This window comes from Suncus etruscus, chromosome 6 (genome assembly GCF_024139225.1).
Source record: "Suncus etruscus isolate mSunEtr1 chromosome 6, mSunEtr1.pri.cur, whole genome shotgun sequence".
Taxonomy (NCBI): domain Eukaryota; kingdom Metazoa; phylum Chordata; class Mammalia; order Eulipotyphla; family Soricidae; genus Suncus; species Suncus etruscus.
This window is the reverse complement of record NC_064853.1, coordinates 93,739,503-93,811,591: the sequence shown is the minus strand read 5'-3', so window position 1 is coordinate 93,811,591 and position 72,089 is coordinate 93,739,503. Positions and strand designations below refer to the sequence as shown.

Below are 72,089 nucleotides of genomic sequence, written 5' to 3'. Positions count from 1 at the left end.
CCAAGTTCTTTCTCTCTCCCTCCTCTTCCTCCCACCTCTTCCTCCCTGTCCCTCCTTCCATTCCTTCCTCTCTCCTTCCTTCCCTCCCTCTCCCTTCTTGACCAGACAGACTGCTACTCTGCTAAAGCTGAGTATTTCACTCTCAGCCTTTGTTTGGATTATTTCCTGCAGTGACCCTTGCTCCAGATCCACTTTTCCTGGGTGGTAATACAGTATTTGGGGCCATTATATATCTTCAAGGACCCACACATGGAAGGCATGAATTTTAATTATTTTGTTTTTGGGGCCACACTTGGCCATGCTCTGGAGTTCTTCTCTCTCTGTGGTCAGGGGTCACTCCTGATAGTTCCTACAAAATACTATTCATAATCAAGTTCTAGTCAGCTATCTGCAAGGAAAGTGACTTACCTGCTGTACTATCTCTCCAGCCTCAGAATGTTTTTTTGTTTGTTTTGTGTTGGGGTCACACTGCAATATTCAAGGGTTACCCCTGGCTCTGTACTCAAGAATCAATCCTGGCATCACATTGTGATGCACAAGATCAAACCTAGATCTTCTGTGTGTGAGGCAAATAGTTTACCTTTCCGGCCCAGCCCCAGCATGTGTTTTAAAAAAGTGAAAAAAAGGGGCCGGGCGGTGGCGCTGGAGGTAAGGTGCCTGCCTTGCCTGCGCTAGCCTAGGACGGACCGCGGTTCGATCCCCCGGCGTCCCATATGGTCCCCCAAGAAGCCAGGAGCAACTTCTGAGCGCATAGCCAGGAGTAACCCCTGAGTGTCACAGGGTGTGGCCCCCCCCAAAAAAGTGAAAAAAAATTATATATACATATATATATATATATATATATATATATATATATATATATATATATATATAAAATAGTGGTTATACTAGCTGGGAAACCTTGGGAAATTTGAGATTCTATTGTATGCTTTTGTGCAATATTTACATTTGAAGATACATCTTTTCATAAAAGATTTGTTTATGGGGGCCGGGAAGGTGGCTCTAGAGGTAAGGTGTCTGCCTTGCAAGCGCTAGCCTAGGACGGACCGCGGTTCGATCCCCCGACGTCCCATATGGTCCCCGCAAGCCAGGGGCGACTTCTGAGCGCATAGCCAGGAGTAACCTCTGAGCGTCAAATGGGTGTGGCCCAAAAACCAAAAACCAAAAAAAAAAAAAAAAAAAAAAAGATTTGTTTATGTAATAGCACAGGAGCAAGAAGCCCAAACCCAGTTTCTTCTCTGCCTCCTTTATTAGCTTCAAGTCCCCTGAACATTTCCACTTAGATGCAGTGTACACGGAACTTAGCCAACTTTCCACCCATTCCCAACTCTTCTCCCTTGCCTTCTGCTATAGAAGCTGGAAAGTTAAATATTCAATTTTTGGGAGGGGGTCATACCCAGTGGGGTTCAGGGGTTCCTCCTGGCTCTGTGCTCAGAAATCGCTCCTGGCTGGGGCCGGAGAGATAGTATGGAGGTAAGGCATTTGCCTTTCATGCAGAAGGTCATCAGTTCGAATTCCGGCATCCCATATGGTCCCCTGTGCCTGCCAGGAGCAATTTCTGAGCACGGAACCAGGAAAACCCCTGAGCACTGCCGGGTGTGACCCAAAAACCACACACACACACAAAAAAAAAAAAAAAAAGAAAGAAAGAAGGAAGGAAGGAAGGAAGGAAGGAAGGAAGGAAGGAAGGAAGGAAGGAAGGAAGGAAGGAAGGAAGGAAGGAAGGAAGGAAGGAAGGAAGGAAGGAAGGAAGGAAGGAAGGAAGGAAGGAAGGAAGGAAGGAAGGAAGGAAGAAAGAAAGAAAGAAAGAAAGAAAGAAAGAAAGAAAGAAAGAAAGAAAGAAAGAAAGAAAGAAAGAAAGAAAGAAAGAAAGAAAGAAAGAAAGAAAGGGGCCCGGAGAAATAGCACAGCGGTGCTTGCCTTGCAAGCAGCCGATCCAGGACCAAAGGTGGTTGGTTCGAATCCCGGTGTCCCATATGGTCCCCCGTGCCTGCCAGGAGCTATTTCTGAGCAGACAGCCAGGAGTAAGCCCTGAGCATCGCCGGGTGTGGCCCAAAAACCAAAAAAAAAAAAAAAAAAAAAAAAAAAAAGAAAGAAAGAAAGAAAGAAAGAAAGAAAGAAATTGCTCCTGGCAGACATGGGGGATCATATGGGATGCCAGGATTCGAACTACTGTCTGCCCTGGATTGGCTGCATGCAAGGCAAACGCCCTACCATTGTGCTATCTCTCTGATCCCTAAATACTTAACTTTTCATTCTTCCTTGTAGCCATGAGTGATCATATGATCCAGTTCTAGATACAAAGGTAGAACTTAAAATTCAATGTGTAACAAAGAGACTTCTAAAAATAAAGGGAGTTCTGGGGATGGAATAATAGTATAATGGATAGGACATTTGCCTTGCATGTGGCAAGTTTGATCCCTGACATTTCATATGGCAGCCTGAACCCCACCAGTAGGAATCTCTGAGCCCAGAACCTGTAGTAAACCCTAAGCACTACTGGGTTAGCCAAAACCCCCACAAATAAAAAACAAAAAAACTAAAGAAGTGGATGCATTGAAATAAGTTCTGCCTTTGCTCCTCTATCCCCACTTCCTATCTCAGTTTGGACATGACATAACAATAGTCTATGGATCTTCAGATGATGGAACTGAAGGTAAGCAGGTTCATGGGTCTTTAACCACAATTTTATATCAGACCTAGACTTTCCAACTTGCCACATAAGAAAAACATCATTAGGCCAGAGTGATATTATAGTGGGTAGGGTGTTTGGCTGGTAAGCAGTTGACCTGGGTTCCATCCCTGGCATCCATATGGTCTCCTGAGCCTGCTAAGAGTAATCCCAAAATGCAGAGCCAGAAGTAACCCTGAGTATCTCTGGCCCAAAAGCCGAAAAAGAAAAACACCTTTATTTGCTTAAACAACTTATAGCTAGAGTTTCTGTTATTTGCTGCCAACCACATTATGACACCTGAGATTTCCTCACTGTGCTTCTTTGTTCCCTTTAGTTTCTCATAGTTATTTCTCAGTCTGCAGGGTCCTTCTCCTTCTGCTTATGCCAAAATACTGAGGTTGCTCCATCCTCTATCCTCAATCTGTTCTCATTTCTTGAATACTTTTCTCCATGAGCTCAGATTTCAGGGTTCCCTTTACATACAAACCTTTATGAACTTTGGCCTCCGTCCTAAACCTGTACTATTACTGTATTTTTAAGAACCCTTAAAACAAAGGCTGGAGCGATAGCACAGCAGCGTTTGCCTTGCAAGCAGCCAACCCAGAACCTACGGTGATTGGTTTGAATTCCGGTGTCCCATATGGTCCCCCGTGCCTGCCAGGAGCTATTTCTGGGCAGATAGCCAGGAGTAACCCCTGAGCACTGCCAGGTGTGGCCTCAAAAGCCAAAAACCAAAAATAAAATAAAATAAAATAAAATAACCCTTAAAACATTTTCCCTTGATTGATCCCAAAGCCAGTTAAGTACCTCACTCATCTTCTCCCAGAGTGTACCTTTTCTTTTCTTTCTCTTTATTTCCTTGGGGAGGGTGGCACATTGCTTGGTGCTCAAGACTACTTTCTGCTTGGTGGTAGGAGGCTGCTCCTGGGGGCTCACCTGGTGCCAGAGTTCAAATCCAGGATTCCCTCATGCAAAGCATATGCTCCAGCCCCTTGAAGCATCTCCCTGATCTCTACTCTGTCTTTTTTTTTTTTTTTTTGGTTTTTGGGCCACACCCGTTTGACGCTCAGGGGTTACTCCTGGCTATGTGCTCAGAAATCGCCCCTGGCTTGGGGGGGACCATATGGGACGCCGGGGGATCGAACCGCGGTCCTTCCTTGGCTAGCGCTTGCAAGGCAGACACCTTACCTCCAGCGCCACCTACCCGGCCCCTACTCTGTCTTTTTTAAAAATTTTGTTTGTTTGTTTGAGGGCCATACCTGGCAGCCTTCAGGGTTTACTCCTGGCTTTGTACTCAGATATTAGTCCTAGCAGATTCAGGGAACCGTATGGGATGCTGAGGATCTAAACATGTGCAAGGCCGCATGCAAAGCAAACACTCTGACCACTATGATATTGCTTGTGCCCCTCTGTTTCAGCTTTTGCTTTTGGGACACACTTGTGCATAGCTTACTTCTGGCTCTGCACTTAGAAATTGATCTCCTTCTAGGGATGGCCCCTGGCTGGTCAGGCTGGGGTATCTTGTAGGCAGACAAATTAAAGTGTTAAAAACTTAAAAAAGAAAGAAAGAAAGAAAGAAAGAAAGAAAGAAAGAAAGAAAGAAAGAAAGAAAGAAAGAAAGAAAGAAAGAAAGAAAGAAAGAAAGAAAGAAAGAAAGGAAGAAAGAAAGAAAGGAAGGAAGGAAGGAAGGAAGGAAGGAAGGAAGGAAGGAAGGAAGGAAGAAAATAAATAAATAAATAAATAAATAAACAAATTACTTCTGGTATACTTTTACTCCTTTCTTTCTGACCTATTTGGTTCACAATTTTTCCACTCTTGAGGCCAGAGAAGGTTAAAATAGTATTTTGAATTAGTTATCTTCAGACTCTAGAGAAAGAAAGAAAAGAAAGAAAGAAAGAGAGAGAGAAAGAAAGAGAGAGAGAAAGAAAGAAAAAAGAAAGAGAGAAAGAAAAAGAAAAAAGGAAGGAAGAAAGAAAGAAAGAAAGAAAGAAAGAAAGAAAGAAAGAAAGAAAGAAAGAAAGAAGAAAAGCAAGCAAGAAAGTTAAAAGAAAGAAAGAAAAAGAAAGAATATAGCTGGCAGCTTCCCCTGAAAACAAAGAAGAAAGTTTGTTCCTTCTTACTAGTTGTGACAGAAACCATGAGTAGTTTGATTTTCTTAAAGGAAAAGTTTGGGTTAATTTGATGGCAGGGTGCCTTTGGCTCATACCCAACAGTGCTCATAAAACTGTGTTGGGGATCAAAATCTGGGCCCCACATGCAAAGCATATGTTTCAGCCCTTTGAGCTATCCCCTGACATGGTTACATTTTTCAAAATGCCACAGCTTTATTAAAATAGAAGCACCAGGACTGGAAAGATAGTACAAGGGTTAAAATGCTGCATTGCATAAAGTTGACCCCAGTAAGTCTTTAGCACCTCATATGGTGCCCTGAGCCCCACCAGAAGTGATCTTTCTAAGCTCAGCCAGATCTGACCCTAAATCAAACCAAGGCCAGAGCGATAGCACAGCAGGCAGGAAATTTGCCTCTCAAGTGGCCAACCCGTGTTCTATCTCCAGCATCCCATTTGGTCCCCCAAGCCTACCAAGAGTAATTTTTTTCTTTTGTTTTGTTTTGTTTTGTTTTTGGGTCACACCTGGTAGTGCTCAGGGTTTACTCCTGGCTCTATGCTCAAAAATCGCAATCGCTCCTGGCAGGCTCAGGGGACCATATGGGATGCCGGGATTTGAACCACCGACCTTCTGCATGAAAGGCAAACGCCTTATCTCCATGCTATCTCTCCAGCCCCACCAAGAGTGATTTCTGAGCACAGAGCTAGGAGTAACCCCTTAGCACCTCCAGGTGTGGTCCCAAAACAAACAAAAAACTAAAAAATAAACAAAAGATAAATAAGTACGACATAACCAATCCACTTAAACTTGAATGTTGGGGTAGCAAAGAATTTAGCAACTTCCTTCCTTCCTCCTTCCTCCTTCCCTCCCTCCTTTCCTTCCTTCCTTCCTTCCTTCCTTCCTTCCTTCCTTCCTTCCTTCCTTCCTTCCTTCCTTCCTTCCTTCTTTATTCTTTCTTTCTTTCTTTCTTTCTTTCTTTCTTTCTTTCTTTCTTTCTTTCTTTCTTTCTTTCTTTCTTTCTTTCTTTCTTTCTTTCTTTCTTTCTTTCTCCTTCCTTCCTTCCTTCCTTCCTTCCTTCCTTCCTTCCTTCCTTCCTTCCTTCCTTCCTTCCTTCCTTCCTTCCTTCCTTCCTTCTTTCTTTCTTTCTTTCTTTCTTTCTTTCTTTCTTTCTTTCTTTCTTTCTTTCTTTCTTTCTTTCATCTCCCCCTCCCTACCTCCATCCCTCCCTCCTTCCCACATCTATCCCTGCTCCCGTGCTCAGTGTTCAGAGTCATTCCCAAAGATGCTGAGATAGTGGTAGTAGGGACCATGTGGTTCTGGGATCAAATATGGGTTTCTGTATGCAACACACATGCTCCAGTCATTTCCTCTTTAACTTTTTATCTTTGGGGCCACATTCAAGAGTTACTGATCTCAGGAATCACTTCTGGAGGTGCCCAGGAGACCATATGGAATGCTAGAGATTGAACCTGGGTTGCTGCAAGCAAGACAAGTACCCTACCCACTGTACTAATGCTCTGGACCCCTCTTTAACTTTTTAAGACATTTCCTAAGTGTCTTCTAAAGCAGCTTTTCCGTTCTCAGTAGTTGATAAGTCTTTTGTCATATGTATGTCATATATAACATTTCCCCCCTTATCATTGTCAACACTTATTTTATTCTTTTATGGGAGGGCTCCTAATAATTTCTCAGGGATACCTGATATGCAGAACAGATGGTTCAATACTTCCAGAATTTTTCAGGGATTGTCTAAGCATTAGCCAGTCATGCTTGAAGGACTGTGTGTGTGGGGATAGAAATAGAAGTATCATGTATGCTGGGTCTCATGTGTTCAAATCATCTGAATTATATCTGTCTTCTTGATTATAGTCATCCTGGTGGGTAGAACATGTTCTCTCATCAAGCTTTTTATTTGTATTTCCCTAATAACTAATGGTAATGAGCACTTTTTCACACATTTACTAGCCATTATTTATCTTCAGGGCCCATTTCACTTGATCCTTAACCAACTGGGCTAGAGCTGAGACTGTGGTGCCGCTCAGGCCCTGCAGTGACCAGGACCATCAGGACCATCCTAGCAGTGCTCAGAAGCTCCAGGACTGCACCTGGTGGTGCTTAGAGGCTTCTGAGTTACATCTTGTGGTGCTTGCAGGGCCTGAGTTGATGAGAATTGAACTTTGCTCCCATACATACTCCTCATCTCTATACTCTCTTCCCTGCCCTGTAACTTTTTTTTTTTTTTTTTTTTTGGTTTTTGGGCCACACCCAGCGGTACTCAGGGGTTACTCCTGGCTGTCTGCTCAGAAATAGCTCCTGGCAGGCACGGGGGACCATATGGGACACCAGGATTTGAACTAATCACCTTAGGTCCTGGATTGGCTGCTTGCAAGGCAAACACCGCTGTGCTATCTCTCCGGGCCCCCCTGTAACATTTTTTACTTGAAGAATGTCTCCACAGGTCTCGGCCCATTTTTAAACTGGATTTATGGGTTATTTTTAAAATTTTTTGGGGGGTCACACCCGACAGCGCTCAGGGGTCACTTCTGGCTTTACGCTCAGAAATCGCTCCTGACAGGCTCAGGAAACCATATGGGATGCCAGAATTCTAACCACCATCCTTCTGCATGAAAGACAAATGCCCTACCTCCATGCTATCTCTTCGGCCCCCAATGTTAAATTTTTCTTTTTTTTTTTTTTAGCTACAACTGGAATGCTCAGTGGCAACACCTGACTCTGTGCTCAGGGGCCAAATGCTCGGGTACCACATAAGATTCGAACCACTGTTGTGGCTGCATGCACATGCAAGGTAAGTGGCCTAACTTCTGGACTGTCTGTCTAGCCCATTTGTTATTTTAATGAGTTGTAAGATGTCTCTGTATCGTATGAGTTGACTTGTATTCCACAAAATGCATGCTAGAGTCCTAGCCTCCCTATATTACTCAGAATGTAACTTTATTTGGAGACAGAGTTGTTGCAGATGCAATAAGTTAAAATGAGGGGTTGGGTGGATTCTAGTTCAATGTCCTATTCTGTGCAAAGGGGAAAATGGTACCAGATAGACAAAGCCCCAGACAGAACAGGGCCAGAATAACTAAACTAAAGACAGCCAGCGATTGGCTAGAAAATGCCAGGAGCAAGGTGAGAGGCATAGAACAGATTCTTCCTCACAGCTACCAGAGGAAACCAACAATGTTGGCACTATGATGTCAGACTCATTTCTTCAGACTTTAATGCAGGGGTCTCAAACTCGCGGCCTGCAGGCCGTTTGTGGCCCTCCGTACAATATTTTGTGGCCCGCGGCCGGCCTTCAAATATCGCAGTATTCGCGATTATTCGCTTACCGAATAATCGCAATAAAAATCGCATTAGTAAGAAAAAAATCGCATTAAACATTCGCATACCCCAAGCAGTTCCGTTCGGGGTATGCAAATGTTTAATACGATTTTTTGCGATTTTTTCTTACTAATGCGATTTTTTATTGCGAATATTCGGTAAGTGAATAATCGTGAATACTTTGCGCCTAGCGCAGACGTCATTTCTGCTGCTCCTGCCCGCTGTCCCTTGCATTATCAGAGGCCTAAGGGAGAGAAGGGAGAGAAGTTTATTACAGAATTAGATTTTGTCAGGCCTTCATCATGACTTCATCAAAGCCTGCAGTGAAGAGAAAGATTGATGACGAGCACAGAAAATTTCAGGAAAAGTGGGAGACACAGTATTTCTTTGTTGAGCACAGGGGCATCCCCACATATCTTATTTGCTCAGAGAAAGTTGCAGTGCACAAGGAAAACAACTTGAAACGCCATTAATCAACTAAACATGCTGAGGAATGTGCAAAATATCAAGGAAATGAGAGAGCAAGCGGGTTGCCAGTCTTAAAGCATGTCTAATGAGGCAACAAGATTTCTTCAAGAAAGCAACCAAAGAGAACATTGCATCAGTCGAAGCTAGTTACATGGTTAGTGAGATGATTGCTAAGGCAGGGAAACCATTCACAGAAGGAGAGTTTGTTTAAAAAAATGTCTAATCAGCTCTTCTTTTCAGTTTTTTTTTTTTTTTTTTTTTTTTTTTTTTTTTTTTTTTTGTTTTTGGGTCACACCCGGCAGTGCTCAGGGGTTATTCCTGGCTCCAGGCTCAGAAATTGCTCCTGGCAGGCACGGGGGACCATATGGGACGCCGGGATTCGAACCGATGACCTCCTGCATGAAAGGCAAACGCCTTACCTCCATGCTATCTCTCCGGCCCCTTCTTTTCAGTTTTTTGATGATATTCTTTGACGTTTGTGTTTGATTTTCATGAAGGCTCAACCATTGATAAAGGACAGAGAGGAAAGAGAGAGAGAAAGAGAGAGAAAGAGAGATAAGAGAGAGGAAGAGAGATAAGAGAGAGGAAGAGAGGAGAGAGAGAGAGAGAGAGAGAGAGAGAGAGAGAGAGAGAGAGAGAGAGAGAGAGAGAGAGAGAGAGAGAGAGAGAGAGAGAAGAAAAGCTGTGACAGAGAAAAAGGGGGTATAATACTCAAAGACTGCCCAGGCCATGCGGTCCAACTGAAGCTGGAGAACACATTTTACAGCTATCTATTTGCATCATATAGATTTTCCTCTACCCAAGCTCAGTAGATTGGGAATTGAAGCAAAGACTGTCAACACTTGGGTTGATTCACTCAATAGCAGAAAAGTAAATAGAATAAGAGCTCAAGGGGTGAGCAAAATTTAAGTGCTGGTGAGAGTAGCTGGAATGACACTGTTTTTGTGGAATGCAGGCTGGGAAGGGACGCTGGGTAAACCAAGGACCCACACCAAAAGATGGTGGGATAAGATGGAGATGAAGATAAAGTCATCAGGAAAGTCACAAATTAGAAAGATGGAATGATAGGAAGGTCCAGCTTGAGGTTTGAGAAGAACGAAAACGATGTAAGAATGTATATTTTTGAAGTGAATTGAAGTAAAGGTCTGTCAGAAGACAAACAGACCCAAATAAAGAAAAATCACAGAGTACACAGAGGGATCTCAAGTGTTAAAATGTCTAGGATATGGCAGAAAATGGAGATACGAGTCAGATGTCCAATTTGCTAATAAATCACATTGTGAATAGTAGGTGTAAAGAAGCCATGAGTGGTGGATGCAACGCACTGGATATTAGCATATTTTCATAGGTCAGCAAACAGTCCTTCCTTGATTGCTGTGTGATCCTAACCTAACAGAACGCTTCCAGAGAACAAGAACTGGATCCATCATTTTTTTTTTTTTTTTTTTTTTTTTTTTTGTGGTTTTTGGGTCACACCCGGCAGTGCTCAGGGGTTATTTCTGGCTCCAGGCTCAGAAATTGCTCCTGGCAGGCACAGAGGACCATATGGGGCGCCGGGATTCGAACCGATGACCTCCTGCATGAAAGGCAAACGCCTTACCTCCATGCTATCTCTCCGGCCCCCCATTTTTAATGTATTGTGTGTAAATGCCATAGCAGAAATCTCCATATTTGGCAATAATGGGAAAGAACAGACCACAAAATAATTTTTCTCTAGACAATGGTGCTCCTTTATATCCCCTTTCTGTAGTTTTCATATTTGGAATGCCCATCACTTCCTCAAAGCCTACATAATTCATCAGTTTTCATGTTGGCTTTTCCTATCATCCTAACTCCTCTGAGGACAGAGATGTTCATATTCACTTTTGCCATCTCAGATAACATTCTACCGGATCCTTAGTGACTTCAATATTGGCCAAATTAACAAATGCACACACTCTAAGAGGTTAGCAACTATAATTCCTGACTGAGCACCACTGCCAAACCCTGATGATAAATGCTTTTACATTCTGATGAATAAATTACCCTGTAATAAATTACAGGGTAATTTATTTATTTTTGTGGGCCACAGCCAGCGATATTCAAGGTTTACTCTACATTCAAGATTGGGCAGACCTGGGGCCGGAGAAATAGCATGGAGGTAAGGCGTTTGCCTTGCATGTATAAGGATGGTGGTTCAAATCCTGGCATCCCATCTGGTCTTCTGAGCCTGCCAAGAGTGATTTCTGAGCGCATAGCCAGGAGTAACCCCTGAGGGTCACCAGGTGTGACCCAAAAACCAAAAACCAAAAAAAAAAAAAAAAAAGAATCAACTCCTAAACGTGTTCAGGGAACCATATGGATGCCAGGTACTGAACCCAGGTTGGCTGTGGGCAAAAGAAGTGCTCTATCTCCCTGTGCTATCATTTTGGCCCTGATCTTGTAGTTTATTTTGGAAAATAGCTATTACACAATAAGGCTATTTGGAAAGAGGAATAACAGGCGCCTAAAGGCTAAATGTCTTGCCCTAACCTACAAGTGGTGAAGGTTCAAGTTAGCATGTAAGCACAATCCTGACTTCAAAACCTATTTTTCACATGGTTCCCAGTGAGTCTTATTTAAGGGGAACAACTGAGGTTAGAACATTTGGATTAGGGGAGGGCTTCAGAAAGCATAATGAGTCTGAAGAGAGCATAAGGAGCCTGAAAAGTTGACACATGTGCTAGTCCTGTATTTTCTGAGCAGATGCTAAGAGGAACTCAAACCTGTAAGGAATTTAAATGCTGACACCAGCATGTACCACTGGTGACTCACACCTGGATGACCCATTGGATAGACACTACCACTAATTAGGTAGAATTATAGTTCGTTAAGTTGATTTGGTAAACAAACAGGAAACCCTGATGTAGTTGAAAATTACTTATTGGTAGTTTCCAAAATTGAATTTATTTATTGAAATTAGGATTTCTTTAATAATGCCACCAGAATGAGTCACAAATTGCAGTGCCAGAGTCAATGTGTTAATAAAAAACACATGCAAGGAAGGACCCAAGAAATAGTATAGCGGGTAGGGCGACCCGGGTTCATCCCCAGTGTTCTATATGGCGCCTCAAGCAGTGAGTGAGGAGTGAGCATTGCCAGGTGTGACCCAAAACCCAAAAAAGTTACCAAAAAAAAAGTGCGGGGCCGGAGAGATAGCATGGAGGTAAGGTGTTTGCCTTTTATGCAGAAGGTCATTGGTTCAAATCCCAGCATCCCATAAGGTCCCCCGTGCCTGCCAGGGGCTATTTCTGAGCAGATACCCAGGAGTAACCCCTGAGCACCGCTGGGTGTGGCCCCCCCCCCCAAAAAAAAAAGTGCAAGGAAATGACCTGGAAAGGTCCACAGAGTCCTACAGGCCACATAGTCTAAAGAAGGCTGGTCACACAGAGGGACCCAAACTACTTTCAGAAGACACCTGTTCTCTGCAACAGCTGTGCCTCACTGTTACAGCCATAGCCATTGGCAGGTTGCAGCTGGGGCACCATCTGGCCAATGCTGCTTCCTGTGGAGATTGGAGATAGTTTTAGTTCATTTCTGGGGCTGCCACCCATGCTACAAACTATTAAGTTTCTTAAAGACAGGTTTCTGAATTATTTAATAAGATACCCACTCCACTATCACCCACTCCCACTACCTATCTGTGGTCACTGAATTCCTGTAACCTTTAGTATTGATCAGTGACTATTAAGACTACAAAGTGTGTGTTAAATAAATAGCTTTTAAAATCCTGTCTGGCTGAAGAGATAATACAAGGGGTAAGGCACTTGCCTTGCATGAGGCTGATCCCAGTTTGATCCCCAGCAACTGGTATGGTTACCTGAACACCACTAGGAGTAATCGCTGAGCACAGCAACCCTGAGCATTGCTGGGTGTGCCCGCCCCAAATAAATAAAATTAAAAATTTCTTTACTCCATTTGGATATTGTTGGTCTTCCTATGCTGCTCCTCTTTACATTTTCTCTCAATAAATACTCAAAACCTTGATACTTGAACTGATTTCCCTTTTACTATGAATTATCTTATTGAACTGTGACTTAGAGGTCCTGTGTTAAAGCCTACTTTAATTATTTTTGGGCCACACTGTGAAGTGCTCTGGGGGTTATGCCTAGTTGGTTGATTGGGGTGGGTGTGAGGGGAGTACTACTTCTGAGAATGTTTTACAGACCATGGATGCCAGGGATCAAACCCAGGCTTCCCCATATGCATAGTATGTATCTTAACCCTTTAAAATCTATAATAATAATTATTATTACCAATAGTAGTATTTGTTGCATTGACTTTCGGATAACACCCAGGGCTGCTCAGGGTCTACTGAGGGCTCCATGCTCAGGGATCACTCCTGGTGGTGCTCAGGGTGCCAGGGATTTGAACTGACATCAGCTACATGAAAACCAAGCATTTTCCATCTATAGTCCTAGAGTTTAAATAGACTAAAATAGCTATTTGAATCAGTTTTTGTTTTGTTATACAATAGTTCCCATAGGAATAAAAGGCACAACATCACACACACAAGATGCAAGAAAAATCACCAGTGTCAAAAACAAATGTGGGGATGGCTTAGATCAATTTTTATTGGGGTTTCCATGGAAAAGTCAAGGTAGGGAGAAAAAAACCAGAACCAAAAAACCAGTATAGAACCAACTAGCTTGAATAATTCAAAGAGGCATGGCTATGTGGGCTGTGCTTAGTTGTCTAGACCCTGAACCCAAGGTTAAGGCAAGGGAAGTACTGGACAAGGGATTGGTTGATTTATATATAAAAGGTGCGCTTACTAGCAAGTTGTTTATTATCTCTAGAAATTAGCTCATCCATCTCTCAACCAGTTAATTAAATCACCCAAAGGTGTCAAGTCAATATATATAGTTTGGAAATAGTAAAGAGGCTAAGATGCTTCTTTTGCATGTGAGTGAGCCCCTTTCAAAATTCTGGCCCCACACATGGTCCCCTGAGCACCATCAGTAGTGAATTACTGAGGGAAATATAAGCCTTGAGTATAACCAAGTGTGGTTCCAACACACACACACCCCAAGACACATCAACACAATCAGAAGGAAACCACTTTTTTTGGTTCCCATTAAAAGTTAATAGAGAAACTGAGGTAGGTCAAGTCCTCTCCTCTTCATTCCTGTAAGTCTGAAGTGATTTTTTTTTTCTTTTTTCTAAGAGGATGTCAGGGCACTCTGTCTATTATCAAACATGGGGATGGAGGCTCAAAGTCATGGCCTGAAGCTGCAGGGCTGCTTACAATTTGTGGTGTTGGGGACTGCTGAAAGTATCCCATAATATTCAGGAGCCTCAGTGACTATATCTAGTGAAGCTCAAAAGTCGTGTAGATCCAGGGATCGACTTGGGGCCAGCTGCATACAAGGCATGTACCTCAATCCCAGTACTGTTTCCCTGGCCTTGATGTATTTTTTTTTCCTTTGGTTTTTCCGCCACACCCGGTGACTCTCAGGGGTTACTCCTGGCTATGCACTGGCTTGGGAGACCATATGGGATGCTGAGGGATCGAACTGAGGCCCATCCTAGGCTAGCATGTGCAAGACAGATAAATGCCTTACTGCTTGCGCCATTGCTCTGGTCCCTTGAGGTGTTTTTTTTTTTCTTTAGAAAATTTTAGGGTACAAAAGACTCATGTTCGGGTCCGGAGAGATAGCACAGCGGCGAATGCCTTGCAAGCAGCCGATCCAGGACCAAAGGTGGTTGATTCGAATCCTGGTGTCCCATATGGTCCCCAGTGCCTGCCAGGAACTATTTCTGAGCAGACAGCCAGGAGTAACCCCTGAGCACTGCCGGGTGTGGCCCCAAAACAAAACAAAACAAAAAAGACTCATGTTCTTTGCTCATTTGTTCAAGTTAACAAATACTCTGCATTCCTTCAATTTCCCTGTCTTTGCACTTTGCTATTTTGTCCTGAATTAGCTACAGAGAAATCAACAGAACCAGAATGAGAAAGTGCCAGAATCAGAGTCACCTTTCAACTTCTATTCCATTATCTCATCTGCTTGTAAGTTGTATCACAACCATTTCCTAGAATAAAGGAAGTTCACTCAGATATGAATAAGCTTTTGCCAGTATTGTATTGGCTGGAAGCATATCTGTTCAGGTCCATGTTCTTTCAGCTATAGCTACAGAAAAATTAAAATGAAAACAACTTAAAACATTTATTCAGGGGTCGAAGAGATAGCACAGCAGTAGGGCATTTGCCTTATATGTGGCAGACCTAGGAGGAAACCGGTTGGATTTCTGGCATCCCATATGGGCCCCCAGCCTGCCAGAGGCGATTTCTGAGTGCAAAGCCAGGAGTAAACCCTGAGCACCGCTGGGTGTGGCCCAAAAACCAATAAATTAAAACACATACCCGCACACACAGACACACACACAGAAACACATTAAGAAGTACTCAAACTTGCTATTGTTTTTTTTTGGGGTCACATCTAGCTGTGTTCTGGGGTTATTCCTGGCTCTATGTACTAGGATCACTCCTTGTAAGGCTTGGGGAACCATATACAGAGCTGAAAATGTGTAAGATAAGTACCCTACTCACTGTACTATCTTTCCAAGCCCTGAAATAAAACTCTTTGTTTTGCCTTTTTTGGGGTCACTCCTGGCTCACTGGATCATAGGAGGTACCAGTGTCAAACTCTTGCTAATTGCAGGAAGGTAAGTGTCCAGCCTACTGTAATTATCTCTCTAGTCCCTAAAATAAAAATCCTTAAACCATAAACCTTCAAATTAATATTGAGGTATTTTTGAAACCTGAGCCAAAAGACAATAGAGTATAAATGCTATAGATTATTTTCTGATAATTAAACTTTATATATTTATTTATTTTTGGTTTTTGGGTCACACCCGGCAGTGCTCAGGGGTTACTCCTGGCTCTAGGCTCAGAAATTGCTCCTGGCAGGCACGGGGGAACCATATGGGATGCCGGGATTTGAACCAATGACCTTCTGCATGAAAGGCAAACGCCTTACCTCCATGCTATCTCTCCGGCCCCAATTAAACTTTATTTTGGGGGAAACAATAACATTTCCATGGATTTCAGATTTAAAAAAGATTATATATAATTATATAACACATGTATAATAGACTGTAAAATTTTCTTTTAACTTTATCCTCAACCAACATGGCCTTTCCTTGTATACACTAATATTTCCCATTTCTTATTTAACCTTTAAGCTACTTTATGGACACATATTATTAATGTGTTTTGTCATCCCACTGCCACACACCACTTGAATATACTAAAAATAAAACAGGACATCAATTTTTTGGTAAACAAAATTTAATACAACCATGAAGTCAAGTATCAGGGTTAGAAGACATTTTATTAGATACAGCTTTTTACAGAATTAAGCTATGCACAAAGTATATTTAAAACACATCGCTACTCATGTGCTACAATTGAGCTGGGAACATAGAAGCACAAAGCTTTTCTATTCTTCCCTGCAGAGACTTGGGGAGTCTCTAATTGAGAGCAAATGACGTTTGGCTGCAACAGGTCTGTACAAGAAGTAAAGGATACTGTGCTTTCATCCAACACTATAATTGTGTTTTCATAGCTACAGAAACTCTCAAAGAATTTTAAATATGGAAGCCACAGTGAGGAGTGCTGGGGAAGGAAGAGTAAGAACTTTCTCAAGAGGGTTAGATTTGAAAAGGCCTGTAGAGGGGAAAAGGTCATATATAAGAATAGAATAAAAGTAGATTTACTTTCTTGATGGATGGATGGATGGATGGATGGTGGATCTGGCAGATGATGGTTACAAGGGTTTAATCGATGCAATGTAAATGTTTCTCTGAATATCTTAAAAAAGCACCTTGGTAACAAAGATGAAACAATCAAAAAATATTAACAAAACCCCAAACACCCAACAATTTCTCTCAACAGTCTCATTCTGCCAAGCAACCACAGGATAGATGGTCATTTAAAATTTTTTGAAAAGAAAACTATTTTATACGAAGTACATATGCAATTATGTTGGGTAAGTTTAAATTAGATTAGAACTAAAAAAAAAAAAGACGGGAAACAGCACTAGAGAACTTAAGGCACATAAATTAATTCAGAGACCGTTCTTTCGACAATATGAAAACATATTCTTTGGAACAATATAGAAAATAAGTTAGGTCAATTGCTGTTTCAAAATGTTGATCGATTTTAGCAGCCAAGCAAATTTATTATATCTAGGCAATCACACACGTTCATATAAAACGTTCATATAAATTACACTATAAATGTCTAAAGTATGTTGAAAATGTCTCTGGAATTATACTCCTGGCTCAAGTGGTTTCTAATGCCTAATATGGGATGTCACAGGAAGTATAACTAGCCAGTTCAACTACTATCTGACGGTAACCAAATTAACCTGCTCTGGATATTTGGTACAGTGAATTTATTTAACTAAAAAGAACCATTGGGTAAGGGGATGTAAACCTGGTTTTCAACACAACATACAATGTACAGTAAATTCTAGTAAGGCCAAAATCATGTTGAGGTTCACTGGTGTCTTGAGTGTAGTAAAACCAAGGCAATCCACAGGAAGCCTTTAAGAGACATTATTTTATCACCTGGCACCACATTAACACAATCTCTTGCCTTTTCCACAAATAAATCTCAAGACACAAAAAGGCACAAATAATTCAACCCTTCTCTTTTCTTGTATGAGTTCTCACAGCAATTCTCAAAAATTAAAAAGTTATTGTCATATCCAGACAACAGAAAAACAACACCTGGTTTGCATATTGACAAAAGTAGTGAGGCTGAACTTTTGTCTTTCCTGAGAGTCAGAAGTTTAGCTGACAAGAGATATAAACAAATCATAGTCACTAAGAGAAAATGTATCAGTCAACAGAACATTTTCATCTTTCTCAATATCAAAGAACCAATGTTCAACCAATGTTCAATGTCATGTGTGAAGTGCCTTTATTAAGTTTAATTTACTCTAGAATCATGAGCTGCAAGTTCAGTTATGGCACTACGAACACCCCAAATAGGCAATACCCTCCCTGAGTATTTCTCATCACTTTTTTTAAATGAACAGGTTTAACTGGAAGGATAAAATCCTGCACATCAATCTTTTAGGGAAAAAAAATGTCACCAAAGAACCAAAAAACAATTTCAAAATTGTACAGTGAAGTCAGTGGAAAGATTAGAGTTTTTTTTTTTTTAAGGTATTTTTCCTCTTTGGCTATTCCTGGTGGTGTTCAAGGGTTACTCCTATCTCTGTGCTCAGAAATCATTACTGGGGCCAGCAAGGTGGCGCTAGAGGTAAGGTGCCTGCCTTGCAAGTGCTAGCCAAGGAAGGATGGCGGTTCGATCTCCCGGCGTCCCATATGGTCCCCCACAAGCCAGGGGCAATTTCTGACCGCTTAGCCAGGAGTAACCCTTGAGCATCAAATGAGTGTGGCAGGAAAACCCCCATAAAAATCATTACTGAAAGTTCTGAGGGGACAATATGGGATGGTGGGGATTGAACCTGGGTTAGCTCCCTGCAAGATAAGTGCCCTACCTGATGTTACATTTACTACAGTCCCTAGAAAGGTTTCTTTGTTGTAAAACTCAGATTACTTTACAGCCCATTCACATAGAGGAAATCTTGGCAAAGGATTAAAGTTCATAAAAAGTAAAACTTTTCTGTTGATCCCTAAAACATACCTTTGAATTTCCTGTCCCACTGAGGTATTGCAGCTGAGTTTAACAAACTCATCTTTACCTCCATTTTCAAATCTTGTAAAATGTATGTATCATAGATTTTGACTGTCTACAAATCATTATAGTAATTATAGTTATTATGTATTTTCAAATATGAAAATACATTTTAGAAACGCACAATTGAAAAAAACTTCTGGAACTGAATTAAATAAAGCAAGTAATATTTACTGTGTGTGCCTTTTTTAGGTTATCACAACTGATCGAATTTGAAGAGTTTGCATATCTGAGTACGTGATTATACTATCTGTCTACATATATACATATATACACACATACATACTAACCGAAAGGTTTGAGTTTCACAGAAAATTTGCCAACTATGGGATGGCTACATGAATATAACCAAATGCTAGCCTCATTGATATTTCACTTCTGACAGACTAGTTACTTTATAAAAATTCTTTACCAACATTAATACCAGTAATTATCAAAAAGCAGTAAAGGAAGAAGAAATTAAAGTATGACTTATAGCTCTAAAAAGTTACTTTAATTTCCTAGGATTCAAGTTGGTTGTCAACCTAATTGATGTAATTTAAAATTATGTAGAGAAAAAAGTGAAACAATATTGGTATGAAGCTTATGTTTCAACAAATTCTCTTTTATAGGATTTCATTTCAAATGATTACATTTAAAACATGAATATTAAAAATAAGTGTATCATATAATACAAGAGTTAAGCTTTCTTTACAATAAACACAGGTACTAAAATACAAGATATCTTGAGAAAGTCTTGTGTCTGATTGATCTTGTAAAAATACATAAAAAACACATATATAATCCTCAGCATACTGTCCTCATGCGCACTTATTGCAAAGATTCTCACCTACTGCAGATATTCTCTGTATTAAATAGATTTCATTATCTCTAAAAGGTATAAGAAACTAGATGTTTACTTTTAAAGTAATTTGTAAAGTACTACTATCCCAATTGTAGCTATAATTGTCTTTCAATTAGCATGAGAGCCAATTGTTTTTTAATTGCTCACAGTCATCACAAAAGGTACATTTTTCAAATTATGAACTGAAAAATAAAAATTTCTTCAAAATGGTTACATTTCTAAGAATTTCCTTTGGAATTCAAAGTCCACAAAGAATTCTAGCTAATAAACATTAAAGTTGATGTTTGATATTTTATTTGAAATTTGTATCATTCTAAGATGAAAAAATATAAAAGTAATTTATACCAACACAAGTTTTTGTTTAAATGTCCTTGATGTTAACATTAATCTGTGACAATATAATCTCATCTTTGTATCTCACCTATATAATTATACATATACAATTATTATTATATATGCAGGGATAGGAGCATACAATTATAATGGCAGACAATAGTGCCTGGGACATTAAAATACAACACACTACATGGAACATCCTTAAAATACTGTGAATTACTTCTGTCCATGTAGGAACGATAAGAATTACTAAAAGAGAAGCTCCCGCCATTCCACTTGCCTAAAAAGTAACTGATATCTGTTTTTAAAAATGAGTAAGTTTTAAATTTGGTGTTGAAAAATCTCTACCAGGAAAATTCCTGGTATGTGAGCTTGAACATGATATGCTCATGATGAAGAGCTCTTCATCATGGGTACAAATGAATGAATACGAATGAATGAATCACCTTAGCTGCCTCAACTACAGCTGTCAACTACAGTCTTTTTAAGATAGCGCATTTTAAAAACCAAATGGACCCACAGATAGGTGGTCCCCACTTTATGCAAGCAACTCAGGGGTAGAAACAGCACTTGTAGCCATTCTCAAGGAAGTTGAATCCTCAGGGAAGAGGCCACAACCAAAGGATCACACTAATAGGGTAAAACTCTTCAGTGTGAAGGTGAACGCCTGTCCCTGTTTTCTTAAAATAGATTTCAAAAACTTGCTAGACTCAAAGAAGAGAACTTCCTTACAAAGTTTAGACATGGTTCATAGTAACTTTGAAAGTCACCAAGGGGCCATGATAGGTTCACATTTTTCTCTTGGTAAATAGCCTGTAATTTTAGTGTCCATCTTAATGACATGGGCTATTGTATTTTCCACCTAGTACAATAGTTTCTTCTTTTTTTTCTCAAACTATGTTTCATATGACACAAAAATTAAAAAAAAAAGCCAGAATAATTCAGTATATTATGATAGGGAGAATACTGTCATTTCATTTTTATCAAGTTACAGAAAAAAATCTTCAATAAAACTAATTGAGATGAATAGGGGTGGTTTTTTAAAAACATACTACTTTTAGAAGTCATTCTAAGATTCAAACTAAATGAAGCCCTAACTCACATAATTACAAAATAGAACACACAGTCTTGCAGATAACATACGTAAAGGAAGAAATCATTCAGACAGTCCTAAAAGGTATGCAGGTTGACACTATTTCCTACAACATAAAAGTTCTTACAAATACTTGCAAAGGGAAGCTCATGACATCCAAACATCAACTTCTATTACTTTCAAACAAACAGAAGGATTTTTTTTCTTCCTTTGATTATGGGAAAAATATTATTACAGTTCGAAACGCAGGATTTGGGGTAGGGGTAGGGGAAAAGGCACCATGATTACCATTACCTTTTTTTTTTTTAATGGTACTAAGGAGATATATCAAGTTCCCACTTGAGTTCTGTTTGTTTTTTTAAAAAACCTTTCATATCTTGAATCGATGGGGATTCCTGGATGAGGTATCCTTGGCTTCAGAGCTTAAAGCCTTTCTCATTGTATCTGTGAATAGTCACACAGCCGTGGTAGGACACTGGCCTGGGCATTGCAGCTACCCCCGTGATGATGCTTGTTGCAGGATCGTAACAAAGAATAGTGTCTGTGGCTTCTCCATTTTCCCGTCTTCCACCCAGGATGTATATTTTGCCATTACACACAGACATGCCACAGTTTTCCTGTTTGACCAGATACATTTAGAAAAAAAATAAGAAAATTAATCACTTAAAAGAAGTTTGGTAGTAAACAGAAAAGTAAAGTAAGATGCAATTTAACACAATCAAAATATTGATTGAGGAGGGGCCAGAAAGATAGCACAGCGGTGTTTGCCTTGCAAGCAGCCGACCCAGGACCTAAGGTGGTTGGTTCGAATCCCGGCATCCCGTATGGTCCCCCGTGCCTGCCAGGAGTTATTTCTGAGCAAATAGCCAGGAGTAACCCCTGAGCGCTGCCGGGTGTGGCCCAAAAACCAAAAAACACATATATATTGATTGAAATATTGATAAAATATTTAATCACCTTTTCTTCAACTTCTGCTCTGTGTGATGCTCAGTAATTACGCAAAGGTAAAGGAAACTGTTTTTTATTCCCCCCCCCCCCCCCCCGGTGAGGAATTGAACCAGAGCCTCATACATACAAAGCATGTATTCAACCACCAAGTTACATCACTGGTCCTGAAATATATGTGTATAGGGGTGTGTGGGGAGAGAGATTGAGATTTAGGTTTTTGGGCCACCTCTGGCTAAATTCAGGGCTTAAACCTGGCTTTAAAATTCAGCAATCATTCTCCTGGAGGGTGCTCAGGAGACCATATAAGGTACTAGGAATTGAATCCAGGTGAGCTTCATGCCACATAACTGCCTTACTGTACTCTCTCCAGACCCCTGAAGTATGTTTTAAGATAGAATACATACTATCAATGCAAAGAAATATATCAAAATCTTAGCAAACAGAATTCAACAATTTATCAAATGGTTCATTCAATCATCATGATCAAGTGGGAATTCATTCTAGAGATACAAGAATCATTCAATATACACAAATAATGCAATATATTACATCAACAAATAGAAAGATAAAAGTCATACAATCATATCAATAGATGTAGAAAAGATTTTGACAAGACAACATCCATTTATAAATAGAAACAATGCATCCCAAAGTAGTGGGACAAACTTGTATTTGTTTGCTAATGTTGTATTCACTCTCTTCACTTTTACTCATATAATTTGGAAGTTCTTACAACAACGATCAGGCAAGAATAAGAAATCAATAGTATGTGGATTGGAAAAGAAGTCCCAAACTGGGGCCGGGCGGTGGCGCTGGAGGTAAGGTGCCTGCCTTGCCTGCGCTAGCCTAGGATGGACCGAGGTTCGATCCCCCGGCGTCCCATATGGTCCCCCAAGCCAGGAGCGACTTCTGAGCGCATAGCCAAGAGTAACCCCTGAGCGTCAAATGGGTGTGGCCCAAAAACAAAAAAAAAAAAAAAAAAAAAAAAAGTCCCAAACTACCACTATTTTCAGAAAACATGATAATATATGTAGAAGATCCCTAAGACTCCATTAAATGACTCTTAGAAGCAATACACCAATACAGCAAAGTAATAGGCTGCAAAAATTGGTTGCATTTCTACATGAAAACAATGAACTAGGAGAAAAAGAAAGAAAAAACAAACATTAAAACAACGTCTAAAGAAGCTGGAGTGGTGGCGCTAGCAGTAAGACGCCTGCCTTGTGTGCGATAGCTTAGGACGGGCCGCAGTTCAATCCCCTGGCATCCCATATGGTCCCCCAAGCCAGGAGCGATTTCTGAGCACATAGCCAGGAGTAACCCCTGAGTGTCACCGGGTGTGGCCCTAAAACCAAACCAAACAAACAACCCTCCCCCCAAAAAAAAACATTGTCTAAAACCTGTGGGATAATGGTGTTGGAATCTTGAAACATTGGTGAAAAGATTGATGTAGCATCTCTACAACTATAAAATAACAATTTCACTAGTAGTGTGAACTATAATACCACAAGAAAGAAAAAGAAAAAAAAGAAAGAGTTCAAGACATTAAATACTTGGGAATAAACATAACAAAGGATGCGAAAAACTATGTTACTGAAAGAAATAGAGTAGAACATAAGGGAATGAAAAAAAAATCTATGTTCATGGATCCTAATCAAAGCATTATACAGAATTAATGCAAAATCCGACTAACATTCATCAAGGATTTAGAGCAAACACTACTAAAATTTGTATGGAAATAGTCAAAGCAATTCTGAGGAAAAAAATAAGATGGAAGGTATTTTTAAAGATATTTGTTTGACTTTGAGGAACCACTAATTGTACAGTTTTATTTTACTTTTTAAAAAAAAACTTTATTTAAACAACATGATTACAAACATGATTGTAGTTGAGGGTATTTCATTTCCTGACTGTAATTATATTATAAAGCTATAGTAATCAAATGTTTGAGGTACTGCTATAAAGACTGACTCAGACCAATGAAATAAAATTTAAGAGTCCAGAACTTCAGATCTACTGAGTTACTCTAAAGGAGCTTGTTACTTGAAGTGGAACAAGCAAAACCTGTTCTAACAAATGGTGCAGAAACACTGGATAGCTCATGCAAAAATATAATCAAACTAGGATCTGTATCTAACACCATACACAAAAGTTAATTTAGTGTGGATTAAGGAAATCAAAATTTGACCAGAAAACATGAAACATATAGAAGGAAACTGGCAGAGCTCTCCAGAATATATATCTCAAAGGATATATACTTCCAGAATATATACTTTCAACATTTTGACTCTACTGGCAAAAGGCAAAAGGCAAAAGGCAAAAAAAAAAAAAAAAAAAAGCGATACTCAAATAAATGAGACTATATAAAACTAAAAAGTTTTTTGCATAGCAAAAAAAAAACCTAAAAAAGGGGGCTGGCAAGGTGGCGCTAGAGATAAGGTGTCTGCCTTGCAGAAGGACCACGGTTCAATCCCCCCAGCGTCCCATATGGCTCCCCCAAGCCAGGGGCAATTTCTGAGCACTTAGCCAGGAGTAACCCCTGAGCATCAAACGGGTGTGGCCCAAAAAAACAAAAACAAAAACAAAACACCTAAAAAAGGGTCTGAGAGAGAGTACACTGGATAGGTGCTTGCTTTGCACACAAATGACCTGGGTTCAATTCCCACCATCCCATATAAATTTCTGATATGAGATGTACTGATGTAGTGAGAGGAGTAGATCTTTTTTTTTTTTTTTTTTTTTTTTTTTTTTGTTTTTGGGCCACACCCTGTGACGCTCAGGGGTTACTCCTGGCTATGCGCTCAGAAGTTGCTCCTGGCTTGGGGGACCATATGGGACACCGGGGGATCGAACCGCGGTCCGTCCAAGGCTAGCGCAAGCAAGGCAGGCGCACCTTACCTTTAGCGCCACCGCCCGGCCCCGAGAGGAGTAGATCTTAATTACAACTATTTGTGGCCCCCAAACAAGAAAAGACCCCCGCAAATAAAGATACCCTACTGAATAAGAGAAAATATTTACATACCATACAAATAAAGAGCTAATATCCAATCTACATAAGAATTCACAAGCTCAATAACAACAAAATCAATAAACCAATCAAAAAAAGATTCACATATGGACAACTATCAGCCATTTGAAAAAATGCTCATCACACTTATTATCAGGAATTGCAAATCAAGATGACAATGAGACATCACACACCAGTGAAATGTGTGTGGTGTGGTGGTGAAGGTATAATGATCTTTTCAAAAAACCATTTTTACAGAGATTTCAAGATTTCCCATTCTGTAATTATACTTTTTCATGCATCCATCAGCCCAACATCACACCCATCACCAGAGTCCTTCTCCTTCCACTAATGTCCCAGGGGTCCTAGCAGCCACCCCACCCCACCACCTGCCACCTAAGCTCAGTTTTAAGGACAAAACCTCCCGATATGATGTCTTTGAATTTGCCATTTCCTTACTATGTTTCTTTACAAAAGAATTTTTCTTTTGGGTCACACCTGGCAGCGCTCAGGGGTTACTCCTGGTTCTATGCTCAGAAATCACTCCTGGTAGGCTTGGGGGACCATATGGGATACTGGGATTCGAACCACCGTCCTTCAGCATGTAAGGCAAATGCCTTACCGCTGTGCTATCTCTCCGGCATACAAAAGAATATTTTTTTTTACAAAAAAATTATATGAAGGTTGTGACACATAGTTGAATAAAGTTAAACTCCCAAAATTGCACAAAATTATAAATCAGTAAGTTGAAAAACTTTCTCCAACAACTATCTTTTTAAAGGTATGTATATTGAAAAAATTAATAGGACAAAATAATTCTATAATACATTCTAAGATTTATATGCAATATATTTAAAATTTACATTTGTAGATGAATACCACAAACACAATTTAGTATAAGAGGAAAGATAAAAAAATTTAATAAAATTTTTTACAGGTCAGAAAGGTAGCAGTGGTTAAGATAGCACAGCAATTGTCTTAGTCACAGCATACTTAGGTTCAATCCCCAGTATCCAACTGCTAGGATTGACCCCTGGGCACAAAATGAGGAATAAGCCCTGATCATACCCCAGTGTGGCCCAAAAATAAAACTTAAAAAATTCATTCAATTTATAGTTTTTGTACCCTTTATCAGCTGTGCTTAGAACTTACTCTTTGTTCTGCAGTCAGGTGTCACTCCTGTCGGGGCTCAGGGACAATATGGGGTACTGGGGATGAAACCATCCTTGCATGCAGCTCAGCTGCATGCATGGGAAGCACTGTACCCCTCCCCAACTATACTATCTCTCTAGCCTCCCAAATAACTGTTTTTTTTAGTGAAGCAAAAAGTTTTATTGAATCAATCTTACTTAGAAAGATCAGGTGAGAGTAGAGAAAGAGATGACATTCATGTTTAAGAGAGAATAAGGGCTTGAGAAAAACAAGTCCAGAAAAGAAACATTTAAGGGAAAATCTGAATGGGCCTATAAAAATATAAATGTATTTTCTTCTAAAAATGGGATATTGGCTTTCTGTTAGAAAAACATTTTATCAATAATGCTTAAGCATCTGCATTAATAACATTAATAACATTAATAAAGATTGGAATAAGGGCCTGGAGAGATAGCACAGCAGCGTTTGCCTTGCAAGCAGCCGATCTAGGACCTAAGGTGGTTGGTTCGAATCCTGGTGCCCCATATGGTCCCCCGTGCCTGCCAGGAGCTATTTCTGAGCAGAAAGCCAGGAGTAACCGCTGAGCACCGCCGGGTGTGGCCCAAAAACCAAAAAAAAAAAAAAAAAAGATTGGAATAAAAATATCTATAAATGTTTTTAAAAAATCATCTGAATAGACAAAAAAGATTCAATATAAATTAAACATTAACTTATAATTATAAGAACTTGGAGCATTCTTTATTTTCTTTTTATCTTATTTTATTTTTTTACCATACTCAGTGGTATTTAGAGGTGACTCCTGTCTCTGCTCTCAAAAATTACTCCTGGGGCCGGGCAGTGGCGCTAAAGGTAAGGTGCGCCTGCCTTGCCTGCGCTAGCCTTGGACGGACCGCGGTTCGATCCCCCAGTGTCCCATATGGTCCCCCAAGCCAGGAGCAACTTCTGAGCGCATAGCCAGGAGTAACCCCTGAGCGTTACCAGGTGTGGCCCAAAAACCAAAAAAAAAAAAAAAAAATTACTCCTGACAGGTTTGAGGGACCATATGAGATGCCAGGAATGATACCTGGATTGGCCACATGCAAGGAAAACACGCTACCCATTGTGCTATCATTCTAGTCCCAGAATTTGGGGCTTTCTAATAGTGTCTGACTGGCCACTGGGCCAGTACTGGGAATGTAACTCAGTACTGTGAACACACAAGGCAAGACTCAACTACTCTACCTATCTTATCTCTCCAGCCCCTTCCTAGGAAAGAGAAGTTTTGTTGTGATGTTTGGGCATTTGGCAGACGTTCCTGGCTCTGTGCATGGGGGTGAGGGGTTGCTCCTGGCAGTCTTCAGGGGACTGTGTGTGTGTGTGTGTGTGTGTGTGTGTGTGTGTGTGTGTGTGTGTGTGTGTGGTCTCAGGGGACTCTGTGTGAGTCTTTGTCTCTGCCTCTCTCTCTCCCCACCCCCCACAGGAAGGGAAATTGGTCCTTGGAGGTGCTGGGAGGAACCATGAGGTGATGGAACCTGGGCCTCCTATATGCAGAGCATGTTCTGGCACCTCTGAGCCCTCTCCCCAGCACCAGCAATGAGGTCTGAATGTATAAGAGCAATAGTAGAGTGGGCAGGGCATTTGTCTTGTATGTGGCCTGCCAGGTTTGATTTCCAGAATCCCATATGGTCTCCCTGAATACTTCTGGGTATGCCCCTCACATTCCAAAAAACCCAACTTACCAAACAAACAACCCAACAAATTTACCTCGCCTCTAACCACAAAAAGAAACGAAGTACTTTGGGAACATTTTTCCTTTTTAAATATGCAAGAGAGAGGGTAAAGAATAAAGTTCTGAAGAAGGTTAAGGGTAAAAGAAAATCAACAGCTTGCCTGCAATAGTTAATTTTCTGTGGGGTGATAAAAAGCAAGATATTTCAACAAAACAATTCCTGGGAAGGAGTTAAAAATAGGCATTATAAGGAGTTAAATTTTTTATAAAGGGGAGAGACTGAGGGACCTGTTGGCTTTGTGTGTTTCTCTTCTCTTCTGTCTCCTGAAGCTCTCCTGAGAGAGCCAGAAGGGCTCAGCAAAAACTGTCTCCTAGAGGCTCCAGAAGAGCATGGAGCTCTGTGTTGCTTTGCCGTCACGCGCTCTGTCTAACTAATGAACTCCACCATAACATGCAGAAAAAATCACACTACAAGCATGACAATGGGGAAACCTTGCAGGCAAACACCTTGCACAGAGAATAAAGATGATAGTTCTGATGATCCAAAAAATACCAACCATCTGATTAATCTCTCAGATAATGAGTTTAGAATAGAAATATGGAGGATCCTCATGGAAATTAAAAAAACCATAGTTCTAGCTGAACAGAACACAAAGATAGAAATCAGAAAACTTCAAACTGGGGCCCGGAGAGATAGCACAGCGGCATTTGCCTTGCAAGCAGCCGATCCAGGACCAAAGGTGGTTGGTTCGAATCCCGGTGTCCCATGTGGTTCCCTGTGCCTGCCAGGAGCTATTTCTGAGCAGACAGCCAGGAGTAACACCTGAGCAATGCCGGGTGTGGTCCAAAAACAAAAAAAAAAAAAAAAAGAAAACTTCAAACTGAAATAACAGATCTGAAAAACACAGTAGCTGAACCGAAAACCTCAATGGAAAGCCTCTCCAAAAGGGTAACAGCAGCCAAGGACAAAAACAGTGAACTGGAAGATGTAATGCAGAACAACTCTATACAGCAGAAGAGACTGGAAAAGAACCTTAAGGCAAATGATCAAACAACGGAAAAAATACTCAAGGAATGTGAACAAATGAAAATAGAAGTCTTTGATAAACTCAACAGAAACAACTAAGAATCATTGGTGTCCCAGAGGCCCAGGAAGGGGATCCACAGGAAGAATCAACAGTCAAAGATATCATCACAGAGAAACTCCCAGAGCTAAAGATTGCATGAAATCAAAATCTGCATGCCTGAAGAATAACAGCTAAAAGAGACTCAAGAAAAATACCCTAAGAAACATCCTAGTCACAATGACAAATCCCACAGATAGAGATAGAATACTGAAAGCAGCAAGATCAAAAAGGGGAAATTACATTCAAAAGAAGCATCCTTAAGATTTCCAGCAGACCTGTGACAAGAAATTCTCAAGGCCAGGAGACAGTGGAGGAATATTGTGATAAGAATGAATGAAATGGATGCTTCACCTAAAATACTGCACCCAGCCCAACTCACGTTCAGGTTTGAAGAAGGATACATATCTTCATGGTAAGCAACAGCTCAGAAACTTTACAGATGCAAAACCAGCCTTAAAGGAAAAACTGAAAGGTCTACTTTAAGACAAGACAGACCAATAGACACACCAAACGTATACACAAAGATGAAATTAAATCCCATGACAATCATCTCCCTCAATGTCAATGGACTAAATGCACCAATTAAGAGACACAGAGTGGCCAAATGGATCAAAAAGATAAATCCAACCTTATGCTGCCTACAGGAAACACACCTGAATAGTCAGAACAAACAGAATCAAAATCAAAGGTTGGAGAAAAATCATCCAAGCAAACAACACCCTTAAAAAAGCTGGGGTGGCCATATAATATCAGATGACACAAACTGTAGAATCAGAAAAGTTTTAAGGGACAAAGATGGAAACTTCATACTAATCAAGGGATATGTGCAACAGGAAATCGTGAACTCAGACCCCCAGCTAACACCATGTACAAAGGTAAAATCCAAATGGATTAAAGACCTTGATATCAGACCTGAAATCATAGGTATATAGAACAACATGTAGGTAAAACACTCCAGGACATTGAGACTAAAGGCATCTTCAAGGAGGAAACAGCACACTCCAAACAAATAGAAGCAGAGATGGGAATATATTAAACTGAGAAGCTTCTGCACCTCAAAGGAAATAGTGCCCAGGATACACGAGACACCCACTGAGTGGGAGAAACTATTCACCCAATATCCATCAGATAAGGGGCTAATATCCAAAATATACAAGACACTGACAGAACTTTACAAGAAAAAAAACCAAACATCTAATCCCATCCAAAAATGGGGAGAAGAAATGGACAGACACTTTGAGAAAGAAGAAATACAAATGGCCGAAAGGTACATGAAAAAATGCTCCCCATCACTAACCATCAGGGAGATGCAAATAAAAAACAACTATGAGGTACCATCTCATGCCACAAAGATTGGCACACATCACGAAGAATGAAAACAAGCAGTGCTGGCAGGTATGTGGAGAGAAAGAAACTCTTATTCACTGCTGGTAGGAATGCCATCTAGTTCAACCTTTATGGAAAGTGATATGAAGATTCCTCCAAAAACTAGAAATTGAGCTCCCATACGATCCAGCTATACCATTCCTAGGGATATTCCCTAGGAACACAAAAATACAATACAAAAATCCCTTCCTCACACCTATATTCATTGGACTCTGAAAACAAGCAAGATCCCCTTTAACAGATGAATGTCTAAAGAAACTGTGGTACATATACACAATGGAATATTATGCAGCCATCAGGAGAGATGAAATCATGAAATTTTCCTATACATGAATGTACATGAAATACATTATGCTGAGTAAAATAAGTCAGAGGGAGAAAGACAGACACAGAATAGTCTCACTCATTTATGTGTTTTAAGAAAAATAAAAGACATATTTGTAATAATTCTCAGAGACAAAAGAGAGGAGGGCTGGAAGGTCCAGTTCATGACATGAAGCTCACTACAAAGAGTGGTGAGTGCAGTTAGAGAAATAACTATACTGAGAACTATCCTAACAATGTGAATGAATGAGGGAAGTAGAAAGCCTGTCTAGAGTACAGGTGGGGGTAGGGTGGGGAGGAGGGAGATTTGGAACATTGGTGATGGGAATGTTGCACTGGTGAAGTGCAATCATATTTGTTATCAAGGTGTTTATTTATTTATTTTGGTTTTTGGGTCACACACAGCTACGCTCAGGGGTTACTCCTGGCTCTATGCTCAGAAATCGTTCCTGGCAGGCTCAGGGGGACCACATGGGATGCCGGGATTTGAACCACCGTCCTTCTGCATGCAAGGCAAACGCCTTACCTCCATGCTATCTCTCCAGCCCCTATCAAGGTATTTAAATATAGTAATAAAAGAAAGAAAATTAGGGCCGGGAAGGTGGCGCTCGAGGTAAGGTGTCTGCCTTGCAAGCGCTAGCGTAGGACGGACCTCGGTTCGATCCCCCGGTGTCCCATATGGTCCCCCCAAGCCAGGGGCGATTTCTGAGTTGCATAGCCAGGAGTAACCCCTGAGCGTCAAACGGGTGTGGCCCAAAAACCAAAAACCAAAAAAAAAAAAAAAAAAAAAAAAGAAAGAAAATTAAATTTTTAAATAAAATAAGCATATGTGAAATACTTTAATAATGAATATGGTATAATCTTTTTCCCCTTATTTTTTTTTGGGGGGTGGCACACCCAGAGAGTGCTTAGGTTTACTCTTGTTTCAGTAGGATTAGTCCTGTCTCTGTACTTGGGAATCACTCCTAGTAGGGTACCATATGGGATGCCAGGGATTGAAACTGGGCAGGCCACATGCAAGGCAAATGCCCCATCTACTCTACTATTACTCTGGCCTCAGAACTCAGTATATTCCTTTATTTTTGGGGGATGGTGGTGGTGGTGGCTTGGGCCATACCTGGCAGTGCTCAACCTGGCTCTGAGCTCAGGAATTACTCCAGGCAGGCTCAGGGGACTGTATGGGATGCTAGGGATCAAACCCAGGTCAGCCACATGCAAGGCCAATGCCCTATCCACTGTACTATTGCTCCGGCCCCTAAACACAATATATTTTTAATAGTCATGGCTAGTTAGTGGCCCCTCCTAGACGAATTTCTTCTGGACTGCTTATGGAATTACCTGCCGACTGAATGTATTCTGTACGTGCATCCAGTAATCTTCAACTGGATCATAGCAGTAGATTGCCTTGGTCAGTCCACCAGCGACATATATCAGGTTGTTCAAGGATACAGCTGTTATACACCTCTTGGCAATGGGGATAGCTGCACGAAGTAGCCAAGAATTGGTTTCTGGATCATAAGACTGAACCTAATAAAAGAAATATTTCATTAATTCCTTTAAAATGTTTAAATATTAAATGTTACATAAACACTAAATGCTTAAACTTTTAAAACCTTTTTTTGAGCCACAGGTGGAAGGAAGTGCTCAGGGGTTACTCCTGGCTCTGTGCTCAGAAACTGCTCCTGGAAGGGGCCAGAGAGATAGTATGGAGGTAGGGCATTTGCCTTGCATGCAGAAGGATGGTGGTTCGAATCCCAGCATCTCATATGGTACACCGAGCCTGTCAGGAGTGATTTGTGAGCATAGAGCCAGGAATAACCCCTGAGTGCTGCTGGGTGTGACACAACAACAACAACAACAACAACAACAACAACAACAAAATTTCTCTTGGCAGGCTCAGGGGACCATATGGGATGCTGGGAATCAAACTTGGGTCTGTCCCGGGTCGGCTGTGTGCAAGGCAAACCCTACTGCTGTGCTATTGCTCTGGCCATAAAATATTTTTTTACTTAATAAAGTCTATCAATGTATAAAGGCAATAAAAATCACATCCCATTAATTCACAAAAGTATTATTAGCTTGAATGGGAAATATCTGAATTATGCTATTCTCAAAGAAGATGCAAATTTATTGCTATCAAACATATCAGAACAGCAAAAACAAAATGTGTACTAAGTTTGCTTTGCTTATTTCCATTAGAATTAAGTCTAAGTTAAGGAAAAAATCATGCTGTATTCATCATTATGCCTCAATATGAATATAATTTATTTTTATAACTTTATAGCTAATCCTGTCCTCAAAAGAATACAAGTTTTGGGGCCAGAGTGTTGGCGCAGGAGGTAGGACGTGCCTTGCATGCGCTAACCTAGGTTTAATCCCCCGGCATGCCATATGGTACCCCAAGCCAGGGGCAATTTCTGAGTGCAGAACCAGGAGTAACCTGAGTGTGACTGGGTGTGGCCCAACCTCCCCCCACAAAAGAACAAGTTTAAATTCATTATACTCTGTACACCATAAGTTCTAAATTCTATATGTAACATTTAACATCACATGAATATATCATTTAGAATAAGGATTGTCAAAATTCAGTTAGCGATTTCCAATAAGTGTTAAATACTTGCATTCAGAAGGGACTTTTTGTGGGGGGCACTCCTGACTCCAGGGTTACTCCTGGCAAGCTTGGGGGACCATATGGTACATAGGGGATCAGACCCAGGTGGGCCGTATACATGATAAACACCCTAACCACTGTCTCTTGAACACAAACATTTTCTGAGTGTTCTTTTTTGTTTGTTTGTTTTGTTTTGTTTTTGGGTCACACCCGTCAGTGCTCAGGGGTTACTCCTGGCTGTCTGCTCAGAAATAGCTTCTGGCAGGCACGGGGGACCCATATGGGACACCGGGATTCGAACCAACCACCTTTGGTTCTGGATCGGCTGCTTGCAAGTCAAACGCCGCTGTGCTATCTCTCCGGGCCCCTGAGTGTTCTTCTGTCCCAAGGGTGTAAGGAATGGCATCAATCTTTTTTTTTCTTTAATTTTTTGGGTCACATCCAGCAGAGCTCAGGGGTTACTCCTGGCTCTGCTCTCAGAAGTTGCTCCTGGCAGGCACGGGGGACCATATGGGATGCCGGGATTCAAACCACCGTCTGTTCGAATCAGCTGCATGCAAGGCAAATGCCCTACAGCTGTGCTATCTCTCCGGCCACCTATGGCATCAATCCTAATCAGTTACTTGTTTATAGTGCAGAGGGTTCTTTTGCTCCTGTTTATTCCAAAAGATATATTTAAGGGATGGGAATGATAATACAGTGGGTAGGGCACTTGCCTTGCACACAGCTGGCACAATTCGATCCCCAGCACTTCACATGGTCCATTGAACCCTACCAGGAGTGATCCTTGAGCAAGTCAGGTATGGCCCCAAAACAAATATTAAAAAAATGATAAACTATATGGAATTAATTCTTTTTTTTTTCAGGCCACACCCATTTGATGCTCAGGAGTTACTCCTGGCTACGTGCTCAGAAATTGCCCCAGGCTTGGGGAGGACCATATGGGATGCCGGGGTGATCGAACCCTGGTCCTTTCCTTGGCTAGCGCTTGCAAGGCACCTTACCTCTAGCGCCACCTCGCTGGCCCCACAGAATTAATTTTTATCCTTTGCAGATTAATTTCCCAACTGTGTTTTATGTGAATCATTTTTCATTCCTTATAGTGATTTGTTTTCAAAAAAATAATTTAATATAAGGTGTCAATCTTGAGATTAATCTAATTTCAGTAAGATTGGCTTATGCTTTTTATAGTAAATTTTAGGTGTACAATAATTTCATAGTAGTCTTTTCTTTTTTCTTTATTTTTATTGAGACCTCTGTGAATTACAAATCCTTCATAGTTGTATTTCAGGCTTATACGGACAGTGAATTAGGGCCATTCTCACCACCAGTGTTGTGTAATGTCTTTTCTTTAAAGTACTAGATGAATTTTAAAAGTAAACCCCCTCCCATTTATCAGCCTTTTACATTTCTCTTGAATATGTCACTTTTGTAGGAAAATATGGCTTTACCTTATCAGAACAAGTGTTATCATCAGGTCCTCCACCAATCACGAACAATTTGCTTACACAGCTTGTCACAGCAGGAGAACTCACTGCTTCCTTTAGGGGAGCAACTTCAGTCCATCGGTTTGAAAAGGAGTCATAACATTCGACACTGCTCAATCTGTTTTGCCCATCATAGCCTCCAACAACATACACCTGTATGTAAAACAGTGAGAAAACTCTTAACTTCAATGCCTGGGTTTTAAATAAGTGGGCTGAAGAATTAAAGGCTATCTCTGCTTAGAAAAAATAGAGATATGTCCTTGAGGGGATAAAGAGAAAGTAAGAGTCAGTATAGCACTTGTGTTTTAGGAAGCAGCTCCCATTTGATACTCAACACTGCATATGGTCCCTGAAAACCACCAGGAATGATTACTGAGCACAGAATCAAGAGTAACACACACACACACACACACACACACACACACATACACACGAATTTTTTTTTTTGCTGGAGTTCTGGGGGTCAGTAAAACTCAGGGCTGCACAAATACATGTGTGGCCTATATCATAACCTTTTAAGCATTCAGCCATTCTAGGCTAGCCCTGCATCTTAACTCCTTTCAGTCATCTTCCCTTTGACCTCCATGCTGGCCAATGACCAAAAAGGGCCAAAAGGGCCAAAAGCCCTAATCCTCTCTGGTCAAAGCCTTATCTACCCCTTCCAAGACCCATCCCAGGAAATGGGCAAGGTCTTGCAGGTATGGTTAATATAACATCTGGTTTCCAAGACCCCGCCCAGAAATGGGCGGGTCTCAGGTAGATACACCTAAATCCAGGGTGGAGTCACATCTGCCCCCCCCCCTTTTTTTTACATAAAGACAAAAAGCATAATCTATGTGACTTCCGCCTATAGCCCAAGGCAGGTCATATTTTCATAGCAACAACATAATAAAGTGAAAATTAACATACTAGCCCTTTTTAAAAATATAACATTTCTGCAAAATATACTATACACCTGTAACTTAAAATTTTCTTAATGCTTTTTACCAAGCACTATCCCGGAACTTTCTTTTTTTTTTTTTTTTTTTTTGGTTTTTGGGCCACACCCGGTGACGCTCAGGGGTTACTCCTGACTATGCGCTCAGAAGTCGCTCCTGGCTTGGGGGACCATATGGGACGCCGGGGGATCGAACCGCGGTCCGTCTCCTAGGCTAGCGCAGGTAAGGCAGGCACCTTACCTCGAGCGCCACCGCCCGGCCCCTATCCCGGAACTTTCATGTTCCTATACCTATTAAACTATTTTGGGGGAACTTTCTGTTCCTATTAATCTTCCCCCCACCATCATAAAAAAAAAAAAAAAACTTTTAAAGGTTTTTCAAATTAGCCCCTCCACTGAAATTTTAATACCACAGATGTTCTTTTTTTTTTTTTTTTTTTTTGGTTTTTGGGCCACACTCGCAGATGCTCAGGGGTTACTACTCCTGGCTTGAGTGAGGGACCATATAGGATGCAGGGGGATTAAACAGATTTCCATCCTAGGCTAGCATGGGCACGGCAGATGCCTTACCACTGCTCCAGTCCCACAGATGTTCTTTTCAGAGTGTTTATATTTATGATTTATACACAAAACACTGTAGTTTTCATTCCCTTATGAATAAATAATGGCTCCTTAGGAATGATGCTACTTGAACTGACAACTACAGATACCCCTAATTTATAATACTCTAACTCAGGATCTTTCCACTTCATGGCAGAGAGAAAGAGATATGCATTCAATATAAACTGTGCTTGAATTTGGATTCTTTATCCTTTTCCAGGTTAGCATTCTTCAGAGGCTGGGCAATAGCATAACATGGCTCAAAATTAGCCTTGTGATCCTGAGGATGAACCACCATGCTATGAAAGTGAGAGTGAAAATGAGTGAATGAATGAGTGTGAGTTTGTGCTCGCGCGTGCATGTGCAAATACTGCTGAGTGACACCCTCAGCCCCAGTCAATTCTTTTTGTTTGTTTCTGGGTCACAGCCAATGGAGCTCAGGGGCTACTTCTGGCTCAGTGCTCAGGGGTCACTCCTTCACTTCTAATGGTGTTTGGAGGACCAGGTGTGGCATTGGAGATCAAACTAGGGTCTGCTACATGCAAGCCAAGTACTTACACCTTGCCTCCTACACTCTCTCTCTCCAGCTCAAATATGTGGTTTTCCATTATCAATACAATATTACATGAGATTGGCAATACTCGATTGTAAAATGGATTTATGTGCCGGGTAGGTGGCGCTGGAGGTAAGGTGTCTGCCTTGCAAGCGCTAGCCAAGGAAGGACCGCGGTTCGATCCCCCGGCGTCCCATATGGTCCCCCCAAGCCAGGGGCGATTTCTGAGCACATAGCCAGGAGTAACCCCTGAGCGTCAAATGAGTGTGGCCCAAAAAAAAAAAAAAATGGATTTATGTAAGATAATCTTCCCAACTGTAGGCTAACATAAAAGTGTTCTCAGTATGTTTAAGATAGCCTAAGTTAAGCTGTGATGTTTATTTATTTTTTGTTTGTTTGGGGGCCATATCCGATAGCACTCAGTGGTTACTCCTGGCGCTGCACTCAGAAATTGGTCCTGGCAGGCTGGGGGGTACAATAATGGGTGATGGGAATGGATCCCAAGTCCGTATGCAAGGCAAGTGCCCTGCTGCTGTGCGATCACTCTGATCCCAAGCTGTGATGTTTAGTAGATGAGGTGTATATCAGATCACTCTTGGTGGTACTCCTGATGATGTTGAGAGGCAAAGTGATATTCCATAATATAGAGATTTCTAGAAGTCCCTGTGGGGACTAGGCTGAGGGAGGAAGGAACTGATGTGGGGATTGGGAAGGATCCTTGGGCCCATCTCTGCTTCAGCTGGAACAGTTGTTTTCTAATTGGTGGCTGACTCTGAAATATCTCCACATGCAGTCCCAAGAGGCAGGTGTCTTCACTCAGAAAGGGATCCTAGGGAACCAGTCAAACATACACAGACAAACAATACATCTTGTTTTGACTTAACTTTTTTTTTTTTTAAATGATATCAGGGGCTGAAAGAGATGTGGGCAGGGAAAGATGGCAGAGTCCAAGTTAGGCCTCTGGTACACTTCCTTTTTTTTTTTTTTGGTTTTGGGGCCACACCCGGCGGTGCTCAGGGGTTACTCCTGGCTGTCTGCTCAGAAATAGCTCCTGGCAGGCACGGGGGACCATATGGGACACCGGGATTCGAAACAACCACCTTTGGTCCTGGATCGGCTGTTTGCAAGGCAAATGCTGCTGTGCTATCTCTCCGGGCCCAGAACACTTCTCTATTTTTTTTTTTTTTTTTTTTTTTTGGTTTTTGGGCCACACCCGTTTGACGCTCAGGGGTTACTCCTGGCTATGTGCTCAGAAATCGCCCCTGGCTTGGGGGGACCATATGGGACGCCGGGGGATCGAACCGCGGTCCTTCCTTGGCTAGCGCTTGCAAGGCAGACACCTTACCTCCAGCGCCACCTACCCGGCCCCACACTTCTCTATTTTTATCTCTGTTTTGGAAATGTCTTTTATATTAGATTTAACTTCATTTTAAAGGATACTTTTTTTTCATTTTAAGTTTAGAATATAGTCCACAAGTGATTCTCAAATTCCTAAAGACAGAAAATGACTCAGGACCATATTATATATGTATTTTAATGTATATAATATATTAGTTGTACCCAATAAGTTTTCTTTAAAAGGTATTAGTGAGTTTATCTAATTTTACAAATAAAACAGGTAAAATAAGATTACCCAGTTAAACATTTCTGAGTACCAAAATCGAGTTAAAAAATTAGATATTGGCTTATTTTTACTTTTATATTTTTTTGGTTTTTGGGCCACACCTGGCGTCGTCGCTCAGAAGTACTCCTGGCTCCGTGCTCAGAAATCACCTCTGGAAGGCTCAGGGGACCATATGGGATGCCAGGAATCGAACCCAGGTCCATTCTGGGTTTGCTCGTGCAAGGCAAACACCCTACCACTGTGCTATCACTTTGGCCCCAGACATTGGCTAATTTTTATAGTGGATAGAACTACATTATTTCCCAAAGTTTCTTAGCCATTAAGGCCCCAGTGGTGCAAGAGAAATGTGCTATACTGTCACAAATTCCAACATGGGAGAACAAAATACCCATTCAACAGTACAGTGCCAAATTGTTTATATTTTCAGTTTATTGATGAAGGAAAAACAATTTGAATCCAAAATACCCAGAGGGAAAGTAATATAAAGAATTTGAATGTGGTATTTATTTTGGAAATGTATCAGCAGGAGTAAAAAGCAGTTTCTCTTACTTTACCAAGGAGGACAGCCATTTTGTGACGCCATCTGCCTTTATTCAGAGAAGCAACTCTGATCCAAATATTTAACTGTGAATTATAAATCCAGACATCACGGCCATTGATTCTTCCACCTTTAAATGCAAAACAGGGCACATGCAGTCATATATATATACATATATATTTGTATATATTGCTGAGGCTTCTAGGCCACCAAAGCATAGTTAATGAGGACCTGGGCTTTACTAATCCCTAGTCCGAGTGCCAGCAAGTGAAACAAGAACCCTAATGAAAATAGTCCTTCACAGCAAGTTTAAGCTGACCAGTGCTATTTTGAGAAATGATCATTATAGGCCCAAATATTAAAAGGCAGAATGTGAACTTTATACATATATAAATTATTAATAACAGAATTACTCTAAAGTAATTTTTTAAATCACTCATTTTTTGTGTAAATCACTCATTTTTAAAGAAAGCATATCATAAAATAAAATTAAGTATGAGTTTTTTTTACTGATCAAAGGAAGATAATAATCAGCAAAGTAAGGGAAATGACTTAACAAACAGACTTTAGGGAACTGGAGAGACAGTAGTACACTTGCTTTATATATGGAGATCTGGGTTTGGTCCCTGGCACCCCACCACTGCCAGGAGAAATCCCTGAGTGCAGAGTCAGGAGTAAGCCCTGAACACCACCAGATATGGCTCAAAACCAAAATAGCTAAAAAAACAAACAGACTTAAAGGCTCATCACTTATACTTTATACAAGTCTGTCATCTTATTGTCCCTTTGATTTTGATATCACATGTTACACATAAGTTCAAATTAAGAATTTTTTTGGAAGGGGAGAGGAGATATACCTGCACTGCAGTAATTGGAGCTACTCTGGCTCAGTGCTAGGGGACCATAAGATGTTTGGAACTGAATCCAGGCGTCCTGTAGGCAAAAGACTGTAATCCATTGACTCAATCCATTGAGATAACTCTCTTTAACTCAAATTAAGAATTTAAAAATTCTATTGCATAAAATTTGGAAATAATTCCAGTAAACATGGGTAAGTTGTGGATGCTTAATTCTATAAATAAGCCTAACTTAGTAAACTTTACTCCCTGCAGCTTAGAAAACTGTACATTTTTTGTTTTGTTTTGTTTTGTTTCTTTTGGGGGGGTCACACCCAGCAGTGCTCAAGGGTTACTCTTGGCTATCTGCTCAGAAATAGCTCCTGGCAGGCACGGGGAACCATATGGGACACGGATTCGAACAAACCACCTTAGGTCCTGGGTCAGCTGCTTGCAAGGCAAATGCCGCTGTGCTATCTCTCCAGGCCCTGGAGCTTTATACTCAGAAATCGTTCTTGGCAGGCTGGGGCGACCACATGGGATGCCAGGATTCGAACCACTGATCTTATGCATGCAAGGCAAACACTTTACCTCCATGCTATCTCTCCGGCCCTGAAAACTATACATTTTTGGTAGAACACACAAAACATTATTAAAGGCATTTTTTAGGGGAGGGGGGAGATCTTCATTTAACTCATTCTGCATGTTTTTAAGAGCAAAAAGTCATTCTGAATTTTGTTGCTGTTGTCTAAACTCATCTGCCTAAAATAAGCAATCCATTTCCACTAGCTTCTTGAAACATTATCATTCAAAATAGCTATGTTCAAATTAAAACTAGGGAACCTGGGAACATAGTTTAGATGGTAGAGCAGATGTTTAGCATTATGTGGTCCTGAATTTGATCCCTGGCATTGTAGGAACCCCTGAGCACCACTAGATATAGATTTTGGTCTCTGTCCCGGATCCTAAGTAGCTACTGCAAAATTATTTACCTGAAACAAGAATGTCATTCCTTAGAGCACAGACTGCATACTCGGATTTGGTAAATTCTGGAAGTTTGGCCAAAGACTTCCATTCTCCTGTCACAGGATCATAACACTCAGTGTATGGAAGATTAAATCCGCCAACACGTTCACAGCCTCCAACGACAACTATCACCTCAGAATAGCCTGTTGATCTAAAATATGATATGAGAATGTACAAGCAATAAATTAAAATCCAATTGTTTACAACTCTGAAAACATTTCATTATCAGAAAGAATTGAGAACACTCGGGCCCAGAGAGATAGCACAGCGGTGTTTGCCTTGCAAGCAGCCGATCCAGAACCAAAGGTGGTTGGTTCGAATCCTGGTGTCCCATATAATCCCCCGTGCCTGCCAGGAGCTATTTCTGAGCAAACAGCCAGGAGTAACCCCTGAGCACTGCCGGGTGTGACCCAAAAAAAAAAAAAAAAAGAATTGAGAACACTACTAAAAGTACTTTTTTTTTAAATTTCCTTTCCATGTATCAAATAATACAGAACTTTGAGGACATTTATAAAGAATATAGTGACATCATTTTTCACAGAAAATTATTGATTTATTTTTGGGTTTTTTTGGGGGGGCACACCCAATGATGCTCAGGGGTTACTCCTGGCTATGTGCTCAGAAATCACTCCTGGCTTGGAAGACCACATGGGACGCCAGGGGATCAAACTGTGGTCTGTCCTAAGTCAGCTGCATGCAAGGCAAACAACCTACCGCTGCACCATTGCTCCGGCCCCTCACAGGAAATTCTTTTTTTTTTTTTTTTTGGTCACACCCAGCAGCGCTCAGGGGTTACTTTTGGCTCTACACTCAGAAATCGCTCCTGGCAGGCTTGGGGGTCCATATGGGATGCCGGGATTTGAACCACCATCCTTCTGCATACAAGGCAAATGCCTTACCTCCATGCTATCTCTCCGGCCCCATCACAAAAACTTCATTTTTTTTTTTTTTTGGTTTTTCAGGCCACACCCATTTGATGATCAGGGGTTACTCCTGGCTAAGCGCTCAGAAATTGCCCCTGGCTCGGGGGGACCATATGGGACGCGGGAGGGGGGGGATCGAACCGCGGTCCTTCCTTGGCTAGCGCTTGCAAGGCAGACACCTTACCTCTAGCGCTACCTCGCCGGCCCCACAGAAAATTCTTATGGCTATTTTTTTCACTAAGTTTTGACTTAAAATTTATAAAGTACTATAGATCTTATTGGGATACTAGTAATATTAAAGATGGCTTTGATTGCAATTTTGTAGCAATTCATATATGCATAACCTGGGTTAGAGACACACAAGGCAAGTGCCTTACTCATTCTAGTAATAATGCAATAATTACCAGGATCAGTCAAGATAAGGACTAAAGATAGGGCTCATTGGCTGAAATAACAGAGTTACAACTCTTTCCTCTTCCTTCTTCACCTTTTCATCTCATCTAGTTTTGTGTGATGCTGTGTGATGAACCCAAAGCCTCACATATAAAGTCAGGCACTCTACCATTTCTGGTTCAAACCTACTTATAATTCATGCCAAATATGCCAAACTAGTGTAGGTCAACAAAAATGAAGGCAAAACCCGATTCTATTTAATGGAAAGAAAAAACATGTATCTTAAAATATAGAAGAGACAGGGTTTTTCTAAAAGTGAGAAGTTGTGAAAATGCTAGTAATATAAACTACTAACCACTTTGTTTTTGTTTTTTTTTTGGGGGCCACATCCAGCAGCACTCAGGGGTTACTCCTGGCTTTGCACTCAGAAATCACTCCTGACAGGCTAGGGATACCGTATAGGATGCTGGAGATCGAACCTGGGTCAGCCACGTGCAAGGCAAATAAATGCCTTACCCACTGTGCTCCTGGCCCCTTACTGACCACTCTTAAGATAGAAATATATCCAAAAATCAAGTCAACACAAATAGACTTAAAAGACAGACATAAAGGTTGTTTGGTTTTAGGTTGTACACAGCTCAAGGGTTATTCCTAGCTAGCTCTGTACTCAGGCAACCATGGGATGCTGGGGATTGAACTTGGATTGTCCACATGCAAGACAAGTGTTTTACCAGCTGTACTATCATTCTGGCCCAGAGAAACAAAGTTTTAGGCCTTGGAGAGATTGTCTCTTTAGTTTGTAAGATATGGCAGGTACTAAACTCAGTTAACACTGATTAAAAAAAGGACCAGGTCAGTAGAAGTAAAGCATTAGTTCTGAGTGCAGAAAGTGAATAGATAAACAAAAGAGTTAATACAAAGACAAACATCTCCTATGCCCATTCAAAGTTACAATCTACCAAACAAAAACTTACGTTACTTTACCATTACTAGTATTTTTGTTTTGTTTGGTTTTTTTCAACCACATCCGCTGAAGCTCAGGGGTTATTCCTGGCTATGTGCTCAGAAATTGCTCCTGGCCTGGGGAACCATATAGAATGCTGGGGGATTGAATCATGGTCCGTCCTAGGTTAGCACATGCAAGGCAAATGCCTTACTGCTTGCACCAGTGCTCCAGCCCCCACCATTACTAGTATTTTAATTAAAAAAAAATATTTTTTGAGGGGTGAAGCTCAGCAGGTGGTTCTCAGCACTTAGTCCTGGCTCTATCTCAGAGATCAGGTTCTATGGTGAGTCAAACTTTCCTGAACATTACTCACAGAGAGGCTGTCAAGATTAGGCTAACCCTCTCTGTTTGGCTTCTGTATTTTGGAAAACTCTGTTTTCCCATGTAGTGATTTGCCCTCCCCCCCCCTTTTTTATGGTCCATACCCAATGGTATTCAGGGGTTATTCCTGGCTCTGCACTCAAAAATTGTTCTTGGCAGGCTTGGGGAACCATATGGGATGTCACGAAACAAATCTGGGTCCGTCCTGGGTTAGCCGCATGCAAGGCAAAATGCCCTACTACTTTGCTATTGCTCTGGCCCTCAATGACTTGCTCCTATTAAGAAAATATGCTAGGCATATATACTTCAAATAGCTAATCTGTTTGTCACAAAATTTCTTTTGGGGAGGGGTTGGATAACACCTGGCGAAGCTCCTGGCTCTGTGCTCAGAAATCATAGGAGCCTAGCAGGCTCAGAGGACCAAATGGGATGCTGGGATTCAAACCACTGTCCGTCCTTTGTCGGCTGTGTGCAAGGCATACCCCCTACTACTGTGCTATCTCTCCAGCCCATGTCACACAATTTCTTTTTTTTTTAATTTTATTAATATCTTTATTTAAACACCTTGGTTACATATATGATTGTAATTGGGTTTCAGGCATGTAAAGAACACCCCCATTCAGCAGTGCAACATTCCCATCACCAATGTCCCAAGTCTCCCTCCTCCCCAACCCACCCTCGCCATTCATCTGTTGAAGGACATCTTGGTGGTTTCCAGAGTCTGGCTATTGTAAATAGCGCTACAATGAATATAGGAGTGAGGAAGGGATTTTTGCACTGTATTTTTGCATTCCTGTGGTATATCCCTGGAGTGGTATATCCCTGGAGCTGGATCATATGGGAGCTCCTTTTCCAGTTTTTGGAGGAATCTCCATTTTGCTTTCCATAAAGGTTGGACTAGATGGCATTCCCATCAGCAGTGAATAAGAATTCCTTTCTCTCCACATCCCCGCCAGCACTACTTATTCTCATTTTTTGTGATGTGCATCAATCTTTGTGGGTTACACAATTTCTTATTGCAAATAAATATACAAAGATTAGAATATAGGGGCCGGAGCAATAGCACAGCAGTAGGGCATTTATTTGCCTTGCACATGGCTGACCTAGGATGTATGATGGTTTGAATCCTGGCATCCCATATGGTCCCCTGAGCTTGCCATATGATTTCTGAAGCAGAGCCAGAAGTAACCATAGCACCACTATGTGTGAACCCTCCCCACCAAAAAAGATTAGAAAATAAAGGAACTCATGTTAAATCTATCCCAAATAGACTGATATGCTCTCTCTTCTCCTTCTCTCCCTTCTCATAATGTTAAATTTATCTTTCAATTAACAACTACCTTATTATTCTTGGGGCCAGACTCTGCAGTGCTGGGACAGAAGGTCATTCTAGCAGTGCTGGAGATGAAATCCAAGGCCCTGCACATGTAAGGCAATATATATTCTGCCATTTGAATCAATATCCAGTCCTAATCTGTTCACATTAAACATAGACACATACACAATTTCTTTTTTTTAGTTTGTTTTTTTTTTGGGGGGTCACATCTGGCAGCGCTCAGGGGTTACTCCTGGCTCTGGGCTCAAAAATCGCCCCTGGCAGGCACAGGGGACCATATGGGATGCCGGGATTCAAACCACCGTCCTTCTGGATGTAAGGCAAACTCTCTACCTCCATGATATCTCCCCGGCCCCACATACACAATTTCTAAGTTTAGGAAACCTATTTTATCATGTAGATTTTTTGGGGGGAGGGCATACCCGGCAGAGCTCAGGGATTACTCCTGGCAGGCTTGGGGGACCATATAGGATGCCGGGAATCGAACCCAGGTCTGTCCCCGGTCAGCTGAGTGCAAGGCAAACACCTTCCCACTGTGCTATCATTCCAGTTCCTCATGTAGATTTATTCATTCCCCTTTGGTGGTGCTTGGTGTTGTTCCCAGTAGTGGATTGGGGAACTGGGTGGCTCCAGGGACTGAACAGGGGTCACCTACATGCAAGGTAAGTTCCTTAACTCCCGTGCTATCTCTTTGGCCCTGTATGCCTTTCTTAAGGGCTCCAAGAGTCAGAAACTCTGTGGATTCAGTGAGGACACTGTAGCACTTTTTTTTTTTTTTTGGTTTTTTTGGGCCACACCCGGCATTGCTCAAGGGTTATTCCTGGCTGTCTGCTCAGAAATCGCTCCTGGCAGGCACGGAGGACCATATGGGACACCGGGATTCGAACCAACCACCTTAGGTTCTGGATCGGCTGCTTGCAAGGCAAACACCGCTGTGCTATCTCTCCGGGCCCGGACACTGTAGCACTTTTTGTGGTTACAATTTCTACCTGAAGGAACAGGAACAAATCCAGAGGCTGGGCGTACTGGCCTGCAAGCACAGGGTCAGAATTTCAAATGTCTGGTGTCTCACATGTACTGAGACAATCCCAGCTCTGCCGTCTGCCTGGTGCTGACCATTAGGACTGCTCATGATTTCCAGTGCACCTCAGGGAAGTGTATCGAAGCACAAGAATGAAGTGACTCAGGTGTGCTCACCATGATCAGGAAGTGCAAGCCCCTGCAAGCATGGCAGGAAACCACAGTGAGTGAGCATTGCAACTGAACCAAAGAGATTATTAACATCTCAAAGACTAGATATAGCATGAGCGATAGTATACAGATTTAGGCACTTTCTCTGCATAAGTCCCACTGTGGTTCAATTCTTAGCACTACATATGGAAAGTCTGTAGAAAAAGCAAATTGAAAAATAGCATCCCCCAAAGAGAAAAGTGTCAAGAGAGATTAAAACAACATGATGTCAAAATCCTTCGAAAGATCAGCTAAAGACAGAAAAGAAAAGATGGCAGGGATGCAGCCCAGGGGTACTTGCCTTGCATGTATGAGGCCTAGGGCTTGATCACTGGCACCACCAAAAGACAAAACAAAACAACTGAAAAGAGGCTCATAGCAAACAGAAGGTGAGTGATAGGCTGAGAGGAGTTTCAGTGGAGGGACGGGATCAGAGGAGTGAAGAGCAGCTGAGGAAGTAGACAGAGCACTTCTTTTTCAAAGAAGTTTGGAGTTTCTGAGAAGATGAGAACCTGCATAGATAATACATAGTGTTCAGATGATAAAATGCCTCGTGACTCAAACTAACCTGCAGTAATAGGTAAGGGCAAGACTGTAAGACACAGGGGCCGGAGATTTAGCACAGTGTAGGGCATTTGCCTTGCATGCAGAAGGACGGTGGTTCGAATCCCGGTATCCCATATGGTCCCCTGAGTATTGCTGAGAAGAGATCAGGAATGACCCTGAGTACCAGCAAATATGGCCTGAACATTGCTTCTGAGGCAAAGATAATGGCAGAGTTATAGAATAAAAGAGTCTTTCTTATAATTCTCATAGAGTATTTAGATAAAGTTTGTGGGTAGGGAACTTGCCTTGCACACAGCTGACCTGGGTTCGATTCCTGGCATTGCATATGGTCTCCTGAACACACACAGGAGTAAGTCCTGAGTACAGAAATAGGAGTGCCCCTTGAGAACAGCTATGCAGTGGCCACCAAACCAAAAAAAGTATTTTTCTTAGCATGCATGAGGCCCTGGGTTCGATCCCCAGCACCTCCACTTGCTTGGGAAAAAAAGTATTTTTTTTTTTTTATTTTTGGGCCACACTCAGTGATGTTCCTGGCTCTGAATTTAGAGTTCATTCCAGTAGGCTCGGGGAACTATATGAGATGCTGGGGATCAAACCCTGGTTGGCTGTGTGCAAGGCAAGCATTCTACCCACTATACTATTGTCCCCTCCCCACCAAAAGTATTTTCTATTAAATAAAATAGCCTGTTGCCTTCAAATGTAGCAAAACTAAAAGTTGTCAAGATCACGGGGCTGAAGAGATAGCATGGAGGTAAGGTGTTTGCCTTGCATGCAGAAGGATGGTGGTTCAAATCCTCGCTCTATCTCCGGCATTGCATATGGTTCCGTGAGCCTGCCAGGAGTGATTTCTGAGTGCAGAAGCAGGAGTGACCCCCAAGTGTGGTCCAAAAAAAAACAAAACAAAAATTTTTTTCAATTTTTTTTTTCGTAAAGGATGGTAATGCTGCTTTGTACATATGGCTGTGTTTCCCTGCATAAGGTGGACTGGTTTCCTCAAAAATATATAAATAAATAAAAAGGCTGGGGATAATCTGGGTTCAATCCCTAGCATTTCATATGGTCCCCCAGGGTTCACAGCCAGAAATGTCAGGTATGGCCTATACACAAAAACAAAAACAAAAAAATTAAAGGGTTGGGACTAACCTCAAGCATAGAGTTTTGCCTGGTACATTTAAGTCTCTGGGTTTGATCTCCAGCACCATTTAAAGTACGTTTCATTCCAGGAATGCAAGGATGGTTTAACATACATAAATAAATCAACATAATATACCATATCAACAAAAAGAAAAATAAAAACCATAAGATAATATCAATAGATGCAGAAAAATCATTCAATAAGGTCCAACATCCATTCTTGATAAAAACTCTCATCAAGATGGGATTGGAAGGAACTATTCTCAATATAGTTAAGGCCATCTACCACAAGCCAACGGCAAATATTATTCTCAATTGAGATTTCTAAAAGCCTTTCATCTAAAATCTGGTAATACAAGACAAGGCTGCCTGGAATAAAGACAGACTCTCAGATCAGTGGAATAGACTTGAATATTCACAGAGAATGTGCCCCAGATAATTTTTGATAATTTTATCAATAATTTTTTGATAAATAAATGCAAAATGGGACAAGGAATTGTCTCTTCAACAAGTGGTGTAGGCACAACTGAGCAGCCACTTGCAAAAAAGCAAACTCAGATCTCTAACACCATGCACAAAGGTCAAATCCAAATGGATTAAAGACACTGATATATCAGTCCTGAAACCATAAAGTATATAGAACAACATCTAGGTAAAACACTCATGACATTGAGACTAAATAGTGCCTAGGATACAAAAGCCACCCACAGAATGGGAGAAACTATTCACCCAATACCCATCAGATAAGGGGCTAATATTCGAAGATATAAAAGGTACTGACAGAACTTAAAAAGAAAAAACATCTAACCTCATCAAAAAATGGAGAAGAAATGAACAGCACTTCCTCAAAGAAGAAATATAAATAGCCAAAAGGCACATGAAAATGCTCCACAACACTAATCATCAGTGCGATGCAAATCAAAATAACAATGAGGTTCCATCTCACACCACAGAGACAGGCACACATCACAAAGAACAAGAACAATCAGTGCCGTGCCGGTGGAGATGTGGAGAGAAAGGAACTCTTATTCACTGCTGGGGGGAATACTGTCTAGTCCAGCCTTTATGAAAAACAATATGGAGATTCCTCAAAAAACTGGAAATTGAGCTCCCATATGATCCAGCTATACCACTGCTAGGGATATACCCTAAGAACACAAAAATATAATTCAAAAATCCCTTCCTCACACCTATATTCATTGCAGTGCTATTTACAATAGCCAGGCTCTGGAAACCACCAAGATGTCCTTCAACAGATGTATGGCTAAAGAAACTGTGGTATACACACACAATGAAATATTATGCAGTCATCAGGAGAGATGGTCATGAAATTTTCCTATACGTGGATGTACATGGAATCTATTTTGCTGAGTGAAATAAGTCAGAGGGAGGGAGAGAGAGACACACACACAGAATAGTCTCACTCATCTATGGGTTTTAAGAAAAATAAAAGACATTATTGTAATAATGCCCAGAGACAATAGAGATGAGGACTGGAAGAACTGGCTCGCGAAATGAAGCTCACCACAAAGAGTGGTGAGTGCCGTTAGAGAAATAACTACACTGAGAGAAATAACTATACTGAAAACTATCATAACAATGAGTAAGGGAAGTAGAAAGTCTGTCTCAAATACAGGCGGGTGTTGTGGGGAAGGAGGGAGATTGGGGACATTGGTGATAGGAATGTTGCACTAGTGAAGTGGAGTGTTCTTTTTATGACTGAAACCCAGCTACAAACATTTTTTTAATCAAGGTGCTTAAATAAAGATATTAAAAATATTAAAAAAAATAAAATAAGAAGAGTGAGGGGCTGGAGTGATCGGTAGGGCATCTGCCTTCACACAGCTGACCTGGGTTTGATTCCTGGCATCCCATGTGGTCCATTCCCCCCCAACCCCCTGCAAGCCTGCCAGGAGCAATTTCTGAGCACAGAGCCAGGAGTAATCCCTGAGCGAGCTCCTGGTTCTATGCTCAGAAATTGCTCCTGGCAGGCTCAGGGGACCATATGAGATGCCAGGATCCGAACCACTGTCCTTCTGCATGCAAGGCTAACGCCATACTTCCATGTTATCTTTCCGGCCCCTCTTTCCACACATTTTTAAGTTTGATCCAAAAGTGTCTTAAAGGAAAACATTTTTGTGGAGGGGGGCTACACCCAGTGACACTTAGGGGTTATTCCTAGCTCTGCACTCTGAAATCACTCCTGGCTTGGGGGACCCTATAGGATGCGGGGGATCGAACCGTGGTCTGTCCTAGGTTAGCACGTACAAGGCAAATGCCCTACTGCTCATGCCACCACTTGCACCACTGCTCCAGCCCCAAGGAAAACATTTTTAAAGTTATAAGTATATTTACAGAGCAAAATAAAATTCTGTCCTTTATAAAATTAGGGTTAAAATATTTTTTCTTATAAACAAATACAATTTTTTTTTCTTTTTTGTCTTTGGGTCACTTCTGGTGCTCAGGAGTTACTCTGGGGTCTGCACTAAGGAATTACCGAGGCAGACTCTTGGGACCATTTGGAATGCTAGTTATGTGCAAGGCAAAGGTTCTATCTGCTGTTCTAGTGCTCTAGCCCCACAAATAAGATCTTGAAAGAAAACCTCTAACTCCAATACAAACATGTAAATATATGTTTGTTTGCTTGCTTGCTTGTTTATGGGCCACATGTGATGATGCTCTGGGGCTATTCCTGTATCTGTGCTAAAGGATTGCTCCTGGCAGTGATCAGGGGACCAACTGGGGTGCTGGGATAGAACTTGAGTAGGGCCCAAGCATGGCAAGTGCATGGCAAACACTGTAATATCTCTTCAGCTCTACATTATATTTTGTAAAATATTGATTCATATTTGTAAAAGTATAGGCTGTCAAGAATGGGCCACACTTACATATAATATATAAAAAAATGCTTAAAAATTTAAGCATTTTCTGTGTATCATTTTTTATCATGCTAAGTTCCCTTAAGTATAATTGCATTCAGCTGTTTTAATGGCAAAACCTGGGAAATAAGTACTATTTATCATCATTTTCATTTTATAGGAGGAACTATTAAATCCCGTTATAGACAAACTATTGTAAATTATAAAGATATTATCTCATACTATGAATTTTAATTACTTTTCAAGTCAAAACAAAAATTACTGCTTGAGACATGCTAGAGTGAACTTATATAAACCTGGCAATGGTATAGGAAAATAAAAAATATTAGTTTCAAAACAATGTGAATGTACTCTAAATTACTGAGATTCAAAATGGCTAAAATGATGTGTTTATCTTTTATGTTGTTGTTTTGGAGTCACAGTAGCAGAACTCAGGGTTTACTCCTGATTCTGTGTTCAAGGGTCACTCTGGGTGGGCTAGGGGGAACCATATGGAATGCCAGGGATTGAACTTGGGTTGGATATGTGCAAGATCCTGCATGCAGTCCTACCTGCCATACTAACTCTCTGGGCCCAGTCACTTCTATCTTTTATCACAATAAAAAGAACACAGGTGTGGCTGGGGAGAGGGCTCAAAGGGCTAGATAGCATGGACTACACACATAGACTCCTGGGTTAATGCTATACATGCTCCTTGGGGGCAAGTACTGTTGGGAGTGGCCCTTAAGCACTGTGACAGTATCACTGGGTATGACCCCCAAAACAAGAAAAAAGATACGGTTTTCTAGAAAAAAAATTGAAAATATTCTCTGGGTGGATCACAGAGGCAAAACAGGAGGTAGGGCTCTTGCCTTACCCGAGTTGACCCTGATTTGATCCTCTGAACACCATATTGTCCCCTAAGCCTTACCAGGAGTGCACCCTAAGCGCAGAGCCAGAGCAAGCTACAGGCTCTGCAGGGTGTGACCCACCCATCAGCCCAAGAAATTTATTTGGGGGTCAGAGAGATAGTAGGCAGGGTAAGGTGCTTGCTTTGAAAACAGCCCACTCTTGTTCAATCCATGGCACTACATATGCCCCACTTTCCCCTGTCCAAACAGTACTAGGAATGATTTCTTAGCAGAGAGCCCTGAGCATTGTCAGGTGTGGCCCCAAACCAAAAAGAAAATAATCTTTAGGGGCTGAGGGTCAAAGGCTGGAATGCCTACTTTGCATGATGGAGACCTAGATTGGTCCCTGGCACCACCTGCTTCTCAAGTACTGGAGAGACAAGCTGGGAGTAGGTCCCCAACAATGTTGGGTGTGTCTCAAAAATTAGCTAAATAAAATTAAAAATACATATTTTTATGTAGAATTCATTACAATAGTCATGGTGAAGAAGGTTTAGTATATTCCTTTCACTATATAAAGCATAGAGATATTCTCTAGCTTATGAATTAAAATCAACACATATTCTACAGAAGTAACTCATCATAAAAATATATACACACACAAATATAGTATATATATGTATAATCTTTAAATTTCTATCTTTAAACATAAAATTTCCAAATTCTTTATAACAATGTAATCTTTATAACCAGATAAAATCAAGTAGCAATGAGAATAGATCTGAGGCCTGGACATCACATCTGAAAATCTACTCAACATATACCAGTTAACTTTCTTCCTTCATCTTTATTGATTGTTGTATGTTGTTTCATTAAAGTACTTTTTTTGTTTTGTTTTGTTTTTGAGCCACACCCGGAGGTGCTCAGGGGCTACTCCTGGCTTTCTGCTCAGAAAAAGCTCCTGGCAGGCACGAGGGCCATATGGGAGTGGGAATCCAAACCAACCACCTTAGGTCCTGAATCGGCTGCTTGCAAGACAAACGCCGCTGTGCTATCTCTCTGGCCCCATAAAGTACTTTTTTTTTTTAAAATAAGAAGTGCATCTATGAAAGTAGGATCTACAAAAGTATTTTAGCTACTGTATATTCAATGACAAGAAAAGTAGAATACTTTGGAACCCTTAAAAATAAAAGAGAGGGGCCGGAGCGATAGAACAGCGGGTAGGGTGCTTGCCTTGCACGCGCTCGACCTGAGTTCGGTCACCGGCATCCCACATGGCCCTCCGTGCATGCCAGGAAGGCGTCCTGAGCAAAGCTAGGAATAGCCCCTGAGCATAGCCGGGTGTGGTTAAAAAAGACAAAAAATAAATAAATAAATAAAATAAAAGAGAAATTGGGGTTGGAGTGATAGCGTGGAGATAAGGCATTTGCCTGGCATGCAGAAGGTTGATGGTTCGAATCCTAGTATCCCATATGGTCCCCCGAGCCTGCCAGGAGTGATTTCTGAGCATAAAGCCAGGAGTAACCCCTGAGCACTGCCTGGTGTGACCCAAAAACCAAAATAAATAAATAAATAAATAAATAAATAAATAAATAAATAAATAAATAAATAAATAAATAAATAAAGAGAAATTTATAGACACATGCTGAGACATGAAAAGATACTTTGCAACTGTCTCTGGTAGGTCATATCCACCACTAAAAGCTATTACTGAACTCAATCTTCGCTCGAAGGGTCATTTTAATGAATCATATAATCCAATCCAAATCTTAAATGATACAAATGACTACTCTAATTTACATTCAGGAGCTTAAACTCTTGTTTTTTCTTCTTTTTAACAAATTCTGTGAATCCAACTGCAAACCATGTGTTAGTCTCCTTCCTTACCTTCGAGGCCTGGTCCGTGGAGACATCATTTCATTTCCAAGGATGTGATATCTCCGTGCTTCGTGTAACAGCTGATAGCACTCGGGAGAATTCTGGATCAATTGGTCCACCTCAACTGTCTGAACAAAGTAGTTGGGATGCAACAGCGGCAGTCTCACGTGTGTTAGGAGCTCGTGTAACAGGGGCCGTCTCAGGTCCACCGAACGATAGACCCAACGCATGACAGCCTCAAACACCATCTCCTCTTTGCCAATAACAAGTTCATCGCTGCAAATATAATCGATGAGCTCATCTTTGTCGAGCTCCAGAAACTCCTCATGCTGGGACACATCCTCAAAAGTCTGTAAGGCAAAGTGCTTGCATTTGGTGAAGAGGGTTTTGAGTGAATGGGTATCAGCAAAACGCTGGATTCCTAAGCAATTGCATGGATCTAGTTGCTCCTCCAAAAACTTGGCGCAGGCGTCGCGGAGGACACCAATCTGAAAGAGGCTGGACGTCTCGAAGAGATACTGAACATTTTCAGTCGTGATCTTTACCTTTCCTGTATAGACATACTGTAAAAAGCATTCCATTGCCTCAGCTAAAATGCCATTTATCTCAACCAACATCTCTCGGCTTTCTCGGTGGTCGTTACAAAACATGGCTCTGAAGTAGCTGCTGCAGGCAGAGAGAACAGCTCGATGACACGGAAATTCTTTTCCTTCCACGCAAATGATGACATCTGTGAACAGCCGGCTATCTCGGAATTCATTAAAGATTTGGAGTATATTTTCAGCATGGGATGATCCTGAAGAGAAGTCAAAAAACTCATGACCTGTCAGAGATTTCGGGTCCATTTCAAAAACTTTGCGCTTAGTTGCTGGGGAATCACGCACCCCAAGATCCTCTCTGTTTAGTCTTCGTCCCAATATTAGTACCATTGTTACATCGGTTGACTATATAATCGTTGAGAAATGTCTGCGATCTTCTTTATGTGGCTGAAGTTAAAAAAACAACATACACACATTCACTATTCAAAGTATACGATGTAACACTGCAGTAAAATCACATGATACATTTCATGTAGGACAGAGAAGGTCCATTTTTAATAAAAATTGATAGGAATTTGCAATGATTAGAATATTTTGGGACTTTCCCACGAGCACTCCTGAAGACCCCCGCCCCCAACTGAAAAGATATTCTGTGTCCTGGGAATGATGAAGAGCCTTACCATCCGCGTTGCACAGCTGGGTTTCCTCTATGGACAGTGAAGTCAGAATGCAGTAAGACAGTATCTATACACAATCAGAGACTATGCAGCCATAAGAAAAGATGCAATCAGGCAGTGTTCTGAAACCTGGACAGAACCGGAGGGTATCATGTTAAAAAGTAAGGCAGAGGGGCCGGAGAGATAGCAGGGAGGTAAGGCATTTGCCTTGCATGCAGACGGTCGGTGGTTCAAATCCTGGTATCCCATATGGTCCCCTGAGAGCCTGAGCACTGCTGGGTGTGACCCAGAAACAAACGAACAAACAAAATAAGTCAGAGGTAGAAGTCAAAAAATGACTCACTTATATCTGTGATATAGTGGTATACACAGTGACAAGACAAAGGAACAGAAGATTCAAATGATGGTTCAACCCTTGGTCCTGGATTACAGAAATGGAAATGCCAAGGAAGAACAAATGGGGAAGGAGGTGAGAGATGAGGAGACTGAGGGCCATGGAAATTTCGGTTGGTATAAAGGTGTAGGTACATCAAAGCCAAAGGTGTCTAGTGTAAGCAAACACCAACCCAAACTGTAATTAGTGAATTTAAATAAAAGTAGTTTGCTTTGGGGCTGGAGAGATAACATGGCAGTAGAGCGTTTGCCTTGCAAGCAGCGGACCCAGGACCAAGGGTGGTTCAAATTCCGGCATCCCATATGGTCCTCTGTGCTGCCAGGAGCGATTTCAGAGCAGATAGCCAGGAGTAACTCCCTAGAGCTGCCGGGTGTGACCCAAAAACAAAACAAAACAAAACAAAACAAAAAAAGGAGTTTGTTTAGATGGGTGGGGGAGGAAAAGAGGGAACTTTGGCTTACTGGTGGGTAGTTGACAATAGGGGTAGGTATGCAGTTGGAACAACAAATGCCTGAAACTGTTTTTTTTTTTGTTTGTTTGTTTGTTTATTTGCTATACCCAGCAGTACCCAGGGATTACTCCTGGCTCTGTACCCAGGAATCATTCCTGGTGGGCTTGATGCCAAGTATCAAATCCAGGCTAGCTACATGCAAAGTTAAGTGCTCTATGCTCTAAGCTGTCTCTCTAGTCTAAATTTCTAGAGAGAATTTCAGCCCTATCAGTAGTAAAGAAGTTTAGTGCTTAACAGGGAGTCCCTTGCTGAAATATAAAATAAACAATGGGACAGGATTCCTCTACAAAGATGCTCAAGTAACAAAATATTTGCAAGTGTGTAGCCTCCCAGCAAGCAAGCACCACAGCCCAGTGTGTGAGAACCAGAGCCATGCCTGGTACAAGCCCTCATCAAGGCAGCAACATTATGAAAGGAAAAAATACAACCAAAACTGCTTTTAAAATTAGGTAGCTAGGGGCTGGAGAGGTGGCACTAGAGGTAACGCATCTGCCTTACAAGCAGTAGCCTAGGACCGACCACGGTTCGATCCCCCTCGCATCCCATTTGGTCCCCCAAGCCAGGAGCGGTTTCTGAGCACATAGCCAGGAGTAACCCCTGAGTGTCAATAGGTGTGGCCCAAAAATAAAAACAAAAACAAATAAAAGAAAATAAATTAAGTAGCTAATGTAACAATGACACAGGCAAGTGTTAACCAGATGGTAAGTGAAAAATCAGATCATGTAAAGCAAATGCTAACAGACATTTTGTTATTTATTTGTGGGTTATCTGGCTGCTCCCAGCAGGGCTTGGGAATGGTTCCTGGTTCAGTGCTCAGAGGTTGCTCCTGATGACTCTTGGACTATGTGGTGCTAGGGACTGGACCAGAGTAAGCTATGTGCAAGACAAATAACTTACATTCAAACTATCTCTCTGGCTTTAATATAGATGAAACTTAAAAAAAAATTATTGGGGACAGGAGGAAGAGCACAGAGGGTAGAGAATTTGCCTTGCATGTGGCTGATCTGAGTTCAATCCCCAGCATTCCATATGGTTCCCCAAGTCTGCTAGGAGCGATTTTTGAGCAGGCCCAGAGTAACCACTGAGCTCAGCTGGATGTGGCTCCAAAATAAAAACAAACAAACAAACAAACATTATGGATTAGATAACACAGTTGCAACAGTGTTAAAGTCTGTAATACTGATATACAAAGTTCTGCAGCCTTTTACCATCCAAGTGACCATGAATCTCCACCACTGGTTTGATTATGTTTGATAATCCTGTAATCCAAGGCTCAAGAGTTTTCATTGTCCAACATTGCCTATTCCCTTGTTTTAGAAAATAGGTATTTTATATGTCAGAGCTTCTATGGGTTAAAAAAAAAAAAAAGAAAAGAAAAGAAAGAAACCATGTTTGTCAAAATGTCTTTTTTTGTTTGTTTGTTTTTGGGTCACAACCAGCTGTGCTCAGGAGTTACTCCTGGTTCTGCTTAGAAACTGCTCCTGGGGGGCCGGAGAGATAGCATGGAGGTAAGGCGTTTGCCTTTCATGCAGGAGGTCATCGGTTCGAATCCCGGCGCCCCATATGGTCCCCTGTGCCTGCCAGGAGCAATTTCTGAGCCTGGAGCCAGGAATAACCCCTGAGCACTGCCAGGTGTGACCCAAAAACCAAAAAAAAAAAAAAAAAAAGAAACTGCTCCTGGAAGGCATTTGCCTTGCATGCAGAAAAATGGTGGTTTGAATCCCGGCATCCCATATGGTCCCCCGAGCCTGCTTGGGGCGATTTCTGAGCATAGACCCAGGAGTAGCCCCTGAGCACTGCTGGGTGTGACCAAAAAAACAAAAAAAAGAAAAAAAAAAGAACTTGCTTCTGGCAGGCTCAGGGGACCATATGGGATGCCGGGGATTGAACTTGGGTTCGATCTACACACTGTGCTATTGCTCTGGCCCATAAAAATGTTAATACAGTTTTTCTATACTTGCTTCTCACGTTTATATATATATATTACTTATATATATTTATATATAAAGTCCTGCTCCTCTTTGCCAACAAAAAGCATTCTCAAAACATTCCTCAGATAATTAATTAAGGAATAGATAAAAACACTTGCCTATCATTTCTCATCTCCTTAACTAGATATATGATTCAAAATGCATTTGCAAGAGACTTTAAAGAATACAGTAAAATTTTTCAAGCCCATAATAACTTATGCACAGACCCTTTTCCAATTCTTTACTTCTTCTTGAGTCCAAAATTTAGACATTTTGGATAATTCTGGCAATAAAAGAAGGCTTAAAATATCAGAGATAAAAACAAAGCAAGGGCTGAAGCTATAGCACAGTGGATAACGTATTTGTCTGGCAAGCCTAGATTTGATCCCTGATACTTATATGGTCCTTTGAACTTGCTAGAAGTGATTACTAAATGCAGAGCTAGGATTAAGTCCTGAGGACTGCTGGTGTGATCCAAAAACCAAAAACTAAATGAAATGAAGTCGAATCAACCAACCAACCAACCAACCAAAAAAGTCTACCACCAAAAATCTAAAAATCCCTAAATAAAAATGAGACCAAAAAAGTATGCCATCCTACATTAGTAAGCCACAAATGAAATTGAGACAACAGAGTTAACCCTCTTAATGTAAAATTCTAGTTTGTATATCCTATTAGATATTAAGTTACCCCATTTTATATTTGAGGAGGGCCACATACTAGGTGATGCTCAAGGCTTACTACTGGCTCTGCACTCAAGGAAACATTCTGGTGGGTTGGGGAGTCATATGGAGTTAGGGATGAAACTGGCCAACGCTGGTTGGCCGTGTACAAGGCAAGTACCCAAATTGCCGTATTGTATCTCTGATTCCAAATTACCCCCATTTAAAAGTCTTTTCATGGGGCCGGAGAAATAGCATGGAGGTAGGGCATTTGCCTTGCATGCAGAAGGACAGCGGTTCGAATCCTGGCATTCCCATATGGTCCCCGGAGCCTGCCAGGAGCGATTTCTGAGCATAGACCCAGGAGTAATCCCTGAGCGCTGCCGGATGTGACCCAAAAAACAAACAAAAAAATAAAATAAAGTATAAAAGTCTTTTCATGACATAACAAGCAAAAAAATCAAAAGTTTCAAAATAAAGAAGCTATTCATTCTCTATATGTGTATTTTTCATATTATTTATTCTTATTTTTGTCCTTTTCCTCAATCTCCCATGACCCTGTTCAAATATCACTAAGTATTTCCAACTGCTGTCTACTCCCTTACTGTACGTACTCAACTTTCTCATTTTGATCACTATCATCAATAGCAAATAATTATTGCTTGCTTACTGCTATCAGGATATCCATTAAGCCTGAATTTCAGAGATGTAAGATATTGCTGCTGAGGTATTTTTGTTTGTATTTTAAATATAGTTAAGGAAAGGTATATATGGGCTGGAAAGAGTATATTGTGTTAAGGTGCTAACCTTGCAACATAGCCAAACCTGGGTTCAATTCTAGTACATATTGTTGCCCAGCTCTGCCAGGAGTATCCCAGAGCACAAAGATAAGCCCTGAGTTCAGCTGAGTATGGCCTCCAAAACTAACAAAATAAACAAAAAAGCAATTCCTTTATAATGCATCATTTTCAAACTCCTATAACACAGGTAGTAGGCATGTACCAAATATGTTTTTCAATTTGAAGCTATCTCAATAGCAGCTCAATACACAGAAAACCATCTGCTCTCCATAGAAGTGAATTATTACTATGCCTAAATGTTAACTTTTTGTTGAAGAAATGATGAAAAACTCAAAGCATAAAATGTCACAAATAATATTCAATTTTAATAACTGTTCATGCTATAAATTAACAAGTGATATGGAGTATGTCATCTTAATATTAATGCTTTACTAATATAAATTCAAATTATAATTTGCCACAAGTAAACTTCATAATAAGAACTTATTCTTATTTTCTTAACAGCTTGATTTACATTCTTATTGCATTTCAGGTTTGAAAATTCAAATTAGTGTCACTTTGGTGATATAATTACTTGTATCAGGAGCATAAACAGTGAGCCTCTGCCTCCACATATTTTTTAAAACATTTCCTCAGCATTTAAATGAAAATGCACTCAATACAAAACAAAATAGCATACTGAAGAACTAAGAATTTCACTTTTAACTGAAATGGACAAAAACAGGAAAACTTAAAATATTCAGCTTTCTTCATCTAGAGATCTGTATCAATTGTCATAGAAATTTGTATGTATAAAGCCTATTGAGTGAATTAAACATTGATGTAAGATTCAGGTAAAACTACATAGAAGTTTTGTGTCTGTATTTTGAGGGGGAGAGTTGGGCCACATCCAGTGATGCTCAGGGTTACTCCTGGCTATGTGCTCAGAAATCATTCCATCAGACCATCTGGGACACTAGGGATCAAACCCAGGTCAATCCTGGGTCAGCTGTATGCAAGGCAAATGCCCTATCACTCTGGTGTGACCTGGCAGCTCAGGGGTTACTCCTGGATCTGCACTCAAAAATGATTTTGGCAGACTCGGATGCCTGCCATATGGGATGCTGAGATTCGAACCACCTTCTGTCCTGGGTCTGCTGCATGCAAAGCAAACACCCTACTGCTGTGCTATCTCTCGGGCTCCAAAGTTGGCATTTATTTATTTATTTATTTATTTATTTATTTATTTATTTATTTAGTTTTTTGGTGCCACACCTGGTGACGCTCAGGGGTTACTCCTGACTATGCACTCAGAAATCGCACCTAGCTTGGGGGAATCATATGGGATGTCAGGGAATCGAATTGCGGTCAGTCCTAGGTTAGCATGTGCAAGGCAAATGCCCTACGGCTTGCGCCACCACGCAGACACTTTTTGTTTTTGTTTTTGTTTTTGGGCCACACCTGGCGGTGCTCAGGGGCTACTCCTGGCTGTCTGCTCAGAAATAGCTCCTAGCAGGCACGGGGAACCATATGGGACACCGGGATTCGAACCAACCACCTTTGGTCCTGGATCGACTGCTTGCAAGGCAAACACTGCTGTGCTATCTCTCCGGGCCACTGACACTTTTTTTAAATGCCTCTGAATAAGTAAACTTTAAGTGCGTTTATGGGCTACGCCCAGCATACTGAGGGGTTACTCCTGGTGGGGGTCTAGGGACGATATGGGATGTTGAGGAGGTAATGTAGGTTGGCTACATGTAGGGCAAGCTCTTTAGCCAATGTACGATCACTCCAGCCCCTCTAATTCCTTATTGGAATCACTAAGAACATATTTACCTACCATAACAAAAATCAACTATGGCCTTACATTTCTTTGTTGAGGAATTGTCCCTTGTCTACGAGAACCTCAAATGTTTAACACACATGAAAGAAAATAAAACTATTTAGGAGCATTTAAACAGTGAATCAAACAGGAGCTGGCACTTGCCTTGCACATAGCTGGCCTGGGTTCTATCCCAGATATCCCATATGGACTCCTGAGCTGCCCAGGAGTTATTCTTGAGAGCAGAGCCAAGAATAAGCCTTTGGCAATGGTTGGTGTGACCCCCAAACCAAACCAAACCAAACCCCATCACATTAGTCTCAATAAAAATTATAAAACAAAATAAAACCCCCAAAACAAACCAAGCAGTATGTCAGAGAAAATAGTATGATTCTATAACTAAGAAACTATATCCTCCCAAATCATGGGAGGAAAAAAAGTAAAGTTCTCCAGTCAGCATTTCTTTCCCTTATCTTACTCCAAAAAAAGTAAAAAAGAAAAAAAAAACCCAAACCTATAGGCATATAGCTGATTTTCTATGAGCAAAATTGTTTCTGACTTAATAGAATGAAATCTGTAAGGGCACTACTTAGTCCTTTGTAAAATTTTCAGAGTGGGGGCCGGGAAGGTGGCGCTAGAGGTAAGGTGTCTGCCTTGCAAGCGCTAGCGTAGGACGGACCATGGTTCGATCCCCCGGCGTCCCATATGGTCCCCCCAAGCCAGGGGCGATTTCTGAGCGCATAGCCAGGAGTAACCCCTGAGCATCAAACGGTGTGGCCCAAAAACCAAAAAAAAAAAAAAATTTTCAGAGTGAGTTTTTCTGGATAATTTCTTATGAACAAAACTACTCCTAAGTGAAATATATTTATTGACCTTAGAAGTGACCCATCGGGGCCGGGCGGTGGCGCTAAAGGTAAGGTGCCTGCCTTGACTGCGCTAGCCTCGGATGGACCGCGGTTCGATCCCCCGGCGTCCCATATGGTCCCCCAAGCCAGGAGCGACTTCTGAGCACATAGCCAGGAGTAACCCCTGAGCGTCACTGGGTGTGGCCCAAAAAAAAAAAACCAAAAAAAAAAAAAAAAAAGAAGTGACCCATCTTATTTATAGAAATTAAAAACAAATTTTTGAACAGGGTCCAAAATTCTCACAATAAAAGGCTTGAGCCCTACTGTTAAGTTATATCCCAGGTCCAGAAATAACTTCTAGAAGTTGTTATCAACTTTTTTTTTGTTTGTTTTGGGGCCACACCTGGCAGCACACAAGGGTTGCTCTTGGTATGCCCTCAGGAATTATTCCTGGCAGTGCTTGGAGGACTATATGGGAGGCTGGAGATCAAATTCAGGTCAGCTGTGTGCAAAGCAAATTAACCACTGTATCACTTCCTCAGTCTCAAGCCTATTTATTAACTTTTGAACATTTAGTATATAGTCATTAGGAAGTGTAGGGCATTTGCCTTGGACGCAGTTGACCCAGATTCAATCCCTGGCATCCCATATAGTCCTTTGAGCCTTCCAGAAGTGATTTCTCAGCACAGAGCCAGGAGTAACCCATGACTGCTGCCGACTGTAGCCCCCAAACCAAAACCAAACCCAATAAACTATGGTATACGTCACAATGAAATATTATTCAGCCATATGAAAAGATAAAATTATGCAATTATCTGATACATGGATGAACCAGGACAGACCATGATAAATGACATTAGTCAGAGGGAAAGAAACTGACACAGAGGGTCCGGGCGGTGGCGCTAAAGGTAAGGTGCCTGCCTTGCCTGCGCTAGCCTTGGACGAACCGCGGTTCGATCCCCCGGCATCCCATATGGTCCCCCAAGCCAGGAGCAACTTCTGAGCACATAGCCAGGAGTAACCCCTGTGCATTACCGGGTGTGGCCCAAAAACCAAAAAAAAAAAAAAAAAAAAAGAAACTGACACAGAATGATCTCTCATATATGGGGTATAAAAAATATAATGATGCTCAAAGACAATGGAAACAAAATACATGAGAACTAGTATTCAGTCAGAAACATGACACTTGAGGGGGTTTGGTAGTGAGACCAGGAGGAAGACATTCAACCAGGAGGAGGAGTTAGTGGTGCTGAAAGGTAATAAAGTGGTTAGAATAAAACACTGTCAGCAACAGTGCTATAAACCACATTGCAAAAACATAAAAAACAAAAAAAAAAACAAAAAAAAAAACACTCCACAATAACCCAAAACAAAATCATTTCTCCCAAAGGCAGAAGATAGGAAGCAAATGGGTATTGGTGGGAGGCATTGGTGGAGTGAAGTGGACACTGGTGAAGGGATGGATGTTGAAACATTATATTCTTGAAACCCAAACATGAATAGCTTTGTAATTTCACTGCTGACTAAAATAAATAAATGAGTATTTAAGAAAATCATCAAATTGTCAAGTGGCACTGTTTCAGTCATAATAAAAACAAAATCATACAAAAGGTATTTTTCACATGCATACTTTATTTTCATTAAACATTTCATTTTTAGTCCACCTCTAAAAGTTATTGAAAAAGGATGTCCTGGGGCTGGAGAGATAGCACAGCAGTGTTTGTCTTGCAAGCAGCGACCCAGGAATTAAGGTGGTTGGTTCGAATCCCAGCATCCCATATGTCCCTGGTGCCTGCCAGGAGCTATTTCTGAGCAGATAACCAAGAGTAACCCCTGAGGCAGCCGGGTGTGGCCCCCCCCAAAAAAAAATAAGAAAAAAAAGAAAAAGGATGTCCTTAGATTGGAACGAGAGAAAAGTAGGTAAAGCATCAATCTGGTCTTTGTATTGTATATAGTACCCTGGTGTTCTGAGCATTGTCAGTGATCCTGATGGCAGAACTAAGAGTAAGGAAAGGAAGGTGTGGGTATCTTTCACAAAAAAGGGTGTTGAGCACAATTTCTGTGTTAGAGGAAATATATTTATAGAAACAACTGAAGTCACTTATTCAATCAATAGTATTTTTTCTAGGATTGTGGGATTTAACTAATGGTAGAAACAAAAATGGAAGTCAGGGGCCTGAGAGACAGCATGGAGGTAAGGTGTTTGCCTTGCATGCAGGACGGTGGTTCGAATGCCAGTATCCCACATGGTCCCCCGAGCCTGCCAGGAGTGATTTCTGAGCGTAGAGCCAGGAGTAGCCCTGAGTGCTGCCGGGTGTGATCCAAAAATCAGAAAAAAAATAAATAAATAAAAAAAGAAAGTTAAAACAAAGGCATTTTAAAAAGCACTTAGTGTTTTAGCAAGTTGAAGAAAAGCCAGAAAAGTTTAAATAAAGCTGTGATGCTGACAGTCTTAACTCATAATAATAATTTATTCCTCCTGTTTCTGGCTAACTTGACAACTTTGAATAAGCAGACTTCTGACATGGTTTTTTAAAAACATTTTTTTAAGGTGAAGTGTTTCCATATTGTACTTATTTGGACATATTAAGTACCTTCAATGTATATATGATGAGGTAGCTCCAAATCACTGAAACTATTTCCTGAAGTGGTCGATTCAATGACATAAATATATATAGGAATGCATAACCAAAGAGAATTGTTTTTACTTAATTTCTACATTATGTAGGAAGCTCAATCAACCTCTCACAGGTTTATATTGGGTAAATTTCTATAGATTTGTTAACGAAAATGGGCTAAAGTGTGTGTTGAGGGCATAGATCAAAGGCAGAGGCTTGTTCTGCATGTGAGGTCCTGGGTTTGAAAACACACATGTATACAATGAACTAGGATAAACTTGGAAACTGCATTTTAACACTAAATGATAGATGCTGCACTATTTTTAATAGCCAGAATATGGAAAAAACCCACGTGCCCAACAACAGATGAGTGGCTAAAGAAACTGGTACATTTACACAATGGAATACTATGTAGCTACTATTAAAAATGAAGTCGTTAAATTTGCCTATACATGGATGGACATGGAGACTGTTATGCTGAGGGAAATGTGCCAGAGGGAGAGGGATAGAGAGAGAACAGTCTGACTCATCTGTGGAATATAAGAAAAATAAAAAAGAGTATGGCAGCTGCTTTCCTGCTTTCCTGCATGAGGCAGCGAACATAATCTCTTCAGAGTCCAGCACAGGGTAAGCTGCTCCACCCAATAAGGGTGGAGGCTGATTCCAACCGAGTGTTTGGGAACAAGAGAACCATTATAAAGGGCTGTTGCCTTGTTTTCTACCTGCTTTCTTGCGTGAGGCAGCCAAAAAGATGAAAGCAAGCATAATATCTTAAAGGCCCAGCACAGGGTAAGCTGTCACTGCCAATAAGGGTAGAGGCTGATTCCTGCCATGTGTTTGGGCACCAGAGCCATTATAAAGGGCTGCTGCCTTGCTCCCTGCCTGCTTTCCTGTATGAGGGGGCTAAGAAGGTGACAGTGAACATACTCTCTTCAAGGCCCAACACAGGGTTAGCTGTCTCTGCCCAATAAGTGGGGGAAGCTGATTCCTGCTGAGTGTTTGGGCACAGAGAGCCATTATAAAGGGCTGCTGCCTTGCTTCCTGCCTGCTTCCCTGCTTTTCTACATGAGGCAACCAAAAAGACCACAGCAAACATAATCTCTTCAGGGCCCAATACAGGGTAAATTGTCTTTGCTGAATAAGTGTGGAGACAGAGGAGTTTGGCTGCTCTGCTTTGCTTCCTGACCATGTGCATCTTCTATAGACCATGAACCTAACAACAACATGAAGTAAAAACCACACTATAGGGGCCGGGTAGGTGGCGCTGGAGGTAAGGTGTCTGCCTTGCAAGCGCTAGCCAAGGAAGGACCGCAGTTCGATCCCCCCCTCCCATATGGTCCACCCAAGCCAGGGGCGATTTCTGAGCACATAGCCAGGAGTAACCCCTGAGCGTCAAACGGGTGTGGCCCAAAAACCAAAAAAAAAAAAAAAACAAAAAAAACAAAAAAACAAAAAACCACACTATAAGTGTGGCAATGGGGAAACAACGTAGGCCAACACCATGTATAAAAGAATGAATATGGCAGTTCTGATGACCTGAAATGTACCAACCTAGACCTAGTTAGCCCCTCAGATAAGGAGTTTAGAGTAGAAATATGGAGGATATTTAGAGTGCTCAAAGGATGCATAGATTGAATTGAACAAAGTTAGAAATCAGAAAACTCCAAACTGAAATAACAGAATTGAAAAACTCAGTAGATGACATGAAAACCTCAATGAAAAGCCTCTCTAAAAGAGTAACAGCAGCTGAGGGCAGAATCAGCAAACTGAAAGATGAGATGCAGAACACCACCATACAGCAGAAGAGATTGGAAAAGACCCTTAAAGCAAATGATTGGACAATGGAAAAAAATCCTCAAAGAATGTGAACGTGGTGAACAGATGAAAACAGAAGTCCTTGACAAATTCAACAGAAACAATATAAAAATCATTAGAGTCCCAGAGACCCAGGAATAAAATCCCCAAAAAGAATCAATAATCATTACAGAGAAATTCCCTGAGTTAAGGACTGCATACAATCAAATCCTACATGCCCTAAGAATACCAGCTAAAAGAGACCTGAAGAAAACCACTCCAAGACACATCCTAATCACAATGATGAATCCCATAGATAGGGATAGAATGAAAGCAGCAAGACCCAAAAGGGAAATTTCATTCAAAGGAGCATCCTTAAGATTTCCAGCAGACCTGTCACAAGAAACCCTCAAGGCCAGAAGGCAGTGGTGGGATAAAATGGCAAAACTCAACTAAATGAATGCTTCACTTAGAATACTGCACCCAGCTAGACTCACTGTCAGGTTTGAAGGAAGCATACATAGCTTCATGGATAAACAGGAACTTAGAAACTTTACAGACTCAAAACCAACCTTAAAAGATAAAATGAAAGGTCTACTTTAAGACAAGATAAAAAAAGACACACTAAACTTCTACACAAAGATGACACTAAATCCCATAACAATTATCTCTCTCACCGTCAATGGGCTAAATGCACCAATTAAGAGACACAGAGTAGGAAAATGGATCAAAATGCTGAATCCAACATTCTGCTGCCTATAAGAAACACATCTGAATAGTCAGAACACAGACTCAAAATCAAAGTGGCAAGCACACATAGGGAAGAAGAGGCCTACATAACAAGGTTAATGACAGAGCTTATAAAATTAGAAAACAATCAACAAAATGAATCCAAAATAAGTAGATAGAAGAAAATAAAGCTTAGAGTAGAAATTAATGAAGTGAAAATCCAAAAAACAATCCAAAAGATCAACAAAAGCAAAAGTTGATTTTTTGAAAAAAATTAAACAAGATTGATAAACCACTAGAAAAACCCACAAAGAAAGGAAGAGAGAGAAACTTAATAAACTGGATTAGAAATGTAAAGGAGGTGATCACTACAGATAATAGAGAGATCCAATGGGTAATCAGAGTTTACTTTGAGAAACTCTATGCCATGAAACTATGCCATGATATCTAGGCCATGATATTCTGGAAGAAATTGGTATTAAAAGAAGAAAGAAAGAAAAAGAAAAGACATTATTGTAATAATGCCCAGAGACAATAGAGATGAGGGCCGGAAAGCCTGGCTTACAATACAAAGCTCAGCACAATGAGTGGTGAAGGCAGTTAGAGAAATGACTACACTAAGAACTACCAAGACTATGTTGATGAGTTAGAGCAGAATGCCTGTCTTGTATACAGGCAGGGGGTGGAGGAAGAGGGAGAAGAGGGATATTGGTGGTGGGAATTTGCACTGGTGAAGGGGGGTGTTCTTTCTATGACTGAGGTCCAACTATAAACATGGTTATAATCCTGGTGCTTAAATAAAGATTAAAAAGAATAATAATAAAATAAAATGCTGTGAGTTACAATACTATTAATGATGATTTTGTGTATACATAATTTCTTTTTTCAAGCAGTTTATTTATAAAAAAAAAAAAACAAAACAGTATGGCAATAATATCCCAAAGCAGTAGAACTGAACACTGGGAGAGCCAGCTCATGACATGAAGCTTGTTATAAAATGCGATGAGTTCAGCTGGAGCACTGACTGCAATGACAACTACCATGACAATGATAGTGAGGGAGAGAGGCAGAATGCCTGCCTGTCAGGGTGTTGGGGTGGAAGAGGGAAATGGAGGGACTTTGGTGATGGAAAGATCGCACTGGTGAAGGGTGGTGTACATTCTAAGACTGAAACCCCAGTAAGAAATTTTTGTAAACATGGTGATTAAAGAAAAATAAATAAAACGATTGTTGCTGTAGATTTTGCTATCATCTTTTCCATTTACAATATTCTCACAACATAATTGCAATCCACTCACAGTTTTAAAATTCATTCACGGGGTGGGGGGCCCGGAGAGATAGCACAGCGGTGTTAGCTTTGCAAGCAGCTGATCCAGGACCAAAGGTGGTTGGTTCGAATCCCAGTGTCCCATATGGTCCCCCGTGCCTGCCAGGAGCTATTTCTGAGCAGACAGCCAGGAGTAACCCCTGAGCACCGCCGGGTGTGGCCCAAAAACAAAACAAAAAAAAAAAAAACCAAAAAAACAAAAATTCATTCACCGGTTAGAAATTCATGAAAACAGTGCACAATTTGTCCATGGAAGAAAAAAAAAAAAACAACAACTCCCCTAAAAGGGAAGCACAGAAGCAGCTTGAACTTTTAGATTTCAAGTCGTCTTCTTTAGTTTACTTTTTTTTCAGTAGAACTAATTCTTTATCTTAGATGACAAGCAGATTTAAAATCCATTTCTAATATCTAATACAAAATCTAAAATCTAGCATCGAATAAAAATAAACCTCAGCAAAACCTCCGCCATCCAATATAGAGGTAGCTTCAAATTCTAAAGTGCTAGAGAGCAAAAACTAAAGCCATAAAATCCGCTATAACTAACTGTGAATAGTCTACTTTCGGAGGTGAGGCCGAGACACCTTAAAAAAAAAAAAAAAAGTGGCCCATAACTGGCCCTTTAAACATTGTTTACCGAACCAGCCAGTACAAACTCGCTCAGTAACTTCCCGTCCAGCATCTCTGCAGATAAGGCAACAGCAGTTTAAGGTGGCGGGGGAGGGCCTCCTATTTCCAGTTCGCAGAAGTGGCTCCAGGCCTGGGTGGACCACAGCTGCAGGGGTCACGCAGGGGTCGCGGGAGCGTGCACCACCAGAAGCCCCCACCGAGGGTTTTTTGCTGCTGCAGCAGCAGCAGCAGCCGGGCGGCGGCGGGAGCGCGCATGGCCGCGCGTCCTCCAGCTCACCTTCAAGGGGGCGGGGAAAATGGCGGGGCGGTTTCCCTAGCGACCAGGCACCACCAATCAGAACGCGTCTCGTCCCTTAGCCCCGCCCACAGCCGCCGCCGGCGCCCAATCCCGACGCTTTGAGCCGTCCAGGCTCCAGGGAGTGACGAGCGCTGGGGGGCGTGGCCGTGGGGCCCTAAATTAAGAAACTGAGCGGCCGAGTGGAGAAAGTGGGGAGGTTAGGCCTAGACGACGGCGGTGCAACGCCCGCTTCCCCGCCTACCCCGCTTCCCCTCCTCCTCCCCCAGGGGACAGTGGCTCCAGGGCCGGCTTGCCAGGCCGGCGCGGGCGCCACAGCCGTCCGTCGGTGGTAAACAAAAGGCTCGCAGGGGGTGGAGGCGGGGATAACGGTCAGGTGACAGCGATGAGGACATTTCGCAATCGCTGCAATGGGGCTGCTCTGGCCGGGCGCCCCGGCACCCCACCTTGACCCCGTTATTCCCCAACCCGACCAGAACAACGGTCCTCCCTTTCCCGCAGCGAAAAGAAGGCTTCCTGGAAGGGAGACCTCCGCACTGGCAGGACATCCTTCCTCCTTTTGCAAACCATAGTTAGCATGCGGGGCCCAGTTTCTTGTACCCCCGTCTTGCCAGCTGCACCCCGCCCCGAGGCGACGGGATGCCCGCACCTGCTTGCTACCCCAACCCTCTACAAAAATCCTCCTCCAGAGGAGCCAGCCAGCAGCACCGCGGCTCCAGGGGCGGTAGAACTACCGGGCCTGATTCTGGGGGAAGCTCTTAAAGGACTCTGGAGGCCCTTCGCCTCCAGGCAACGTCCTGCAGCCATCTCTCCGGAGAGGCCCCTCGATTTGCTCTGAATCGAAAAGGCGGGGTCCGCCTCTGGCTTCGCCCGGGAGACTGGGAACTGGGCCACCCCTCGCCTTGAGGCCGCTCCGGGAGCTGTCATCCCTGGGTACCTCTCGGAGAAGTCTCCAAGCGGCCGACAGCGGCTGTCCCCGCGATCCCTAGAGTTGCAGCTCGCAGCGCCCGCGCCTCCTCCAGCCGGACACCAAGCTCTTTTGCAGGAGCAGCAGCTCACAACAAAGAAAACATGTGACCGTCCGGGCCAAAACACTGAGCGTCAGCATTCCCGGACCAATCCAGTGCGTCTCCTAGAGCCGAGGCATTCTGGGAAATGTAGTTCCCTCCGGGCCTCTGGGTGTCCACGCTGCAGGGTGAAGGCCAATCTCAGACTGAGCTACTGCTTCGGAAACACTTGGTTTTTTTGGTCGCCACGGGCGTGAAGGAAATGCCTCCTGAGTTAGGAACCCAGGAGAAACTCGAGACGAATGTTTGTTGCCACGTTCCAGCGCAGAAGCACTTGACACGAATTTGCAGAACCATTAGATTTGCCATCAGGCTTCAGTAGCTATTCTGGGGTTTTAAAAAGGATTAGAAACGCTGGCTTTTTAAAGAAAGAACTGACTTTGTCTGCCAGTCTGTCACCTCATCAAATCCTAGATTGCTTTTTATTTGGAACGTTCTTGCAAATGAAAGAGAGTCCTCAGAAATCCAGGGTTATTTTGTACTTTTTTTTCTATAGATATCTGAAGGGAAGGGATGGTAAAAATCTCCTGATTTTGAAACTATTGTGTTTTTTTTTTATCTTAGATAGCAAAATTTTATCCTTTCTCTACTGTATAAATATGGGCATGCCTTTGTTATATGAGGTTGTGGCCCAATGATTGGAGTGGGAAATATAGAAGGTTGATGTCCAGATTTTCAAAACGTGATTTTCAGGTCTCATTTTCTTTCTCATTAAACAAACAAACAAACAAACAAACGGGGCTGGGCAGATAGTTTAATCATGGAAAGCTTGCACTACATATTACAATCAGGATTTCAATCCCTGGCACCCCATCTAGTCCCCTGAGAGTGTCAGGAGTTACCTGAGCATCGCTGACAGTGGTCCTCCTCAGCCCTCAAAACAAAAATCATGCCATGTGTTGGTTTCCTGTGAAACTCCACTTTACATATATCTTTTTTTTTTTTTTTTTTTCAGGAAGAAAGGGGAGACTTGGGCCACACTCTGCCATTGTTCAGGGCTTACTATTTTGACTGTGCTCAGGGGACCACATATGGTGTGGGAGGATCTAAACAATGGGGTCTGCTGCAAGCAAGTCAAGTGCCTTTCCCACTAACCGATCTCTCCAGCCCCTACACATCCTGTAAGATAGAACTTCTTCCCATTTTTACTTCACTACAGGTGAAGAAACAGCCCTTTGGGCTTGGCATTTCTCCTCTGATTTGCCCTACAGCCCATCATCCTTCCTTTCTTTCCAGTGATTGTCATGGTAATTGCTTGTGTCTATCAATAAATCTTTCCTAAATAACACCTGAGATAAGAAGCATCTTAATTATTTTCATCAGTCTGCCTACTAGGTGTTCACATGTATTTGTTATTTGATGAAATGATCCTGCTAGCCAGGTGATGTAGGATTTTTTTGGGCCCAGTTGTGCTGGGGACCATCAGGACCAGCCCAGTGATGTTTGGAGGCACCAGGGCCACAAGTGGCCTTGCCTAAAGGTCTCCTGAGCTACATCCAAAAGTGCTAAATAGGGGTGGAGAGGGAACATGAAATGCCAGGAATTAAACTTGGGGCCTTGTACATGCAAGAATGTATGCCTAACCTCTAAAATGACTCTTAGGCCCCAATCTTTCTTTCTGAACTCAGTGTTAAAGGGAACTGTGACAGAAAGAGTGTCCCAGACCCCCTTGATCCACTTAGACTCACTAGCACAATGAGGTCTTCATTTCTGGGATAAAAGAGATTCAGGGTTGAAAATCAGAGCTTTGAGGAGTAGGATGAATCAGAGAACAGGTACTACACACTGGTGAGAGAGGATCTCCTTTGGCAGATAGCATAGGAGAGGTTTCAATACTAGGAATGAGGTGCTGGGTTTCAGGATGAGGACTGAGGTACTTAGTTTTAGTACTGGGACTGAGGTGCTGGGTTTCAGTACTAGCACTTAGGTACTAGGTTTCAGTACTAGGAGTGAAGTGTTGGGTTTCAGATTGGAACTGAGTGGGATGTTTTGGGTTTTTGTATTGGGAGTGAGGTATTGGGTTTCACTAGTGATGAATGTACTAGGTTACAGTACTGGGTTTGTACTGAGAGGGATGGTATAGAATTTCAGTACTTGGAGGAATGTACTGAGTTTCAATACTAGGAGGGAGGTATTAGATTTATTTTTTGTTTGCTTGTTTTTGTTTTTGGGACACACCTAGTGATACTCAGAGCTTACTCCTGGCTCTGTACTTAGGAATCACTCCTTGTAGTGCTTGGGGACCATATGGGATACTGGGGATCAAACCTGGGTTGACTGTATGCAGGGAAAGTGCCCTACCCACTTACTATTTTTTCCAGCCAGTACTGGACTGGAGGGAGATACTGACTTTCAGTATTGAGAGGGCCCTCAGAGTGAGTTCCCACACATGTCAGTGAGAACAGCCCTTCTGGGTCTAGCCTAAAATTCTGTAGGAAAAGTCTGCTGAGATGGAGTGGAGGAAGCAGAACCATGCTCAATGGCA

At 41.6% G+C, this 72,089-nt stretch overlaps 1 protein-coding gene across 2 annotated transcripts; it reads right to left on the bottom strand.

Moving 5' to 3' along the window:
* Window positions 1-20,684: 20,684 nt before the first annotated feature.
* KLHL24 (kelch like family member 24) lies at window positions 20,685-69,589 on the bottom strand. Of its 2 annotated transcripts, XM_049775855.1 has the most exons (8): window positions 69,475-69,589; window positions 54,168-54,293; window positions 52,958-53,934; window positions 40,418-40,602; window positions 38,601-38,719; window positions 34,302-34,490; window positions 31,578-31,766; window positions 20,685-21,204 (listed from the first exon to the last, which is right to left on the bottom strand). In XM_049775855.1, exons 3-8 carry the CDS (start codon window positions 53,875-53,877, stop codon window positions 21,004-21,006), a joined length of 1,803 nt encoding a protein of 600 aa, XP_049631812.1. In that variant the 5' UTR covers window positions 53,878-53,934; window positions 54,168-54,293; window positions 69,475-69,589; the 3' UTR covers window positions 20,685-21,003. The 2 variants fall into 2 exon arrangements, with proteins under 2 accessions (XP_049631812.1, XP_049631813.1); XM_049775856.1 differs by lacking the exon at window positions 54,168-54,293 and having other exon boundaries at window positions 69,475-69,565.
* Window positions 69,590-72,089: the final 2,500 nt, after the last annotated feature.

Excerpts from the sequence above, each read along its gene's own strand:
- KLHL24 (XM_049775855.1), bottom strand. The coding sequence starts at position 53,877 with ATGGTACTAATATTGGGACGAAGACTAAACAGAGAGGATCTTGGGGTG. Across the intron at positions 40,603-52,957 it reads CCACGGACCAGGCCTCGAAG|ATCAACAGGCTATTCTGAGG; the intron begins GTAAGGAAGGAG and ends ATCATATTTTAG. Across the intron at positions 31,767-34,301 it reads ATAACACTTGTTCTGATAAG|GTTCAGTCTTATGATCCAGA; the intron begins GTAAAGCCATAT and ends TTCTTTTATTAG.